Raw genomic sequence first — 72,089 nt, 5'->3', positions numbered from 1 at the left:
CGGGACTGGTCAAACACCTGGGACCGGTCAAACACACGGGTCTGGTCAAACACCCGGGTCTGGACAAACCCCCGGGTCTGGTCAAACCCCCAGGACTGGTTAAACCCCCCAGGACTGGTCTAACAGAAGGCAGAGAGTTGGGATAAATGGTTCATTCTCAGACTGGCAATTAGTAACTAGTGGTGTTCCGCAGGGGTCAGTGCTGGGTCCCCAACTCTTTACAATCTATATTAACGATTTGGAGGAGGGGACCGAGTGTAACATATCAAAGTTTGCAGATGATACTAAGATGGGAGGGAAAGTAGTGAGTGAGGAGGACATAAAAAACCTGCAAGGGGACATAGACAGGCAAAGTAAGTGGGCAGAGATTTGGCAGATGGAATACAATACTGGAAAGTGTGAGGTTATGCACTTTGGCAGGAAAAATCGTAGAGCAAGTTATTATCTTAATGGCAAGAAACTGAAAAGTACTGAAGTACAAAGGGATCTGGGGGTCCTGGTGCACGAAACTCAAAAGGTTAGTATGCAGGTGCAGCAAGTGATTAAGAAGGCCAATGGAATGTTGGCTTTCATTGCTAGGGTGATAGAATATAAAAATAAGTAGGTATTGCTTCAGTTGTACAAGGTATTGGTGAGGCCACACCTGGAATACTGCGTGCAGTTTTCGTGTCCCTACCTAAGAAAGGACATACTTGCTCTCGAGTCAGTACAAAGAAGGTTCACTCGGTTAATCCCGGGGATGAGGGGATGGACATATGAGGAGAGGTTGAGTAGATTGGGACTCTACTCATTGGAGTTCAGAAGAATGAGAGGCGATCTTATTGAAACATATAAGATTGTGAAGGGGTTGGATCGGGTGGATGCGGGGAGGATGTTCCGATGATGGGTGAAACTAGAACTAGGGGGCATAGTCTTAGAATAAGGGGCTGCTCTTTCAAAACTGAGATGAGGAGGAACTACTTCACTCAGAGGGTGGTAGGTCCATGGAATATGCTGCCCCAAAAAGCTGTAGAAGCTACATCATTACATAAATTTAAAACAGAAATAGACAGTTTCCGAGAAGTAAAGGGAATAAAGGGTTATGGGGAGCGGGCAGGAATTTGGACATGAGTCTAGGTCCGGATCGGTCATGGCCCTATGGGTAGCGGAGCGGGCCCAGGGGCCGTGTAGCCTAATCCTGCTCCTATTTCGTGTGTCTAAATCTGTTAGATTCAGGAGATGGTTCTGTGATAGTGGATTGGCAGTTAGGATCAGACCAGCCATGATCTTATTGAATGGCGGAGCAGGCTCGAGGGGCCAATTGGCTACTCCTGCTCCTATTTCTTATGTTCTTATGTTCTTATGTTCTTATGACTGGTTAAACCCCCAGGTCTGGTCAATCCCCCGGGTCTGGTCAAACCCCCAGGACTGGTCAATCCCCCGGGTCTGGACAAACCCCCAGGACTGGTCAAACACCCGGGACCGGTCAAACCCCAGGGACTGGTCAAACACCCGGGTCAGGTCAAACCCCGGGGACTGGTCAAGCACTCGGGTCTGGTGAAACACCCAGGTCTGGTCAAACACCCAGGTCTGGTCAAACCCCCGAGACTGGTCAAACCCCGGGGACCGGTCAAACACCCAGGACAGGTCAAACTCCCATGTCTGGTCAACCTCCGGGTCTGGTCAAACCCCCAGGTCTGGTCAAACCCCTAGAACCGGTCAAACTCCCAGGTCTGGTCAAATCTCTGGAACCGGTCAAACTCCCAGGTCTGGTCAATCCCCCGGGTCTGGACAAACCCCCGGCACTGGTCAAGCACCCGGGACCGGTCAAACCCCAGGGACAGGTCAAACACCCGGGTCAGGTCAAACCCCGGGGACTGGTCAAACACCCGTGTCTGGTGAAACACCCGGGCCTGGTCAAACACCCAGGTCTGGTCAAAACCCCGAGACCGGTCAAACCCCGGGGACCGGTCAAACTCCCGGGACCGGTCAAACTCCCATGTCTGGTCAACCTCTGGGTCTGCTCAAACCCCCAGGTTTGGTCAAATCCCTAGAACCGGTCAAACTCCGAGGTCTGGTCAAACCCCTGGAACCGGTCAAACTCCCAGGTCTGGTCAATCCCCCGGGTCTGGACTAACCCCCGGGACTGGTCAAACACCCGGGACCGGTCAAACCCCAGGGACTGGTCAAACACCCGGGTCAGGTCATACCCCGGGGACTGGTCAAACACCCGGGTCTGATGAAACACCCGGGTCTGGTCAAACACCCAGGTCTGTTCAAACCCCCGAGACCGGTCAAACCCCAGGGACCGGCCAAACACCCGGGACCGGTCAAACTCCCATGTCTGGTCAACCTCCGGGTCTGGTCAAACCCCCAGGTCTGGTCAAACCCCTAGAACCGGTCAAACTCCCAGGTCTGGTCAATCCCGTGGGTCTGGACAAACCCCCGGGACTGGTCAAACACCCGGGACCGGTGAAACCCCAGGGACTGGTCAAACACCAGGGTCAGGTCAAACCACGGGGACTGATCAAACACCCGGGTCTGGTGAAACACCCGGGTCTGGTCAAACACCCAGGTCTGGTCAAACCCCCGGGACCGGTCAAACCCCGGGGGCCGGTCAAACACCCGGGAACGGTCAAACTCCCATGTCTGGTCAACCTTCGGGTCTGGTCAAACCCCCAGGTCTGGTCAAACCCCTGGAACCGGTCAAACTCCCAGGTCTGGTCAAACCCCTGGAACCGGTCAAACTCCCAGGTCTGGTCAAACTCCCGGGTCTGGTCAATACCCTGGGTCTGGTCAAACTCCCGGGTCTGGTCAAACACCCGGGACTGGTCAAACCCCTGGGACCGGTCAAACCCCTGGGACTGGTCAAACCCCCGGGAAGAGCCAAACCCCCGGGACTGGTCAAACACCCGGGACCGGTCAAACACCTGGGACTGGTCAAATACCCGGGAATAGTCAAACACCCATGACCGGAAATATACCCGGGTCTGGTCAAATCCCCAGGACCGGTGAAACATCCGGGTCTGGTCAATCCCCCAGGACCGATCAAACACCTATGTCTGGTCAAACCCCAAGGACCGGTCAAACACCCGGGTCTGGTCAAACCCCCGGGACAGGGCCAACACCCGAGTCTGGTCAAACCCCCAGGACCGGTCAAACACCTGGGTCTGGTCAAACCCCTGGGACTGATCAAACACCCGGGTCTGGTCAAACCCCCGGGACCGGTCAAACACCCGGGTCTGGTCAAATCCCTGGGACCGGGCCAACACCCCAGTCTGGTCAAACCCCGGGACTGGTCAAACACCTGGGTCTGGTCAAACCCCCGGGACTGGTCAAACACCCGGGCCTGTTCAAACCCCCCGGACCAGTCAAGCACCCGGGTCTGCTCAAACCGCCGGGACCGGGCCAACACCCGGGTCTGGTCAAACCCCCGGGAGCGGTCAAACCCCCGGGTCTGGTCAAGCCCCCGGGACTGGTCAAACACCCGGGTCTGGTCAAATCAATGGGTCTGGTCAAAACCCAGTGACCGGTCCAACACCCGGGTCTGGTCAAACCCCCGGGACCGGTCAAACACCGGGGTCTGGTCAAATCCCTGGGACCGGGCCAACACCCCAGTCTGGTCAAACCCCGGGACTGGTCAAACACCTGGGTCTGGTCAAACCCCCGGGAGCGGTCAAACACCCGGGTCTGGTCAAAACCCCGGGAGCGGTCAAACACCCGGGTCTGGTCAAACCCCCGGGACCGGTCAAACACCCGGGTCTGGTCAAACCCCCAGGAGCGGTCAAACCCCCGGGTCTGGTCAAGCCCCCGGGACTGGTCAAACACCCGGGTCTGGTCAAATCAATGGGTCTGGTCAAAACCCAGGGACCGGTCCAACACCCGGGTCTGGTCAAACCCCCGGGTCTGGTCAAACCCCAGGGTCCGGTCCAACACCCGGGTCTGGTCAAACCCCCGGGATTGGTCAAACACCCGGGTCTGGTCAAACCCCAGGGACGGGTCCAACACCCGGGTCTGGTGAAACCCCAGGGCCGGGTCCAACACCTGGGTCTGTTCAAATCCCTGGGACCGGGCCAACACCCAAGTCTGGTCAAACGCCCGGGACTGGTCAAACACCCGGGTCTGGTCAAACCCCTGGGACCGGTCAAACACCCAGGTCTGGTCAAACCCCCGGGAACGGGCCAACACCCGAGTCTGGTCAAACCCCCGGGACCGGTCAAACACCCGGGTCTGGTCAAACCCCTGGGAGCGGTCAAACACCCGGGTGTAGCCAAATCCCTGGGACAGGGCCAACACCCGAGTCTGGTCAAACCCCCGGGACTGGTCAAACACCCAGGTCTGGTCAAACCCCCGGGACCGGTCAAACACCCGGGTCTGGTCAAACCCCCGGGACCGGTCAAACACCCGGGTCTGGTCAAACCCCCGGGACCGGTCAAACACCCGGGTCTGGTCAAAACCCCGGGAGCGGTCAAACACCCGGGTCTGGTCAAACCCCCCGGGACCGGTCAAACACCCGGGGCTGGTCAAACCCCCGGGAGTGGTCAAACACCCGGTTCTGGTCAAACTCCCGGGACCGGTCATACAACCGGGTCTGTTCAAATCCCTGGGACTGGTCAAACCCCCAGGACTGGTCAAACACCCGGGTCTGGTCAAACCCCCGAGACCGGTCAAACACCCGGGTCTGTTCAAATCCCTGGGGCTGGTCAAACCCCCAGGACTGGTCAAACACCCGGGTCTGGTCAAATCCCTGGGACCGGGCCAACACCCGAGTCTGGTCAAACCCCCGGGCCGGTCAAACTCCCGGGTCCGGTCAATCCCCGGGAAGCGGTCAAACACCCGGGTCTGGTCAAACCCACGGGATTGGTCAAACACCTGGGTCTGTTCAAATCCCCGTGCCTGTTCAAACCCTGGAGACCGGTCAAAGCACCCGGGTCTGTTCAAACCCACGGGACCGGTCAAACACCCTGGACTGGTCAAACCCCCGGGTCTGGTCAAACCCCCGTGACCAGACAAACACCGGCATCTGGTCAATCCCCTGGGTCCGGTCGAACCACCGGGTCTGCTCAAACGCCCGGGACCGGTCAAACCACCGGGTCCATTCAATCCACCGGGTCTGGTCAAATGCCTGGGACCGGTCAAACACCCGGTGCTGGTCAAACCCCCCAGGACCAGTCAAACACCTGGGACCGGTCAAAGCCCCGGGACCGGTCAAACACCTGGGTCTGGTCAAACTCCCGGGCCTGTTCAAACCACTGGGTCGGTCAAACACCCAGATCTGGTCAAACCCCCGGGACCGGTCAAACACCTAGGTCTGGTCAAATCCCCGGGACCGGTCAAAGCCCCGGGATGGGTCAAACCCCCGGGCCTGGTCAAACCCCCAGGACCGGTCAAACCCCCGAGACCGGTCAAACCCCCTGGTCTGGTCAAACCCCCGGGTCTGTTCAAACCCCCGGGACCAGACAAACCCCGGGATCTCGTCAATCCCCTGGGACCGGTCAAACACCCGGGACTGGTCAAATCCCCGGGACCAGACAAACACCGGGATCTGGTCAATTCCCTGGGACCGGTCAAACACCCGGGTCTGGTCAAACCCCCGGGACAAGACAAACACGGGGATCTGGTCAATCCCCCAGGACCAGTCAAAAACTCGGGGCTGGACAAACCCCGGGGACCGATCAAACACCCGGGTCTGGTCAAACCCTCAGGACAGGTCAAACAGCCGGGTCTGGTCAAACCCTTGGGAACGTCAAACACCTGTGTCTGGTCAAACCCCCGGGACCGGGCCAACACCCGTGTCTTGTCAAACCCCCGAGACCGGTCAAACGCCCGTGTCTGGTCAAACCCCCGGGACCGGTCAAACACCCGGGTCTGGTCAAACCCCCGGGACCGGTCAAACACCCAGGTCTGGTCAAATCCCTGGGACCGGGCCAACACCCGAGCCTGGTCAAACCCCCGGGTCTGGTCATACCCCCGGGACCAGGCCAACACCCGGGTCTGGTCAAACCCCCGGGACCGGTCAAACCCCCGCGACTGGTCAAACCCCCGGGTCTGGTCAAATCCCCGGAACTGGACAAACACCCTGGTCTGTTCAATCCCCTGGGACTGGTCAAACTCCCGGGACCGGTCAAACGCCCGGGACCGGTCAAACCCACGGGTCTGGTCAAACCCCCGATTCTGGTCAAACCCCCGGGACTCGTCAAACACCCTGGTCTGGTCAAAACCCTGGGGCTGGTCAAACACATTGTTCTGGTCAAACCCCTGAGAGCGGTCAAACCCACGGGACCGGTCAAACCCCCGGGACTGTTCAAACCGCTGGGACCGGTCAAACCCACAGGACTGGTCAAGTTCCCGGCTCTTTTCAAACCCTGGAGACCGGTCAAAGTCCCCGGGTCTGTTCAAATCCACGGGACTGGTCAAACACCCTGGACTGGTCAAACCCCCGGGTCTGGTCAAACTCCCGGGACCAGACAAACACCGGCATCTGGTCAATCCCCTGGGACAGGTCAAACCACCGGGTCTGGTCAAACGCCTGGGACCGGTCAAACCACCGGGTCTGGTCAATCCCTTGGGACCGGTCAAACACCCGGGACTGGTCAAATCCCCGGGACCAGACAAACACCGGGATCTGGTCAATTCCCTGGGACCGGTCAAACACCCGGGTCTGGTCAAACGCCCGGGACAAGACAAACACGGGGATCTGGTCAATCCCCCAGGACCAGTCAAAAACTCGGGGCTGGACAAACCACGGGGACCGATCAAACACCCGGGCCTGGTCAAACCCTCAGGACAGGTCAAACAGCCGGGTCTGGTCAAACCCTTGGGAACGCCAACACCTGTGTCTGGTCAAACCCCCGGGACCGGGCCAACACCCGAGTCTTGTCAAACCCCCGGGACCGGTCAAACGCCCGTGTCTGGTCAAAACCCCGGGACTGGTCAAACACCCGGGTCTGGTCAAACCCCCGGAACCGGTAAGACACCCAGGTCTGGTCAAATCCCTGGGACCGGGCCAACACCCGAGTCTGGTCAAACCCCCGGGACTGGTCAAACACCCGGGTCTGGTCAAACCCCAGGGACGGTCCAACACCCAGGTCTGGTCAAAGCCCCGGGACCAGTCAAACACGCAGAACTGTTAAAACCCCTGTGACTGTTCAAACCCCAGGGAGGGTCCAACACCCGGGTCTGGTCAAACCCCCGGGACCGGTCACACAACCGGGTCTGTTCAAATCCCTGGGGCTGGTCAAACCTCCAGGACTGGTCAAAAACCCGGGTCTGGTCAAACCCCCGGGACCGGTCAAACACCCGGGTCTGTTCAAATCCCTTGGGCTGGTCAAACCCCCAGGAATGGGCAAACAACCGGGTCTGGTCAAACCCCTGGGTCCGGGCCAACACCCGAGTCTGGTCAAACCCCCGGGACCGGTCAAACTCCCGGGTCCGGTCAAACCCCGGGGAGCGTTCAAACACCCGGGACCGGTCAAACCCACGGGATTGGACAAACCCCCGGGTCTGGTATAATCCCCGGAACTGGACAAACACCCTGGTCTGTTCAATCCCCCAGGACTGGTCAATCGCCCGGGTCTGGTCAAACCCCCGGGACCAGGCCAACACCCGGGTCTGGTGAAACCCCCGGGACCGGTAAAATTCCCGCGACTGGTCAAACCCCCGGGTCTGGTCAAATCCCCGGAACTGGACAAACACCCTGGTCTGTTCAATCCCCTGGGACTGGTCAAACTCCCGGGACCGGTCAAACGCCCGGGACCGGTCAAGCCCCCGGGTCTGGTCAAACCCCCGATTCTGGTCAAACCCCCGGGACTTGTCAAACACCCTGGTCTGGTCAAAATCCTGGGGCTGGTCAAACACATTGGTCTGGTCAAACCCCTGGGAGCGGTCAAATCCACGGGACCGGTCAAAACCCCGGGACTGTTCAAACCGCTGGGACCGGTCAAACCCACGGGACTGGTCAAGCTCCCGGCTCTGTTCAAACCCTGGAGACCGGTCAAAGCCCCCGGGTCTGTTCAAATCCACGGGACCGGTCAAACACCCTGGACTGGTCAAACCCCCGGGTCTGGTCAAACCCCCGGGACCAGACAAACACTGGCATCTGATCAATCCCCTGGGACCGGTCAAACCACCGGGTCTGGTCAAACGCCTGGGACCGGTCAAACCACCGGGTCTGGTCAATCCCCTGGGACCGGTGAAACAACCGGGTCATGTCAAATCCCAGGGACCGGTCAAACACCTGGATTTGGTCAATCCACCGGGACCGGTCAAACACCCGATTCTGGTCAAACCCCTGGGACCAGTCAAACACCCGAGTCTGTTCAAACCTCCGGGACTGGTCAAACACCCGGGTCTGGTCAAAGCCCCGGGACCAGTCAAACACCCAGGCCTGTTAAAACACCTGTGACTGGTCAAACCACAGGGACGGTCCAACACCCGGGTCTGGTCAAACCCCCGGGACCAGTCATACAAACGGGTCTGTTCAAATCCCTGGGACTGGTCAAACCCCCAGGACTGGTCAAACACCCGGGTCTGGTCAAGCCCCCAGGACCGGTCAAACACCCGGGTCTGTTCAAATCCCTTGGGCTGGTCAAACCCCCAGGACTGGTCAGCACCCGTGTCTGGTCAACCCCCTAGGACCGTGCCAACACCGGAGTCTGGTCAAACCCCTGGGACCGGACAAACTCCCGGGTCCGGTCAATCCCCGGGGAGCAGTCAAACACCCGGGTCTGTTCAAATCCCTGGGACCAGGCCAACACCCGGGTCCGGTCAAACACCCGGGACTGGTCAAACACCCTGGTCTGTTCAATCCCCTGGGACTGGTCAAACTCCCGGGACCGGTTAAACCCCCGGTGTATTGATTTCTTTGTGGGTTCAATGACGAGACATTTATGAAAGAGAATGTCTTTTAATCTAAAGTCTGTTCAACTTTTTATACAGCATTTACAGGAGACATCATGCTAGTGATGCATCTGGAACGAAACTGAAACTAAACTAAACTGCCTTGCTTGTCTCTGTCACATGCCCTCTGCTGGTCAGGCACAAGCAATCAATACATGCAATCATGCTGGTAAGGCATCATAATCGAACAGGCAAATACCATCTCTATTTGCTGATATCATTACATCTCCTTTTCTTAAAACAAAAGTATTTTACTTCTAAATAACAACATGTTTTCTTTGTATTAATCTGCATTTTAACTGTAACACATAATGAACTTACATTATCATTATCATGATCAAGGTTTTTTAACCTTGCTTTGTGTGTTCGCATGAAATATGTCAATACACTAGATCTTGAAGAAAGAATAAGATAACATTACTTCCTTCTGTAGCAATAGTCCTTAAATTTGCTCAATGAATCTCTCAGGAGGCTTCACATGTCTTGAGGATTTTCTGATTGATTGTCCTTGAATCTGAGTTGTTGCCTCAGATGATGGTTTCTCAGCTGTGTGATCAGGTTGTTCAACAGTATCAGTCTCTTGACCTGCTGTGGCTGGTCCCATGAGAAGACCTCGACGATTTCTTCTCAGAACAGCACCCTCATCTGTCTGAATGGTGTATGATCTTGGTTGAACTTCACTCAGGACAGTTCCCTTCTGAGTCCATGTGTTTGTTTTGTTCTTGAACCTTACTTGGTTACCAGTGTGGAGTTCAGGTAGGTTTTGTGTTCCTCTGTCATTGTAGTACTTTTGCTTTTCTTTCTGTTGTTCTTTGAACTTCCTCACTTTCTCCCCCTCTTTTGTTTTCAGGAGGTTCTCCGGGATGGGTAGGTTTGACCTTGGCCGACGTCCCATCAGGAGTTGGGCTGGTGACATACCACACTCGAGCGGCGTTGTGCGGCATACAAGCATGCTCTGGTAGAAGTCAGTTCCACTGTCTTTTGCCTTGTACATCAGTCTTTTCACTGTCTGGACCGATTTTTCCACTAGACCATTGGACGGTGGAAAGTGAGGACTTGACGTTGTGTGGACAAAGTCCCACTCTTTGGCAAAGTGTCGGAAACTTGCATTGTAAAACTGGGGTCCATTGTCTGGGAAGACCTCGCTTGCCACGCCATGTCTGGAGAATATGGCTTTCATACATGTTATCACAGCATCTGCAGTGGCAGTGTACAGTCTACAAACCTCTGGATACAGGGAGTAATAGTCTGTGACAAGTCAAACCCCCGGGACCGGTCAAACAACAGGGTCTGGTCATACCTCCGGGACTGGTCAAACACCCGGGTCTGGTCAAAGCCCCGAGACCAGTCAAACAGCCAGGTCTGGTCAAACCCCTGGGACAGGTCAAATCCCTGGGACTGGTCAAACCCCAGGGACCAATCAAACCCCAGGGACCGATCAAACCCCAGTGACCGATCAAACCCCAGGGACCGGTCCAACACCCGGGTGTGGTCAAACCCCTGGGACTGGTCAAACACCCAGGTCTGGTCAAACCCCTGGGACTAGTTAAACCCCCAGGACTGGTCCAACACCCGGGTCTGGTCAAACCCCCGGGACAGGTCAAACACTCAGGGCTGGTCAAACCCCTGGGACTAGTCAAACCCCCAGGACTGGTCAAACACCCGTGACAGATCAAACACCCGGGGACCGGTCAAACCCCTGGGACAGATCAAACCCATGGGAATGTTCAAGCCCCCGGGACAGGTCAAACATCCGGGTCTGGTCAATCCCCCGGATCTGGTCAAAACCTGGATCTGGTCAAACCCTGGGTCTGGTCAAACACCCGGGTCTGGTCAAACCCCGAGGACCGGTCAAAACCCCGGGTCTGGTCAAACCCCCGGGACCGGTCAAACTCCCAGGACTGGTCAATCCCCCGGGTCTGGACAAACCACCGGGACTGGTCAAACACCCGGGACCGGTCAAACACCCGGGTCTGGTCAAACACCCGGGTCTGGACAAACCCCCGGGTCTGGTCAAACCCCCAGGACTGGTTAAACCCCCCAGGACTGGTCTAACAGAAGGCAGAGAGTTGGGATAAATGGTTCATTCTCAGACTGGCAATCAGTAACTAGTGGTGTTCCGCAGGGGTCAGTGCTGGGTCCCCAACTCTTTACCATCTATATTAACGATTTGGAGGAGGGGACCGAGTGTAACATATCAAAGTTTGCAGATGATAATAAGATGGGAGGGAAAGTAGTGAGTGAGGAGGACATAAAAAACCTGCAAGGGGACATAGACAGGCTAAGTAAGTGGGCAGAGATTTGGCAGATGGAATACAATACTGGAAAGTGTGAGGTTATGCACTTTGGCAGGAAAAATCGTAGAGCAAGTTATTATCTTAATGGCAAGAAACTGGAAAGTACTGAAGTACAAAGGGATCTGGGGGTCCTGGTGCACGAAACTCAAAAGGTTAGTATGCAGGTGCAGCAAGTGATTAAGAAGGCCAATGGAATGTTGGCTTTCATTGCTAGGGGGATAGAATATAAAAATAAGTAGGTATTGCTTCAGTTGTACAAGGTATTGGTGAGGCCACACCTGGAATACTGTGTGCAGTTTTCATGTCCCTACTTAAGAAAGGACATACTTGCTCTCGAGTCAGTACAAAGAAGGTTCACTCGGTTAATCCCGGGGATGAGGGGATGGACATATGAGGAGAGGTTGAGTAGATTGGGACTCTACTCATTGGAGTTCAGAAGAATGAGAGGCGATCTTATTGAAACATATAAGATTGTGAAGGGGTTGGATCGGGTGGATGCGGGGAGGATGTTCCCGATGATGGGTGAAACTAGAACTAGGGGGCATAGTCTTAGAATAAGGGGCTGCTCTTTCAAAACTGAGATGAGGAGGAACTACTTCACTCAGAGGGTGGTAGGTCCATGGAATATGCTGCCCCAAAAAGCTGTAGAAGCTACATCATTACATAAATTTAAAACAGAAATAGACAGTTTCCTAGACGTAAAGGGAATAAAGGGTTATGGGGAGCGGGCAGGAATTTGGACATGAGTCTAGGTCCGGATCGGTCATGGCCCTATGGGTAGCGGAGCGGGCCCAGGGGCCGTGTAGCTTAATCCTGCTCCTATTTCGTGTGTCTAATTCTGTTAGATTCAGGAGATGGTTCTGTGATAGTGGATTGGCAGTTAGGATCAGACCAGCCATGATCTTATTGAATGGCGGAGCAGGCTCGAGGGGCCAATTGGCCTACTCCTGCTCCTATTTCTTATGTTCTTATGTTCTTATGTTCTTATGACTGGTTAAACCCCCAGGTCTGGTCAATCCCCCGGGTCTGGTCAAACCCCCAGGACTGGTCAATCCCCCGGGTCTGGACAAACCCCCGGGACTGGTCAAACACCCGGGACCGGTCAAACCCCAGGGACTGGTCAAACACCCGGGTCAGGTCAAACCCCGGGGACTGGTCAAACACTCAGGTCTGGTGAAACACTCAGGTCTGGTCAAACACCCAGGTCTGGTCAAACCCCCGAGACCGGTCAAACCCCGGGGACCGGTCAAACACCCAGGACCGGTCAAACTCCCATGTCTGGTCAACCTCCGGGTCTGGTCAAACCCCCAGGTCTGGTCAAACCCCTAGAACCGGTCAAACTCCCAGGTCTGGTCAAACCCCTGGAACCGGTCAAACTCCCAGGTCTGGTCAATCCCCCGGGTCTGGACAAACCCCCGGCACTGGTCAAGCACCCGGGACCGGTCAAACCCCAGGGACTGGTCAAACACCCGAGTCAGGTCAAACCCCGGGGACTGGTCAAACACCCGTGTCTGGTGAAACACCCGGGCCTGGTCAAACACCCAGGTCTGGTCAAAACCCCGAGACCGGTCAAACCCCGGGGACCGGTCAAACTCCCGGGACCGGTCAAACTCCCATGTCTGGTCAACCTCCGGGTCTGGTCAAACCCCCATGTTTGGTCAAACCCCTAGAACCGGTCAAACTCCGAGGTCTGGTCAAACCCCTGGAAACGGTCAAACTCCCAGGTCTGGTCAATCCCCCGGGTCTGGACAAACCCCCGGGACTGGTCAAACACCCGGTACTGGTCAAACCCCAGGGACTGGTCAAACACCCGGGTCAGGTCAAACCCCGGGGACTGGTCAAACACCCGGGTCTGATGAAACACCCGGGTCTGGTCAAACACCCAGGTCTGTTCAAACCCCCGAGACCGGTCAAACCCCAGGGACCGGCCAAACACCCGGGACCGGTCAAACTCCCATGTCTGGTCAACCTCCGAGTCCGGTCAAACCCCCAGGTCTGGTCAAACCCCTAGAACCGGTCAAACTCCCAGGTCTGGTCAAACCCCTGGAACCGGTCAAACTCCCAGGTCTGGTCAATCCCCCGGGTCTGGACAAACCCCCGGGACTGGTCAAACACCCGGGACCGGTGAAACCCCAGGGACTGGTCAAACACCCGGGTCAGGTCAAACCACGGGGACTGATCAAACACCCGGGTCTGGTGAAACACCCGGGTCTGGTCAAACACCCAGGTCTGGTCAAACCCCCGAGACCGGTCAAACCCCGGGGGCCGGTCAAACACCCGGGACCGGTCAAACTCCCATGTCTGGTCAACCTTCGGGTCTGGTCAAACCCCCAGGTCTGGTCAAACCCCTGGAACCGGTCAAACTCCCAGGTCTGGTCAAACCCCTGGAACCGGTCAAACTCCCAGGTCTGGTCAAACTCCCGGGTCTGGTCAATACCCTGGGTCTGGTCAAACTCCCGGGTCTGGTCAAACACCCAGGACTGGTCAAACCCCTGGGACCGGTCAAACCCCTGGGACCGGTCAAACCCCCGGGAACAGCCAAACCCCCGGGACTGGTCAAACACCCGGGACCGGTCAAACACCTGGGACTGGTCAAATACCCATGAATGGTCAAACCCCCATGACCGGAAATATACCCGGGTCTGGTCAAATCCCCAGGACCGGTGAAACATCCGGGTCTGGTCAATCCCCCAGGACCGATCAAACACCTATGTCTGGTCAAACCCCAAGGACCGGTCAAACACCCGGGTCTGGTCAAACCCCCGGGACCGGTCAAGCACCCGGGTCTGGTCAAATCCCTGGGACCGGGCCAACACCCCAGTCTGGTCAAACCCCGGGACTGGTCAAACACCTGGGTCTGGTCAAACCCCCGGGACTGGTCAAACACCCGGGCCTGGTGAAACCCCCGGACCAGTCAAACACCCGGGTCTGCTCAAACCGCCGGGACCGGGCCAACACCCGGGTCTGGTCCAACCCCCGGGAGCGGTCAAACCCCCGGGTCAGGTCAAGCCCCCGGGACGGGTCAAACACCCGGGTCTGGTCAAATCAATGTGTCTGGTCAAACCCCCGGGACTGATCAAACACCCGGGTCTGGTCAAACCCCCGGGACCGGTCAAACACCCGGGTCTGGTCAAATCCCTGGGACCGGGCCAACACCCCAGTCTGGTCAAACCCCAGTACTGGTCAAACACCTGGGTCTGGTCAAACCCCTGGGAGCGGTCAAACACCCGGGTCTGGTCAAAACCCCGGGAGCGGTCAAACACCCGGGTCTGGTCAAACCCCCGGGACCGGTCAAACACCCGGGTCTGGTCAAGCCCCTGGGAGCGGTCAAACCCCCGGGTCTGGTCAAGCCCCAGGGACCGGTCAAACACCCGGGTCTGGTCAAATCAATGGGTCTGGTCAAAACCCAGGGACCGGTCCAACACCCGGGTCTGGTCAAACCCCCGGGTCTGGTCAAACCCCAGGGTCCGGTCCAACACCCGGGTCTGGTCAAACCCCCGGGATTGGTCAAACACCCGGGTCTGGTCAAACCCCAGGGACGGGTCCAACACCCGGGTCTGGTGAAACCCCAGGGACGGGTCCAACACCTGTGTCTGTTCAAATCCCTGGGACCGGGCCAACACCCGGGTCTGGTCAAACCCCTGGGAGCCGTCAAACACCCGGGTCTGGTCAAAACCCCGGGAGCGGTCAAACACCCGGGTCTGGTCAAACCCCCCGGGACCGGTCAAAATCCCGGGGCTGGTCAAACCCCCGGGAGTGGTCAAACACCCGGTTCTGGTCAAACTCCCGGGACCGGTCATACAACCGGGTCTGTTCAAATCCCTGGGGCTGGTCAAACCCCCAGGACTGGTCAAACACCCGGGTCTGGTCAAACCCCCGAGACCGGTCAAACACCCGGGTCTGTTCAAATCCCTGGGGCTGGTCAAAACCCCAGGACTGGTCAAACACCCGGGTCTGGTCAAATCCCTGGGACCGGGCCAACACCCGAGTCTGGTCAAACCCCCGGGCCGGTCAAACTCCCGGGTCCGGTCAATCCCCGGGAAGCGGTCAAACACCCGGGTCTGGTCAAACCCACGGGATTGGTCAAACACCTGGGTCTGTTCAAATCCCTGGGACTGGTCAAACCCCCAGGACTGGTCAAACACCCGGGTCCGGTCAATCCCCGGGGAGCGGTCAAACACCAGGGTCTGGTCAAACCCACGGGATTGGTCAAACGCACTGGTCTGGTCAAACCCCTGGGACCGGTCAAACCCACGGGACTGGTCAAGCACCCGTGCCTGTTCAAACCCTGGAGACCGGTCAAAGCACCCGGGTCTGTTCAAACCCACGGGACCGGTCAAACACCCTGGACTGGTCAAACCCCCGGGTCTGGTCAAACCCCCGTGACCAGACAAACACCGGCATCTGGTCAATCCCCTGGGTCCGGTCGAACCACCGGGTCTGCTCAAACGCCCGGGACCGGTCAAACCACCGGGTCCATTCAATCCACCGGGTCTGCTCAAATGCCTGGGACCGGTCAAACACCCGGTGCTGGTCAAACCCCACAGGACCAGTCAAACACCTGGGACCGGTCAAAGCCCCGGGACCGGTCAAACACCTGGGTCTGGTCAAGCTCCCGGGACCAGTCAAACCTCTGTGTCTGGTCAAACCCCAAGGACCGGTCAAACACCCGGGCCTGTTCAAACCACTGGGTCGGTCAAACACCCAGATCTGGTCAAACCCCCGGGACCGGTCAAACACCTAGGTCTGGTCAAATCCCCGGGACCGGTCAAAGCCCCGGGATGGGTCAAACCCCCGGGCCTGGTCAAACCCCCAGGACCGGTCAAACCCCCGAGACCAGTCAAACCCCCTGGTCTGGTCAAACCCCCGGGTCTGTTCAAACCCCCGGGACCAGACAAACCCCGGGATCTCGTCAATCCCCTGGGACCGGTCAAACACCCGGGACTGGTCAAATCCCCGGGACCAGACAAACACCGGGATCTGGTCAATTCCCTGGGACCGGTCAAACACCCGGGTCTGGTCAAACCCCCGGGACAAGACAAACACGGGGATCTGGTCAATCCCCCAGGACCAGTCAAAAACTCGGGGCTGGACAAACCCCGGGGACCGATCAAACACCCGGGTCTGGTCAAACCCTCAGGACAGGTCAAACAGCCGGGTCTGGTCAAACCCTTGGGAACGTCAAACACCTGTGTCTGGTCAAACCCCCGGGACCGGGCCAACACCCGAGTCTTGTCAAACCCCCGGGACCGGTCAAACGCCCGTGTCTGGTCAAACCCCCGGGACTGGTCAAACACCCAGGTCTGGTCAAACCCCCGGGACCGGTCAAACACCCAGGTCTGATCAAATCCCTGGGACCGGGCCAACACCCGAGTCTGGTCAAACCCCCGGGACTGGTCAAACACCCGGGTCCGGTCAAACCCCAGGGACGGCCCAACACCCAGGTCTGGTCAAAGCCCCGGGACCAGTCAAAAACCCAGAACTGTTAAAACCCCTGTGACTGGTCAAACCCCAGGGAGGGTCCAACACCCGAGTCTGGTCAAACCCCCGGGACCGGTCATACAACCGGGTCTGTTCAAATCCCTGGGGCTGGTCAAACCCCCAGGACTGGTCAATACATCTGGGTCTGGTCATACCCCCGGGACCGGTCAAACACCCGGGTCTGTTCAAATCCTTGGGCTGGTCAAACCCCCAGGACTGGTCAAACACCCGGGTCTGGTCAAACCCCTGGGACCAGGCCAACACCCGAGTCTGGTCAAACCCCCGGGACTGGTCAAACTCCCGGGACCGGTCAAACGCCCAGGACCGGTCAAACCCCCGTGTCTGGTCAAACCCCCGATTCTGGTCAAACCCCCGGGACTCGTCAAACCCCCTGGTCTGGTCAAACCCCCGGGTCTGTTCAAACCCCCGGGACCAGACAAACCCCGGGATCTCGTCAATCCCCTGGGACCGGTCAAACACCCGGGACTGGTCAAATCCCCGGGACCAGACAAACACTGAGATCTGGTCAATTCCCTGGGACCGGTCAAACACCCGGGTCTGGTCAAACCCCCGGGACCGGTCAAATACCCGGGTCTGGTCAAACCCCCGGGACCAGTCAAACACCCGGGTCTGGTCAAAACCCCGGGAGCGGTCAAACACCCGGGTCTGGTCAAACCCCCCGGGACCGGTCAAACACCCGGGGCTGGTCAAACCCCCGGATCTGGTCAAAACCTGGATCTGGTCAAACCCTGGGGAACGGTCAATCCCCCGGGTCTGGTCAAACACCCGGATCTGGCCAAACACTGGGGACCGGTCAAACACCCGGGTCTGGTCAAACCACGAGGACCGGTCAAAACCCCGGGTCTGGTCAAACCCCCGGGACCGGTCAAACTCCCAGGACTGGTCAATCCCCCGGGTCTGGACAAACCACCGGGACTGGTCAATCACCCGGGACCGGTCAAACACCCGGGTCTGGTCAAACACCCGGGTCTGGACAAACCCCCGGGTCTGGTCAAACCCCCAGGACTGGTTAAACCCCCCAGGACTGGTCTAACAGAAGGCAGAGAGTTGGGATAAATGGTTCATTCTCAGACTGGCAATCAGTAACTAGTGGTGTTCCGCAGGGGTCAGTGCTGGGTCCACAACACTTTACAATCTATATTAACGATTTGGAGGAGGGGACCGAGTGTAACATATCCAAGTTTGCAGATGATACTAAGATGGGAGGGAAAGTAGTGAGTGAGGAGGACATAAAAAACCTGCAAGGGGACATAGACAGGCTAAGTAAGTGGGCAGAGATTTGGCAGATGGAATACAATACTGGAAAGTGTGAGGTTATGCACTTTGGCAGGAAAAATCGTAGAGCAAGTTATTATCTTAATGGCAAGAAACTGGAAAGTACTGAAGTACAAAGGGATCTGGGGGTCCTGGTGCACGAAACTCAAAAGGTTAGTATGCAGGTGCAGCAAGTGATTAAGAAGGCCAATGGAATGTTGGCTTTCATTGCTAGGGGGATAGAATATAAAAATAAGTAGGTATTGCTTCAGTTGTACAAGGTATTGGTGAGGCCGCACCTGGAATACTGCGTGCAGTTTTCGTGTCCCTACTTAAGAAAGGACATACTTGCTCTCGAGTCAGTACAAAGAAGGTTCACTCGGTTAATCCCGGGGATGAGGGGATGGACATCTGAGGAGAGGTTGAGTAGATTGGGACTCTACTCATTGGAGTTCAGAAGAATGAGAGGCGATCTTATTGAAACATATAAGATTGTGAAGGGGTTGGATCGGGTGGATGCGGGGAGGATGTTCCCGATGATGGGTGAAACTAGAACTAGGGGGCATAGTCTTAGAATAAGGGGCTGCTCTTTCAAAACTGAGATGAGGAGGAACTACTTCACTCAGAGGGTGGTAGGTCCATGGAATATGCTGCCCCAAAAAGCTGTAGAAGCTACATCATTACATAAATTTAAAACAAAAATAGACAGTTTCCTAGAAGTAAAGGGAATAAAGGGTTATGGGGAGCGGGCAGGAATTTGGACATGAGTCTAGGTCCGGATCGGTCATGGCCCTATGGGTAGCGGAGCGGGCCCAGGGGCTGTGTAGCCTAATCCTGCTCCTATTTCGTGTGTCTAATTCTGTTAGATTCAGGAGATGGTTCTGTGATAGTGGATTGGCAGTTAGGATCAGACCAGCCATGATCTTATTGAATGGCGGAGCAGGCTCGAGGGGCCAATTGGCCTACTCCTGCTCCTATTTCTTATGTTCTTATGTTCTTATGTTCTTATGACTGGTTAAACCCCCAGGTCTGGTCAATCCCCCGGGTCTGGTCAAACCCCCAGGACTGGTTAATCCCCCGGGTCTGGACAAACCCCCGGGACTGGTCAAACACCCGGGACCGGTCAAACCCCAGGGACTGGTCAAACACCCGGGTCAGGTCAAACCCCGGGGACTGGTCAAACACTCGGGTCTGGTGAAACACTCAGGTCTGGTCAAACACCCAGGTCTGGTCAAACCCCCGAGACCGGTCAAACCCCGGGGACCGGTCAAACACCCAGGACCGGTCAAACTCCCATGCCTGGTCAACCTCCGGGTCTGGTCAAACCCCCAGGTCTGGTCAAACCCCTAGAACCGGTCAAACTCCCAGGTCTGGTCAAACCCCTGGAACCGGTCAAACTCCCAGGTCTGGTCAATCCCCCGGGTCTGGACATACCCCCGGCACTGGTCAAGCACCCGGGACCGGTCAAACCCCAGGGACTGGTCAAACACCCGGGTCAGGTCAAACCCCGGGGACTGGTCAAACACCCGGATCAGGTGAAACACCCGGGCCTGGTCAAACACCCAGGTCTGGTCAAAACCCCGAGACCGGTCAAACCCCGGGGACCAGTCAAACTCCCGGGACAGGTCAAACTCCCATGTCTGGTCAACCTCCGGGTCTGGTCAAACCCCCAGGTTTGGTCAAACCCCTAGAACCGGTCAAACTCCGAGGTCTGGTCAAACCCCTGGAACTGGTCAAACTCCCAGGTCTGGTCAATCCCCCGGGTCTGGACAAACCCCCGGGACTGGTCAAACACCCGGGACCGGTCAAACCCCAGGGACTGGTCAAACACCTGGGTCAGGTCAAACCCCGGGGACTGGTCAAACACCCGGGTCTGATGAAACACCCGGGTCTGGTCAAACACCCAGGTCTGTTCAAACCCCCGAGACCGGTCAAACCCAAGGGACCGGCCAAACACCCGGGACCGGTCAAACTCCCATGTTTGGTCAACCTCCGGGTCTGGTCAAAGCCCCAGGTCTGGTCAAACCCCTAGAACCGGTCAAACTCCCAGGTCTGGTCAAACCCCTGGAACCGGTCAAACTCCCAGGTCTGGTCAATCCCCCGGGTCTGGACAAACCCCCGGGACTGGTCAAACACCCGGGACCGGTGAAACCCCAGGGACTGGTCAAACACCCGGGTCAGGTCAAACCACGGGGACTGATCAAACACCCGGGTCTGGTGAAACACCCGGGTCTGGTCAAAAAACCAAGGTCTGGTCAAACCCCTGGAACCGGTCAAACTCCCAGGTCTGGTCAAACCCCTGGTACCGGTCAAACTCCCAGGTCTGGTCAAACTCCTGGGTCTGGTCAATACCCTGGGTCTGGTCAAACTCCCGGGTCTGGTCAAACACCCGGGACCGGTCAAACACCTGGGACTGGTCAAATACCCGGGAACGGTCAAACCCCCATGACCGGAAATATACCCGGGTCTGGTCAAATCCCCAGGACCGGTGAAACATCCGGGTCTGGTCAATCCCCCAGGACCGATCAAACACCTATGTCTGGTCAAACCCCAAGGACCGGTCAAACACCCGGGTCTGGTCAAACCCCCGGGACCGGGCCAACACCCGAGTCTGGTCAAACCCCCGGGACCGGTCAAACACCTGGGTCTGGTCAAACCCCCGGGACTGATCAAACACCCGGGTCTGGTCAAACCCCCGGGACCGGTCAAACACCCGGGTCTGGTCAAATCCCTGGGACCGGGCCAACACCCCAGTCTGGTCAAACACCGGGACTGGTCAAACACCTGGGTCTGGTCAAACCCCCGGGACTGGTCAAACACCCGGGCCTGGTCAAACCCCCCGGACCAGTCAAACACCCGGGTCTGCTCACACCGCCGGGACCGGGCCAACACCCGGGTCTGGTCAAACCCCCGGGAGCGGTCAAACACCCGGGTCTGGTCAAGCCCCCGGGACCGGTCAAACACCCGGGTCTGGTCAAATCAATGGGTCTGGTCAAAACCCAGGGACCGGTCCAACACCCGGGTCTGGTCAAACCCCCGGGACTGATCAAACACCCGGGTCTGGTCAAACCCCTGGGACCGGTCAAACACCCGGGTCTGGTCAAATCCCTGGGACCGGGCCAACACCCCAGTCTGGTCAAACCCCGGGACTGGTCAAACACCTGGGTCTGGTCAAACCCCCAGGAGCGGTCAAACACCCGGGTCTGGTCAAAACCCCGGGAGCGGTCAAACACCCGGGTCTGGTCAAACCCCCGGGACCGGTCAAACACCCGGGTCTGGTCAAACCCCCGGGAGCGGTCAAACCCCCGGGTCTGGTCAAGCCCCCGGGACCGGTCAAACACCCGGGTCTGGTCAAATCAATGGGTCTGGTCAAAACCCAGGGACCGGTCCAACACCCAGGTCTGGTCAAACCCCCGAGTCTGGTCAAACCCCAGGGTCCGGTCCAACAACCGGGTCTGGTCAAACCCCCGGGATTGGTCAAACACCCGGGTCTGGTCAAACCCCAGGGACGGGTCCAACACCCGGGTCTGGTGAAACCCCAGGGACGGGTCCAACACCTGGGTCTGTTCAAATCCCTGGGAACGGGCCAACACCCAAGTCTGGTCAAACCCCCGGGACTGGTCAAACACCCGGGTCTGGTCAAACCCCCGGGACCGGTCAAACACCCAGGTCTGGTCAAACCCCCGGGAACGGGCCAACACCCGAGTCTGGTCAAACCCCCGGGACCGGTCAAACACCCGGGTCTGGTCAAACCCCTGGGAGCGGTCAAACACCCGGGTCTAGCCAAATCCCTGGGACAGGGCCAACACCCGAGTCTGGTCAAACCCCCGGGACTGGTCAAACACCCAGGTCTGGTCAAACCCCCGGGACCGGACAAACACCCGGGTCTGGTCAAACCCCCGGGACCGGTCAAACACCCGGGTCTGGTCAAACCCCCGGGACCGGTCAAACACCCGGGTCTGGTCAAAACCCCGGGAGCGGTCAAACACCCGGGTCTGGTCAAACCCCCCGGGACCGGTCAAACACCCGGGGCTGGTCAAACCCCCGGGAGTGGTCAAACACCCGGTTCTGGTCAAACTCCCGGGACCGGTCATACAACCGGGTCTGTTCAAATCCCTGGGGCTGGTCAAACCCCCAGGACTGGTCAAACACCCGGGTCTGGTCAAACCCCCGAGACCGGTCAAACACCCGGGTCTGTTCAAATCGCTGGGGCTGGTCAAACCCCCAGGACTGGTCAAACACCCGGGTCTGGTCAAATCCCTGGGACCGGGCCAACACCCGAGTCTGGTCAAACCCCCGGGACCGGTCAAACTCCCGTGTCCGGTCAATCCCCGGGAAGCGGTCAAACACCCGGGTCTGGTCAAACCCACGGAATTGGTCAAACACCTGGGTCTGTTCAAATCCCTGGGACTGGTCAAACCCCCAGGACTGGTCAAACACCCGGGTCCGGTCAATCCCCGGGGAGCGGTCAAACACCAGGGTCTGGTCAAACCCACGGGATTGGTCAAACGCACTGGTCTGGTCAAACCCCTGGGACCGGTCAAACCCACGGGACTGGACAAGCACCCGTGCCTGTTCAAACCCTGGAGACCGGTCAAAGCACCCGGGTCTGTTCAAACCCACGGGACCGGTCAAACACCCTGGACTGGTCAAACCCCCGGGTCTGGTCAAACCCCCGTGACCAGACAAACACCGGCATCTGGTCAATCCCCTGGGTCCGGTCGAACCACCGGGTCTGCTCAAACGCCCAGGACCGGTCAAACCACCGGGTCCATTCAATCCACCGGGTCTGGTCAAATGCCTGGGACCGGTCAAGCACCCGGTGCTGGTCAAACCCCCCAGGACCAGTCAAACACCTGGGACCGGTCAAAGCCCCGGGACCGGTCAAACACCTGGGTCTGGTCAAACTCCCGGGACCGGTCAAACCTCTGTGTCTGGTCAAACCCCAAGGACCGGTCAAACACCCGGGCCTGTTCAAACCACTGGGTCGGTCAAACACCCAGATCTGGCCAAACCCCCGGGACCGGTCAAACACCTAGGTCTGGTCAAATCCCCGGGACCGGTCAAAGCCCCGGGATGGGTCAAACCCCCGGGCCTGGTCAAACCCCCAGGACCGGTCAAACCCCCGAGACCGGTCAAACACCCTGGTCTGGTCAAACCCCCGGGTCTGTTCAAACCCCCGGGACCAGACAAACCCCGGGATCTCGTCAATCCCCTGGGACCGGTCAAACACCTGGGACTGGTCAAATCCCCGGGACCAGACAAACACCGGGATCTGGTCAATTCCCTGGGACCGGTCAAACACCCGGGTCTGGTCAAACCCCCGGGACAAGACAAACACGGGGATCTGGTCAATCCCCCAGGACCAGTCAAAAACTCGGGGCTGGACAAACCCCGGGGACCGATCAAACACCCGGGTCTGGTCAAACCCTCAGGACAGGTCAAACAGCCGGGTCTGGTCAAACCCTTGGGAACGTCAAACACCTGTGTCTGGTCAAACCCCCGGGACCGGGCCAACACCCGAGTCTTGTCAAACCCCCGGGACCGGTCAAACGCCCGTGTCTGGTCAAACCCCCGGGACTGGTCAAACACCCGGGTCTGGTCAAACCACCGGGACCAGTCAAACACCCAGGTCTGGTCAAATCCCTGGGTCCGGGCCAACACCCGAGTCTGGTCAAACCCCCGGGACTGGTCAAACACCCGGGTCCGGTCAAACCCCAGGGACGGTCCAACACCCAGGTCTGGTCAAAGCCCCAGGACCAGTCAAACACCCAGAACTGTTAAAACCCCTGTGACTGGTCAAACCCCAGGGAGGGTCCAACACCCGGGTCTGGTCAAACCCCCGGGACCGGTCATACAACCGGGTCTGTTCAAATCCCTGGGGCTGGTCAAACCCCCAGGACTGGTCAATACATCTGGGTCTAGTCAAACCCCCGGGACCGGTCAAACACCCGGGTCTGTTCAAATCCCTTGGGCTGGTCAAACCCCCAGGAACGGTCAAGCACCCGGGTCTGGTCAAACCCCTGGGACCGGGCCAACACCCGAGTCTGGTCAAACCCCCGGGACCGGTCAAACTCCTGGGTCCGGTCAAACCCCGGGGAGCGTTCAAACACCCGGGACCGGTCAAACCCACGGGATTGGACAAACCCCCGGGTCTGGTATAATCCCCGGAACTGGACAAACACCCTGGTCTGTTCAATCCCCCAGGACTGGTCAATCACCCGGGTCTGGTCAAACCCCCGGGACCAGGCCAACACCCGGGTCTGGTGAAACCCCCGGGACCGGTAAAACCCCCGCGACTGGTCAAACCCCCGGGTCTGATCAAATCCCCGGAACTGGACAAACACCCTGGTCTGTTCAATCCCCTGGGACTGGTCAAACTCCCGGGACCGGTCAAACGCCCGGGACCGGTCAAACCCCCGGGTCTGGTCAAACCCCCGATTCTGGTCAAACCCCCGGGACTCGTCAAACCCCCTGGTCTGGTCAAACCCCCGGGTCTGTTCAAACCCCCGGGACCAGACAAACCCCGGGATCTCGTCAATCCCCTGGGAGCGGTCAAACACCCGGGACTGGTCAAATCCCCGGGACCAGACAAACACCGAGATCTGGTCAATTCCCTGGGACCGGTCAAACACCCGGGTCTGGTCAAACCCCCGGGACAAGACAAACACGGGGATCTGGTCAATCCCCCAGGACCAGTCAAAAACTCGGGGCTGTACAAACCCCGGGGACCGATCAAACACCCGGGTCTGGTCAAACCCTCAGGACAGGTCAAACAGCCGGGTCTGGTCAAACCCTTGGGAACGTCAAACACCTGTGTCTCGTCAAACCCCCAGGACCGGGCCAACACCCGAGTCTTGTCAAACCCCCGGGACCGGTCAAACGCCCGTGTCTGGTCAAACCCCCGGGATTGGTCAAACACCCGGGTCTGGTCAAACCCCTGGGACCGGTCAAACACCCAGGTCTGGTCAAATCCCTGGGACCGGGCCAACACCCGAGTCTGGTCAAACCCCCGGGACTGGTCAAACACCCGGGTCTGGTCAAACCCCAGGGACGGTCCAACACCCATGTCTGGTCAAAGCCCCGGGACCAGTCAAAAACCCAGGCCTGTTAAAACCCCTGTGACTGGTCAAACCCCAGGGAGGGTCCAACATCCGGGTCTGGTCAAACCCCCGGGACCGGTCATACAACCGGGTCTGCTCAAATCCCTGGGGCTGCTCAAACCCCCAGGACTGGTCAAACACCCGGGTCTGGTCAAACCCCCGGGACCGGTCAAACACCCGGGTCTGTTCAAATCCCTTGGGCTGGTCAAACCCCCAGGGCTGGTCAAACACCCGGGTCTGGTCAAACCCCTGGGACCGGGCCAACACCCGAGTCTGGTCAAACCCCCGGGACCGGTCAAACTCCCGGGTCCGGTCAAACCCCGGAGAGCGTTCAAACACCCGGGACAGGTCAAACCCACGGGATTGGACAAACCCCCGGGTCTGGTATAATCACCGGAACAGGACAAACACCCTGGTCTGTTCAATCCCCCAGGACTGGTCAATCACCCGGGTCTGGTCAAACCCCCGGGACCAGGCCAACACCCGGGTCTGGTCAAACCCCCGGGACCGGTCAAACCCCCGCGACTGGTCAAACCCCCGGGTCTGGTCAAATCCCCGGAACTGGACAAACACCCTGGTCTGTTCAATCCCCTGGGACTGGTCAAACTCCCAGGACCGGTCAAACCCCCCGGACCAGTCAAACACCCGGGTCTGCTCAAACCGCCGGGAACGTGCCAACACCCGGGTCTGGTCAAACCCCCGGGAGCGGTCAAACCCCCGGGTCTGGTCAAGCCACCGGGACCGGTCAAACACCCGGGCCTGGTCAAACCCCCGGGACTGATCAAACACCCGGGTCTGGTCAAACCCCTGGGACCGGTCAAACACCCGGGTCTGGTCAAATCCCTGGGACCGGGCCAACACCGCAGTCTGGCCAAACCCCGGGACTGGTCAAACACCTGGGTCTGGTCAAACCCCCAGGAGCGGTCAAACACCCGGGTCTGGTCAAAACCCCGGGAGCGGTCAAACACCCGGGTCTGGTCAAACCCCCGGGACCGGTCAAACACCCGGGTCTGGTCAAACCCCCGGGAGCGGTCAAACCCCCGGGTCTGGTCAAGCCCCCGGGACCGGTCAAACACCCGGGTCTGGTCAAATCAATGGGTCTGGTCAAAACCCAGGGACCGGTCCAACACCCAGGTCTGGTCAAACCCCCGGGTCTGGTCAAACCCCAGGGTCCGGTCCAACAACCGGGTCTGGTCAAACCCCCGGGATTGGTCAAACACCCGGGTCTGGTCAAACCCCAGGGACGGGTCCAACACCCGGGTCTGGTGAAACCCCAGGGACGGGTCCAACACCTGGGTCTGTTCAAATCCCTGGGAACGGGCCAACACCCAAGTCTGGTCAAACCCCCGGGACTGGTCAAACACCCGGGTCTGGTCAAACCCCCGGGACCGGTCAAACACCCAGGTCTGGTCAAACCCCCGGGAACGGGCCAACACCCGAGTCTGGTCAAACCCCCGGGACCGGTCAAACACCCGGGTCTGGTCAAACCCCTGGGAGCGGTCAAACACCCGGGTCTAGCCAAATCCCTGGGACAGGGCCAACACCCGAGTCTGGTCAAACCCCCGGGACTGGTCAAACACCCAGGTCTGGTCAAACCCCCGGGACCGGTCAAACACCCGGGTCTGGTCAAACCCCCGGGACCGGTCAAACACCCGGGTCTGGTCAAACCCCCGGGACCGGTCAAACACCCGGGTCTGGTCAAAACCCCGGGAGCGGTCAAACACCCGGGTCTGGTCAAACCCCCGGGACCGGTCAAACACCCGGGGCTGGTCAAACCCCCGGGAGTGGTCAAACACCCGGTTCTGGTCAAACTCCCGGGACCGGTCATACAACCGGGTCTGTTCAAATCCCTGGGGCTGGTCAAACCCCCAGGACTGGTCAAACACCCGGGTCTGGTCAAACCCCCGAGACCGGTCAAACACCCGGGTCTGTTCAAATCCCTGGGGCTGGTCAAACCCCCAGGACTGGTCAAACACCCGGGTCTGGTCAAATCCCTGGGACCGGGCCAACACCCGAGTCTGGTCAAACCCCCGGGACCGGTCAAACTCCCGTGTCCGGTCAATCCCCGGGAAGCGGTCAAACACCCGGGTCTGGTCAAACCCACGGGATTGGTCAAACACCTGGGTCTGTTCAAATCCCTGGGACTGGTCAAACCCCCAGGACTGGTCAAACACCCGGGTCCGGTCAATCCCCGTGGAGCGGTCAAACACCAGGGTCTGGCCAAACCCACGGGATTGGTCAAATGCACTGGTCTGGTCAAACCCCTGGGACCGGTCAAACCCACGGGACTGGTCAAGCACCCGTGCCTGTTCAAACCCTGGAGACCGGTCAAAGCACCCGGGTCTGTTCAAACCCACGGGACTGGTCAAACACCCTGGACTGGTCAAACCCCCGGGTCTGGTCAAACCCCCGTGACCAGACAAACACCGGCATCTGGTCAATCCCCTGGGTCCGGTCGAACCACCGGGTCTGCTCAAACGCCCGGGACCTGTCAAACCACCGGGTCCATTCAATCCACCGGGTCTGGTCAAATGCCTGGGACCGGTCAAGCACCCGGTGCTGGTCAAACCCCCCAGGACCAGTCAAACACCTGGGACTGGTCAAAGCCCCGGGACCGGTCAAACACCTGGGTCTGGTCAAACTCCCAGGACCGGTCAAACCTCTGTGTCTGGTCAAACCCCAAGGACCGGTCAAACACCTGGGCCTGTTCAAACCACTGGGTCGGTCAAACACCCAGATCTGGTCAAACCCCAGGGACCGGTCAAACACCTAGGTCTGGTCAAATCCCCGGGACCGGTCAAAGCCCCGGGATGGGTCAAACCCCCGGGCCTGGTCAAACCCCCAGGACCGGTCAAACCCCCGAGACCGGTCAAACCCCCTGGTCTGGTCAAACCCCCGGGTCTGTTCAAACCCCCGGGACCAGACAAACCCCGGGATCTCGTCAATCCCCTGGGACCGGTCAAACACCTGGGACTGGTCAAATCCCCGGGACCAGACAAACACCGGGATCTGGTCAATTCCCTGGGACCGGTCAAACACCCGGGTCTGGTCAAACCCCCGGGACAAGACAAACACAGGGATCTGGTCAATCCCCCAGGACCAGTCAAAAACTCGGGGCTGGACAAACCCCGGGGACCGATCAAACACCCGGGTCTGGTCAAACCCTCAGGACAGGTCAAACAGCCGGGTCTGGTCAAACCCTTGGGAACGTCAAACACCTGTGTCTGGTCAAACCCCCGGGACCGGGCCAACACCCGAGTCTTGTCAAACCCCCGGGACCGGTCAAACGCCCGTGTCTGGTCAAACCCCCGGGACTGGTCAAACACCCGCGTCTGGTCAAACCCCCGGGACCGGTCAAACACCCAGGTCTGATCAAATCCCTGGGTCCGGGCCAACACCCGAGTCTGGTCAAACCCCCGGGACTGGTCAAACACCCGGGTCCGGTCAAACCCCAGGGACGGTGCAACACCCAGGTCTGGTCAAAGCCCCAGGACCAGTCAAACACCCAGAACTGTTAAAACCCCTGTGACTGGTCAAACCCCAGGGAGGGTCCAACACCCGGGTCTGGTCAAACCCCCGGGACCGGTCATACAACCGGGTCTGTTCAAATCCCTGGGGCTGGTCAAACCCCCAGGACTGGTCAATACATCTGGGTCTAGTCAAACCCCCGGGACCGGTCAAACACCCGGGTCTGTTCAAATTCCTTGGGCTGGTCAAACCCCCAGGAACGGTCAAGCACCCGGGTCTGGTCAAACCCCTGGGACCGGGCCAACACCCGAGTCTGGTCAAACCCCCGGGACCGGTCAAACTCCCGGGTCCGGTCAAACCCCGGGGAGCGTTCAAACACCCGGGACCGGTCAAACCCACGGGATTGGACAAACCCCCGGGTCTGGTATAATCCCCGGAACTGGACAAACACCCTGGTCTGTTCAATCCCCCAGGACTGGTCAATCACCCGGGTCTGGTCAAACCCCCGAGACCAGGCCAACACCCGGGTCTGGTGAAACCCCCGGGACCGGTAAAACCCCCGCGACTGGTCAAACCCCCGGGTCTGATCAAATCCCCGGAACTGGACAAACACCCTGCTCTGTTCAATCCCCTGGGACTGGTCAAACTCCCGGGACCGGTCAAACGCCCGGGACCGGTCAAACCCCCGGGTCTGGTCAAATCCCCGATTCTGGTCAAACCCCCGGGACTCGTCAAACCCCCTGGTCTGGTCAAACCCCCGGGTCTGTTCAAACCCCCGGGACCAGACAAACCCCGGGATCTCGTCAATCCCCTGGGACCGGTCAAACACCCGGGACTGGTAAAATCCCCGGGACCAGACAAACACCGAGATCTGGTCAATTCCCTGGGACCGGTCAAACACCCGGGTCTGGTCAAACCCCCGGGACAAGACAAACACGGGGATCTGGTCAATCCCCCAGGACCAGTCAAAAACTCGGGGCTGTACAAACCCCGGGGACCGATCAAACACCCGGGTCTGGTCAAACCCTCAGGACAGGTCAAACAGCCGGGTCTGGTCAAACCCTTGGGAACGTCAAACACCTGTGTCTCGTCAAACCCCCAGGACCGGGCCAACACCCGAGTCTTGTCAAACCCCCGGGACCGGTCAAACGCCCGTGTCTGGTCAAACCCCCGGGACTGGTCAAACACCCGGGTCTGGTCAAACCCCTGGGACCGGTCAAACACCCAGGTCTGGTCAAATCCCTGGGACCGGGCCAACACCCGAGTCTGGTCAAACCCCCGGGACTGGTCAAACACCCGGGTCTGGTCAAACCCCAGGGATGGTCCAACACCCAGGTCTGGTCAAAGCCCCGGGACCAGTCAAAAAACAAGGCCTGTTAAAACCCCTGTGACTGGTCAAACCCCAGGGAGGGTCCAACATCCGGGTCTGGTCAAACCCCCGGGACCGGTCATACAACCGGGTCTGCTCAAATCCCTGGGGCTGCTCAAACCCCCAGGACTGGTCAAACACCCGGGTCTGGTCAAACCCCCGGGACCGGTCAAACACCCGGGTCTGTTCAAATCCCTTGGGCTGGTCAAACCCCCAGGGCTGGTCAAACACCCGGGTCTGGTCAAACCCCTGGGACCGGGCCAACACCCGAGTCTGGTCAAACCCCCGGGACCGGTCAAACTCCCGGGTCCGGTCAAACCCCGGAGAGCGTTCAAACACCCGGGACAGGTCAAACCCACGGGATTGGACAAACCCCCGGGTCTGGTATAATCACCGGAACTGGACAAACACCCTGGTCTGTTCAATCCCCCAGGACTGGTCAATCACCCGGGTCTGGTCAAACCCCCGGGACCAGGCCAACACCCGGGTCTGGTCAAACCCCCGGGACCGGTCAAACCCCCGCGACTGGTCAAACCCCCGGGTCTGGTCAAATCCCCGGAACTGGACAAACACCCTGGTCTGTTCAATCCCCTGGGCCTGGTCAAACTCCCAGGACCGGTCAAACGCCCGGGACCGGTCAAACCCCCGGGTCTAGTCAAACCCCCGATTCTGGTCAAACCCCCGGGACTCGTCAAACACCCTGGTCTGGTCAAAACCCTGGGGCTGGTCAAACACATTGGTCTGGTCAAACCCCTGGGAGCGGTCAAACCCACGGGACAGGTCAAACCCCCGGGACTGTTCAAATCCACGTGACCGGTCAAACACCCTGGACTGGTCAAACCCCCGGGTCTGGTCAAACCCCCGGGACCAGACAAACACCGGCATCTGGTCAATCCCCTGGGACCGGTCAAACCACCGGGTCTTGTCAAAAACCTGGGACCGGTCAAACCACCGGGTCTGGTCAATCCCCTGGGACTGGTCAAACACCCGGGACAGGTCAAATCCCCGGGACCAGACAAACACCGGGATCTGGTCAATTCCCTGGGACCGGTCAAACACCCGGGTCTGGTCAAACCCCCGGGACAAGACAAACACGGGGATCTGGTCAATCCCCCAGGACCAGTTAAAAACTCGGGGCTGGACAAACCCCGGGGACCGATCAAACACCCGGGTCTGGTCAAACCCTCAGGACAGGTCAAACAGCCGGGTCTGGTCAAACTCTTGGGAACGTCAAACACCTGTGTCTGGTCAAACCCCCGGGACCGGGCCAACTCCCGAGTCTTGTCAAACCCCCGGGACCGGTCAAATGCCCGTGTCTTTTCAAACCCCCGGGACCGGTCAAACACCCAGGTCTGGTCAAATCCCTGGGACCAGGCCAACACCCGAGTCTGGGCAAACCCCCGGGACTGGTCAAACACCCGGGTCTGGTCAAACCCCAGGGACGGTCCAACACCCAGGTCTGGTCAAAGCCCCGGGACCAGTCAAACACCCAGAACTGTTAAAATCCCTGTGACTGGTCAAACCCCAGGGAGGGTCCAACAACCGGGTCTGGTCAAACCCCCGGGACCGGTCATACAACCGGGTCTGTTCAAATCCCTGGGGCTGGTCAAACCCCCAGGACTGGTCAAGCACCTGGGTCTGGTCAAACCCCCGGGACCGGTCAAACACTCGGGTCTGTTCAAATCCCTTGGGCTGGTCAAACCCCCAGGACTGGTCCAACACCCGGGTCTGGTCAAACCCCCGGGACAGGTCAAACACTCAGGTCTGGTCAAACCCCTGGGACTATTCAAACCCCCAGGACTGGTCAAACACCTAGGTCTGGACAAACCCCTGGGACTAGTCAAACCCCCAGGACTGGTCAAACAACCGGGACAGATCAAACACCCGGGGACCGGTCAAACCCCTGGGACAGATCAAACCCATCGGAATGTTCAAGCCCCCGGGACCGGTCAAACATCCGGGTCTGGTCAATCCCCCGGATCTGGTCAAAACCTGGATCTGGTCAAACCCTGGGGACCGGTCAATCCCCCGGGTCTGGTCAAACACCCGGATCTGGCCAAACCCTGGGGACCGGTCAAACACCCGGGTCTGGTCAAACCCCGAGGACCGGTCAAAACCCCGGGTCTGGTCAAACCCCCGGGACCGGTCAAACTCCCAGGACTGGTCAATCCCCCGGGTCTGGACAAACCACCGGGACTGGTCAAACACCCGGGACCGGTCAAACACCCGGGTCTGGTCAAACACCCGGGTCTGGACAGACCCCCGGGTCTGGTCAAACCCCCAGGACTGGTTAAACCCCGCAGGACTGGTCTAACAGAAGGCAGAGAGTTGGGATAAATGGTTCATTCTCAGACTGGCAATCAGTAACTAGTGGTGTTCCGCAGGGGTCAGTGCTGGGTCCCCAACTCTTTACAATCTATATTAACGATTTGGAGGAGGGGACCGAGTGTAACATATCAAAGTTTGCAGATGATACTAAGATGGGAGGGAAAGTAGTGAGTGAGGAGGACATAAAAAACCTGCAAGGGGACAAAGACAGGCTAAGTAAGTGGGCAGAGATTTGGCAGATGGAATACAATACTGGAAAGTGTGAGGTTATGCACTTTGGCAGGAAAAATCGTAGAGCAAGTTATTATCTTAATGGCAAGAAACTGGAAAGTACTGAAGTACAAAGGGATCTGGGGGTCCTGGTGCACGAAACTCAAAAGGTTAGTATGCAGGTGCAGCAAGTGATTAAGAAGGCCAATGGAATGTTGGCTTTCATTGCTAGGGGGATAGAATATAAAAATAAGGAGGTATTGCTTCAGTTGTACAAGGTATTGATGAGACCACACCTGGAATACTGCGTACAGTTTTCGTGTCCCTACTTAAGAAAGGACATACTTGCTCTCGAGTCAGTACAAAGAAGGTTCACTCGGTTAATCCCGGGGATGAGGGGATGGACATATGAGGAGAGGTTGAGTAGATTGGGACTCTACTCATTGGAGTTCAGAAGAATGAGAGGCGATCTTATTGAAACATATAAGATTGTGAAGGGGTTGGATCGGGTGGATGCGGGGAGGATGTTCCCGATGATGGGTGAAACTAGAACTAGGGGGCATAGTCTTAGAATAAGGGGCTGCTCTTTCAAAACTGAGATGAGGAGGAACTACTTCACTCAGAGGGTGGTAGGTCCATGGAATATGCTGCCCCAAAAAGCTGTAGAAGCTACACCATTACATAAATTTAAAACAGAAATAGACAGTTTCCTAGAAGTAAAGGAAATAAAGGGTTATGGGTAGCGGGCAGGAATTTGGACATGAGTCTAGGTCCGGATCGGTCATGGCCCTATGGGAAGCGGAGCGGGCCCAGGGGCCGTGTAGCCTAATCCTGCTCCTATTTCGTGTGTCTAATTCTGTTAGATTCAGGAGATGGTTCTGTGATAGTGGATTGGCAGTTAGGATGAGAACAGCCATGATCTTATTGAATGGCGGAGCAGGCTCGAGGGGCCAATTGGCCTACTCCTGCTCCTATTTCTTATGTTCTTATGTTCTTATGTTCTTATGACTGGTTAAAACCCCAGGACTGGTCGATCCCCCGGGTCTGGACAAACCCCCGGGACTGGTCAAAAACCCGGGACCGGTCAAACCCCAGGGACTGGTCAAACACCCGGGTCAGGTCAAACCCCTGAGACCGGTCAAACACCGGGGACCGGTCAAACACCCGGGACCGGTCAAACTCCCATGTCTGGTCAACCTCCGGGTCTGGTCAAACCCCCAGGTCTGGTCAAACCCCTAGAACCGGTCAAACTCCCAGGTCTGGTCAAACCCCTGGAACCGGTCAAACTCCCAGGTCTGGTCAATCCCCCGGGTCTGGACAAACCCCCGGCTCTGGTCAAGCACCCGGGACCGGTCAAACCCCAGGGACTGGTCAAACACCCGGGTCAGGTCAAACCCCGGGAACTGGTCAAACACCCGGGTCTGGTGAAACACCCGGGTCTGGTCAAACACCCAGGTCTGGTCAAACCCCCAGGACTGGTCAAACACCCGGGTCAGGTCAAACCCCGGGGACTGGTCAAACATCCGGGTCTGGTGAAACCCCCAGGTCTGGTCAAACACCTTGGTCTGGTCAAACCCCCGGGACCGGTCAAACACTCGGGTCTGTTCAAATCCCTTGGGCTGGTCACACCCCCAGGACTGGTCAAACACCCGGGTCTGGTCAAACCCCTGGGACCGGGCCAACACCCGAGTCTGGTCAAACCCCCGGGACCGGTCAAACTCCTGGGTCCGGTCAAACCCCGGGGAGCATTCAAACACCCGGAACCGGTCAAACCCACGGGATTGGACAAATCCCCGGGTCTGGTATAATCCCCGGAACTGGACAAACACCCTGGTCTGTTCAATCCCCCAGGACTGGTCAATCACCCGGGTCTGGTCAAACCCCCGGGACCAGGCCAACACCCGGGTCTGGTCAAACCCCCGGGACCGGTAAAACCCCCGGGTCTGGTCAAATCCCCGGAACTGGACAAACACCCTGGTCTGTTCAATCCCCTGGGACTGGTCAAACTCCCGGGACCGATCAAACGCCCGGGACTGGTCAAACCCCCGGGTCTGGTCAAACCCCCGATTCTGGTCAAACCCCCGGGACTCGTCAAACACCCTGGTCTAGTCAAAACCCTGGGGCTGGTCAAACACATTGGTCTGGTGAAACCCCTGGGAGCAGTCAAATCCACGGGACCAGTCAAACCCCCGGGACTGTTCAAACCGCTGGGACCGGTCAAACCCACAGGACTGGTCAAGCTCCCGGCTCTGTTCAAACCCTGGAGACCGGTCAAAGCCCCCGGGTCTGTTCAAATCCACGGGACCGGTCAAACACCCTGGACTGGTCAAACCCCCGGGTCTGGTCAAACCCCCGGGACCAGACAAACACCGGCATCTGGTCAATCCCCTGGGACCGGTCAAACCACCGGGTCTGGTCAAACGCCTGGGACCGGTCAAACCACCGGGTCTGGTCAAGCCCCTGGGACCGGTGAAACAACCGGATCAGGTCAAATCCCCGGGACCGGTCAAACACCTGGATTTGGTCAATCCACCGGGACCGGCCAAACACCTGATTCTGGTCAAACCCCTGGGACCAGTCAAACACCCGAGTCTGGTCAAACCTCCGGGACTGGTCAAACACCCGGGTCTGGTCAAAGCCCCGGGACCAGTCAAACACCCAGGCCTGTTAAAACCGCTGTGACTGGTCAAACCCCAGGGACGGTCCAACACCCGGGTCAGGTCAAACCCCCGGGACCGGTCATACAACCGGGTCTGTTCAAATCCCTGGGTCTGGTCAAACCCCCAGGACCGGTCAAACACCCGGGTCTGTTCAAATCCCTTGGGCTGGTCAAACCCCCAGGACTGGTCAGCACCCGTGTCTGGTCAACCCCCTGGGACCGTGCCAACACCCGAGTCTGGTCAAACCCCCGGGACTGGTCAAACTCCCGGGTCCGGTCAATCCCCGGGGAGCGGTCAAATACCCGGGTCTGTTCAAATCCCTGGGACCAGGCCAACACCCGGGTCCGGTCAAACCCCCGGGACTGGTCAAACACCCTGGTCTGTTCAATCCCCTGGGACTGGTCAAACTCCCGGGACCGGTTAAACCCCCGGTGTATTGATTTCTTTGTGGGTTCAATGACGAGACATTTATGAAAGAGAATGTCTTTTAATCTAAAGTCTGTTCAACTCTTTATACAGCATTTACAGGAGACATCATGCTAGTGATGCATCTAGAACGAAACTGAAACTAAATTAAACTGCCTTGCTTGTCTCTGTCACATGCCCTCTGCTGGTCAGGCACAAGCAATCAATACATGCAAGCATGCTGGTAAGGCATCATAATCGAACAGGCAAATACCATCTCTATTTGCTGATATCATTACATCTCCTTTTCTTGAAACAAAAGTATTTTACTTCTAACTAACAACATGTTTTCTTTGTATTAATCTGCATTTTAACTGTAACACTTAATGAACTTACATTATCATTATCATGATCAAGGTTTTTTAACCTTGCTTTGTGTGTTCGCATGAAATATGTCAATACACTAGAACTTGAAGAAAGAATAAGATAACATTACTTCCTTCTATAACAATAGTCCTTAAATTTGCTCAATGAGTCTCTCAGGAGGCTTCACATGTCTTGAGGATTTTCTGATTGGTTGTCCTTGAATCTGAGTTGTTGCCTCAGATGATGGTTTCTCAGCTGTGTGATCAGGTTGTTCAACAGTATCAGTCTCTTGACCTGCTGCGGCTGGTCCCATGAGAAGATCTCGACGATTTCTTCTCAGAACAGCACCCTCATCTGTCTGAATGGTGTATGATCTTGGTTGAACTTCACTCAGGACAGTTCACTTCTGAGTCCATGTGTTTGTTTTGTCTTTGAACCTTACTTGGTTACCAGTGTGGAGTTCAGGTAGGTTTTGTGTTCCTCTGTCATTCTAGTACTTTTGCTTTTCTTTCTGTTGTTCTTTGAACTTCCTCACTTTCTCCCCCTCTTTTGTTTTCAGGAGGTTCTCCGGGATGGGTAGGTTTGACCTTAGCCGACGTCCCATCAGGAGTTGGGCTGGTGACATACCACACTCGAGCGGCGTTGTGCGGCATACAAGCATGCTCTGGTAGAAGTCAGTTCCACTGTCTTTTGCCTTGTACATCAGTCTTTTCACTGTCTGGACCGATTTTTCCACTACACCATTGGACTGTGGAAAGTGAGGACTTGACGTTGTGTGGACAAAGTCCCACTCTTTGGCAAAGTGTCAGAAACTTGCATTGTAAAACTGGGGTCCATTGTCTGGGAAGACCTCGCTTGCCACGCCATGTCTGGAGAATATGGCTTTCATACATGTTATCACAGCATCTGCAGTGGCAGTGTACAGTCTACAAACCTCTGGATACAGGGAGTAATAGTCTGTGACAAGTCAAACCCCCGGGACCGGTCAAACAACAGGATCTGGTCAAACCTCCGGGACTGGTAAAACACCCGGGTCTGGTCAAAGCCCCGAGACCAGTCAAACAGCCAGGTCTGGTCAAACCCCTGGGACAGGTCAAATCCCTGGGACTGGTCAAACCCCAGGGACCAATCAAACCCCAGGGACCGATCAAACCCCAGGGACCGATCAAACCCCAGGGACCGGTCCAACACCCGGGTGTGGTCAAACCCCCGGGACCGGTCAAACACCCAGGTCTGGTCAAACCCCTGGGACTAGTCAAACCCCCAGGACTGGTCCAACACCCGGGTCTGGTCAAACCCCCGGGACAGGTCAAACACTCAGGTCTGGTCAAACCCCTGGGACTATTCAAACCCCCAGGACTGGTCAAACACCTAGGTCTGGACAAACCCCTGGGACTAGTCAAACCCCCAGGACTGGTCAAACAACCGGGACAGATCAAACACCCGGGGACCGGTCAAACCCCTGGGACAGATCAAACCCATCGGAATGTTCAAGCCCCCGGGACCGGTCAAACATCCGGGTCTGGTCAATCCCCCGGATCTGGTCAAAACCTGGATCTGGTCAAACCCTGGGGACCGGTCAATCCCCCGGGTCTGGTCAAACACCCGGATCTGGCCAAACCCTGGGGACCGGTCAAACACCCGGGTCTGGTCAAACCCCGAGGACCGGTCAAAACCCCGGGTCTGGTCAAACCCCCGGGACCGGTCAAACTCCCAGGACTGGTCAATCCCCCGGGTCTGGACAAACCACAGGGACTGGTCAAACACCCGGGACCGGTCAAACACCCGGGTCTGGTCAAACACCCGGGTCTGGACAAACCCCCGGGTCTGGTCAAACCCCCAGGACTGGTTAAACCCCGCAGGACTGGTCTAACAGAAGGCAGAGAGTTGGGATAAATGGTTCATTCTCAGACTGGCAATCAGTAACTAGTGGTGTTCCGCAGGGGTCAGTGCTGTGTCCCCAACTCTTTACAATCTATATTAACGATTTGGAGGAGGGGACCGAGTGTAACATATCAAAGTTTGCAGATGATACTAAGATGGGAGGGAAAGTAGTGAGTGAGGAGGACATAAAAAACCTGCAAGGGGACAAAGACAGGCTAAGTAAGTGGGCAGAGATTTGGCAGATGGAATACAATACTGGAAAGTGTGAGGTTATGCACTTTGGCAGGGATAATCGTAGAGCAAGTTATTATCTTAATGGCAAGAAACTGGAAAGTACTGAAGTACAAAGGGATCTGGGGGCCCTGGTGCACGAAACTCAAAAGGTTAGTATGCAGGTGCAGCAAGTGATTAAGAAGGCCAATGGAATGTTGGCTTTCATTGCTAGGGGGATAGAAAATAAAAATAAGGAGGTATTGCTTCAGTTGTACAAGGTATTGGTGAGACCACACCTGGAATACTGCGTACAGTTTTCGTGTCCCTACTTAAGAAAGGACATACTTGCTCTCGAGTCAGTACAAAGAAGGTTCACTCGGTTAATCCCGGGGATGAGGGGATGGACATATGAGGAGAGGTTGAGTAGATTGGGACTCTACTCATTGGAGTTCAGAAGAATGAGAGGCGATCTTATTGAAACATATAAGATTGTGAAGGGGTTGGATCGGGTGGATGCGGGGAGGATGTTCCCGATGATGGGTGAAACTAGAACTAGGGGGCATAGTCTTAGAATAAGGGGCTGCTCTTTCAAAACTGAGATGAGGAGGAACTACTTCACTCAGAGGGTGGTAGGTCCATGGAATATGCTGCCCCAAAAAGCTGTAGAAGCTACATCATTACATAAATTTAAAACAGAAATAGACAGTTTCCTAGAAGTAATGGAAATAAAGGGTTATGGGTAGCGGGCAGGAATTTGGGCATGAGTCTAGGTCCGGATCGGTCATGGCCCTATGGGTAGCGGAGCGGGCCCAGGGGCCGTGTAGCCTAATCCTGCTCCTATTTCGTGTGTCTAATTCTGTTAGATTCAGGAGATGGTTCTGTGATAGTGGATTGGCAGTTAGGATGAGAACAGCCATGATCTTATTGAATGGCGGAGCAGGCTCGAGGGGCCAATTGGCCTACTCCTGCTCCTATTTCTTATGTTCTTATGTTCTTATGTTCTTATGACTGGTTAAAACCCCAGGACTGGTCGATCCCCCGGGTCTGGACAAACCCCCGGGACTGGTCAAAAACCCGGGACCGGTCAAACCCCAGGGACTGGTCAAACACCCGGGTCAGGTCAAACCCCGGGGACTGGTCAAACACTCGGGTCTGGTGAAACACCTGGGTCTGGTCAAACACCCAGGTCTGGTCAAACCCCTGAGACCGGTCAAACCCCGGGGACCGGTCAAACACCCGGGACCGGTCAAACTCCCATGTCTGGTCAACCTCCGGGTCTGGTCAAACCCCCAGGTCTGGTCAAACCCCTAGAACCGGTCAAACTCCCAGGTCTGGTCAAACCCCTGGAACCGGTCGAACTCCCAGGTCTGGTCAATCCCCCGGGTCTGGACAAACCCCCGGCACTGGTCAAGCACCCGGGACCGGTCAAACCCCAGGGACTGGTCAAACACCCGGGTCAGGTCAAACCCCGGGGATTGGTCAAACACCCGGGTCTGGTGAAACACCCGGGTCTGGTCAAACACCCAGGTCTGGTCAAACCCCCGAGACCGGTCAAACCCCGGGGACCGGTCAAATTCCCGGGACCGGTCAAACTCCCATGCCTGGTCAACCTCCGCGTCTGGTCAAACCCCCAGGTCTGGTCAAACCCCTAGAACCGGTCAAACTCCCAGGTCTGGTCAAACCTCTGGAACCGGTCAAACTCCCAGGTCTGGTCAATCCCCCGGGTCTGGACAAACCCCCGGGACTGGTCAAACACCCGGGACCGGTGAAACCCCAGGGACTGGTCAAACACCCGGGTCAGGTCAAACCACGGGGACTGGTCAAACACCCGGGTCTGGTGAAATACCCGGGTCTGGTCAAACACCCAGGTCTGGTCAAACCCCCGAGACCGGTCAAACCCCGGGGGCCGGTCAAACACCCGGGACCGGTCAAACTGCCATGTCTGGTCAACCTTCGGGTCTGTTCAAACCCCCAGGTGTGGTCAAACCCCTGGAACCGGTCAAACTCCCAGGTCTGGTCAAACTCCCGGGTCTGGTCAATACCCTGGGTCTGGTCAAACACCCGGGACTGGTCAAACCCCTGGGACCGGTCAAACCCCTGGGACCTGTCAAACCCCCGGGAACAGCCAAACCCCCGGGACTGGTCAAACTCCCGGGACCGGTCAAACACCTGGGACCGGTCAAATACCCGGGAACGGTCAAACCCCCATGACCGGACAAATACCCGGGTTTGGTCAAATCCCCAGGACCGGTGAAACACCCGGGTCTGGTCAATCCCCCAGGACCGGTCAAACCCCTATGTCTGGTCAAACCCCAAGGACCGGTCAAACGCCCAGGCCTGTTCAAACCCCTGGGACCGGTCAAACACTCGGGTCTGGTCAAACCCCGAGGACGGGTCAAAACCCCGGGTCTGGTCTAACCTGTGGGGCTTGTCAAACCCCTTGGACTGGTCAAACACCAGGGTCTGGTCAAACCCCCGGGACCGTCAAACACCCGGGTCAGGTCAAACCCCAGGGACTGGTCAAATACCCGGGTCTGGTCAAACCCCGGGGACTGGTCAAACACCCGGGTCTGGTGAAACACCCAGGTCTGGTCAAACCCTCAGGACTGGTCAAACCCCCAGGATCGGTCAAACCCCCGAGACTGGTCAAACACCCGGGTCTGGTCAATCCCCCAGGGCCAGTCAAACACCCGGGGCTGGATAAACCCCGGAGACCGGTCAAAACCCCAGGGCTGGTCAAACCCCTGGAACCGGTCAAACTCCCAGGCCTTGTCAATCCCCCGGGTCTGGTCAAACACCCGGGTCTGGTCAAACTCCCGGGTCTGGTCAAACCCCCAGGAACGGCCAAAACCCCGGGACTGGTCAAACACCCAGGACCGGGCAAACATCCGGGACCGTTCAAAGCCCCGGGACTGGTCAAACCCCCGGGTCTGGCCAAACCCCCAGGACTGGTCAAACACCCGGGTCTGGTCAATGCCCCAGGACCGGTCAAACCCCTATGTCTGGTCAAACCCAAAGGACCGGTCAAACGCCCAGGCCTGTTCAAACCGTTGGGACCGGTCAAACACTCGGGTCTGGTCAAACCCCAAGGACTGGTCAAACCCCCGGGTCTGGTCAAACCTGTGGGGCTTGTCAAACCCCTTGGACTGGTCAAACACCCGGGTCTCGTCAAACCCCCGGGACCGGTCAAACCCCCGGTACCGGTAAAACCCCCAGGACCGGTCAACCCCCCGGGCCTGGTCAAACCTGTGGGTCTGGTAAATTCCCCTGGACATGTCAAACCCCCGATTCTGGTCAATCCCGCGGGTTGGTCAAACACCCGGGACCGGTCAAACACCTGGGTCTGTTCAAACCCCCGGGCATGTTCAAACCCCTGGGACCGGTCAAACACCTGGGTCTGGTCAATCCCCCGGGTCTGGTAAAACACCCGGGTCTGGTCAAAGCCCCGGGACTGGTCAAACACCCGGGACAGGTCAAACCCCCGGATCTGGTCAAACCCCTGCGACCGGTCAAACACGCCGGTCCGGTAAAAACCCCGGGACGAGTCAAACCACCGGGTCTGGTCAAACGCCCAGGACTGGTCAAACCACTGAGTCTGGTAAAACGCCCGGGACCCGTCAAACTCCCGTGTCTGGTCACACCCCAGGGACCGGTCAAACACCCGGGTCTGGTCAATCCCCCAGGACCGGTGAAACCCCTATGTCTGGTCAAACCCCAAGGACCGGTCAAATGCCCAGGCTTGTTCAAACCCCTGGGACCGGTCAAACACTCGGGTCTGGTCAAATCCCGAGGGCTGGTCAAACCCCCGGGTCTGGTGAAACCTGTGGGGCTTGTCAAACCCCTTGGACTGGTCAAACACCCGGGTCTCGTCATACCCCCGGGACCGGTCAAACCCCCGGGACTGGTAAAACCCCCGGGACCGGTCAACCCCCCGGGCCTGGTCAAACCTGTGGGTCTGGTAAATTCCCCTGGACACGTCAGACCCCCGATTCTGGTCAAACCCGCGGGTTGGTCAAACACCCGGGACCGTTCAAACACCTGGGTCTGGTCAAACCCCCGGGCATGTTCAAACCCCTGAGACCGGTCAAACACCTGGGTCTGGTCAAATCCCCGGGGCCAGTCAAACCCCCGGGATGGGTTAAATCCCCGGGACTGGTCAAACCCCCGAGACCGGACAAACTCCTGGGTCTGGTCAATCCCCCGGGTCTGGTAAAACTCCTGGGTCTGGTCAAAGCCCCGGGACTGGTCAAACTCCCGGGACAGGTCAAACCCCCGGATTTGGTCAAACCCCCAGGACTGGTCAAACCACCGAGTCTGGTAAAACGCCCGGGACCCGTCAAACCCCCGTGTCTGGTCACACCCCAGGGACCGGTCAAATGCCCGGGTCTCGTCAAAGCCCCGGGACCGGTCAAACCCCCGTGTCTGGTCAAACCCCCATGACAGGTCAAACCCCGTGTCTGGTCAAACCCCCGGGACCGGACAAACACCGAGGTCTGGTCAATCACCTGGGACCGGTCAAAACCCCGGGATTGGTCAAACCCTCAGGACCGGTCAAACACCCGGGGCCGGTCAAACTCCCGGAACCGGTCAAACCACCGGGTCTGGTCAAACCACCGGGTCTGGTCAAAACCCTGTGACCGGTCAAACCCCCGGGACCGGTCAAACCCCTGGGTCTGGTCAAACCCCAAGGACCGGTAAAACACCCGGGCCTGTTCAAACCACTGGGTCGGTCAAACACCCGTGTCTGATCAAACCCCCGGGACTGTCAAACACCTAGGTCTGGTCAAATCCCCGGGACCGGTCAAAGCCCCGGGATGGGTCAAACCCCCGGGACTGGTCAAACCCCCAGGACCGGTCAAACCCCCAGGACCGGTCAAACCCCGAGGACCGGTCAAACCCCCGAGACTGGTCAAACACCCGGGTCTGGTCAATCCCCCAGGACCAGTCAAACACCCGGGGCTGGATAAACACCGGGGACCGATCAAACACCCGGGTCTGGCCAAACCCTCGGGGACTGGTCAAACACCCGGGTCTGGTCATACTCCCGGGACCGGTCAAAGACCCGGGTCTGGTCATACTCCCGGGACCGGTCAAAGACCCGGGTCTGGTCAAGCTCCCGGGTCTGGTCAATCCGCCGGGACTGGTCAAATCCCCGGGACTTGTCAAACCCCTTGGACCGGTCAAACTCCCAGATCTGGTCAAACACCCGTGTCTAGTCAAACCCCAAGGACTGGTCAAACCCCAGGGACCGGTCAAGCTCCCGGCACCGGTCAAGCAACAGGGTCTGGTCAAAGCCCCGAGACCAGTCAAACACCCAGGTCTGGTCAAACCACTGGGACAGGTCAAACCCCTGGGACCAGTCAAATCCCAGGGACCGATCAAACACCCAGGTCTGGTCAAACCCCTGGGACTAGTCAAACCCCCCGGACTGGTCCAACACCCAGGTCTGGTCAAACCCCTGGGACAGGGCAAACACCTGGGACTAGTCAAACCCCCAGGACTGGTCAAACACTCGGGACAGACCAAACACCCGGGGACCGGTCAAACCCCTGGGACAGATCAAACCCACAGGACAGTTCAAACCCCCGGGACTGGTCAAACATCCGGGTCTGGTCAATCCCCCGGATCTGGTCAACACCCGGATCTGGTCAAACCCTGGGGACCGGTCAAAAACCCGGATCTGGTCAAACCCTGGGGACCGGTCAAACACCCGGGTCTGGTCAAACCCCGAGGACCGGTCAAAATCCCGGGTCTGGTCAAACCCCTGGAACCGGTCAAACTCCCAGGCTGGTCAATCCCCCGGGTCTGGTCAAACACTCGGGTCTGGTCAAACTCCCGGGTCTGGTCAATCCCCCGGGTCTGGTCAAACTCCCGGGTCTGGTCAAACACCTGGGTCTGATAAAAACACCTCGGTCTGGTCAAACCCCCGATTTTGGTCAAACACCCGGAAGCTGTCAAACTCCCAGGACCGGTAAAACCCCTGGGATCGGTCAAACCCCCAGGTCTGGTCAATCCCCCAGGTCTAGTCAAACCCCTGAGACAATTCAAACCCCCGGGACCGGTGAAACCCCCGGGAACGGCCAAACCCCCGGGACTGGTCAAACACCCAGGACAGGTCAAACACCCGGGACTGGACAAATACCCGGGACTGGTCAAACCCCCAGGTCTGGTCAAACCCCCAGGACCGGTCAAACACCCGGGTCAGGTCAATCCCCCAGGACCGGTCAAACCCCTATGTCTGGTCAAACCCCAAGGACCGGTCAAATGCCCAGGCTTGTTCAAACCCCTGGGACCGGTCAAACACTCGGGTCTGGTCAAATCCCGAGGGCTGGTCAAACCCCCGGGTCTGGTGAAACCTGTGGGGCTTGTCAAACCCCTTGGACTGGTCAAACACCCGGGTCTCGTCATACCCCCGGGACCGGTCAAACCCCCGGGACTGGTAAAACCCCCGGGACCGGTCAACCCCCCGGGCCTGGTCAAACCTGTGGGTCTGGTAAATTCCCCTGGACACGTCAGACCCCCGATTCTGGTCAAACCCGCGGGTTGGTCAAACACCCGGGACCGTTCAAACACCTGGGTCTGGTCAAACCCCCGGGCATGTTCAAACCCCTGGGACCGGTCAAACACCTGGGTCTGGTCAAATCCCCGGGGCCAGTCAAACCCCCGGGATGGGTTAAATCCCCGGGACTGGTCAAACCCCCGAGACCGGACAAACTCCTGGGTCTGGTCAATCCCCCGGGTCTGGTAAAACTCCTGGGTCTGGTCAAAGCCCCGGGACTGGTCAAACTCCCGGGACAGGTCAAACCCCCGGATCTGGTCAAACCCCCAGGACTGGTCAAACCACCGAGTCTGGTAAAACGCCCGGGACCCGTCAAACCCCCGTGTCTGGTCACACCCCAGGGACCGGTCAAATGCCCGGGTCTCGTCAAAGCCCCGGGACCGGTCAAACCCCCGTGTCTGGTCAAACCCCCATGACAGGTCAAACCCCGTGTCTGGTCAAACCCCCGGGACCGGACAAACACCGAGGTCTGGTCAATCACCTGGGACCGGTCAAAACCCCGGGATTGGTCAAACCCTCAGGACCGGTCAAACACCCGGGGCCGGTCAAACTCCCGGAACCGGTCAAACCACCGGGTCTGGTCAAACCACCGGGTCTGGTCAAAACCCTGTGACCGGTCAAACCCCCGGGACCGGTCAAACCCCTGGGTCTGGTCAAACCCCAAGGACCGGTAAAACACCCGGGCCTGTTCAAACCACTGGGTCGGTCAAACACCCGTGTCTGATCAAACCCCCGGGACTGTCAAACACCTAGGTCTGGTCAAATCCCCGGGACCGGTCAAAGCCCCGGGATGGGTCAAACCCCCGGGACTGGTCAAACCCCCAGGACCGGTCAAACCCCCAGGACCGGTCAAACCCCGAGGACCGGTCAAACCCCCGAGACTGGTCAAACACCCGGGTCTGGTCAATCCCCCAGGACCAGTCAAACACCCGGGGCTGGATAAACACCGGGGACCGATCAAACACCCGGGTCTGGCCAAACCCTCGGGGACTGGTCAAACACCCGGGTCTGGTCATACTCCCGGGACCGGTCAAAGACCCGGGTCTGGTCATACTCCCGGGACCGGTCAAAGACCCGGGTCTGGTCAAGCTCCCGGGTCTGGTCAATCCGCCGGGACTGGTCAAATCCCCGGGACTTGTCAAACCCCTTGGACCGGTCAAACTCCCAGATCTGGTCAAACACCCGTGTCTAGTCAAACCCCAAGGACTGGTCAAACCCCAGGGACCGGTCAAGCTCCCGGGTCTGGTCAATCCCCTGGGTCTGGTCAAATCCCCGGGACCGGTCAAACCCCCGGGATGGGTCAAACCCCCGGGACCATTCAAACCCCCGGCACCGGTCAAACAACAGGGTCTGGTCAAAGCCCCGAGACCAGTCAAACACCCAGGTCTGGTCAAACCACTGGGACAGGTCAAACCCCTGGGACCAGTCAAATCCCAGGGACCGATCAAACACCCAGGTCTGGTCAAACCCCTGGGACTAGTCAAACCCCCCGGACTGGTCCAACACCCAGGTCTGGTCAAACCCCTGGGACAGGGCAAACACCTGGGACTAGTCAAACCCCCAGGACTGGTCAAACACTCGGGACAGACCAAACACCCGGGGACCGGTCAAACCCCTGGGACAGATCAAACCCACAGGACAGTTCAAACCCCCGGGACTGGTCAAACATCCGGGTCTGGTCAATCCCCCGGATCTGGTCAACACCCGGATCTGGTCAAACCCTGGGGACCGGTCAAAAACCCGGATCTGGTCAAACCCTGGGGACCGGTCAAACACCCGGGTCTGGTCAAACCCCGAGGACCGGTCAAAATCCCGGGTCTGGTCAAACCCCTGGAACCGGTCAAACTCCCAGGCTGGTCAATCCCCCGGGTCTGGTCAAACACTCGGGTCTGGTCAAACTCCCGGGTCTGGTCAATCCCCCGGGTCTGGTCAAACTCCCGGGTCTGGTCAAACACCTGGGTCTGATAAAAACACCTCGGTCTGGTCAAACCCCCGATTTTGGTCAAACACCCGGAAGCTGTCAAACTCCCAGGACCGGTAAAACCCCTGGGATCGGTCAAACCCCCAGGTCTGGTCAATCCCCCAGGTCTAGTCAAACCCCTGAGACAATTCAAACCCCCGGGACCGGTGAAACCCCCGGGAACGGCCAAACCCCCGGGACTGGTCAAACACCCAGGACCGGTCAAACACCCGGGACTGGACAAATACCCGGGACTGGTCAAACCCCCAGGTCTGGTCAAACCCCCAGGACCGGTCAAACACCCGGGTCAGGTCAATCCCCCAGGACCGGTCAAACCCCTATGTCTGGTCAAACCCCAAGGACCGGTCAAATGCCCAGGCCTGTTCAAAGCCCTGGGGCCGGTCAAACACTTGGGTCTGGTCAAACCCCGAGGACTGGTCACACCCCTGGGTCTGGTCAAACCTGTGGGGCTTGTCAAACCCCTTGGACTGCTGAAACTCCCGGGTCTGGTCAAACCCCCAGGACCGGTCAGACCACCGGGACCGGTCAAACCCCCGGGACCGATCAAACCCCCGGGTCTGGTCAAACCTGTGGGTCTGGTAAATTCCCTTGGACACGTCCAAACCCCGATTCTGGTCAAACCCGCGGGTTGGTCAAACACCCGGGACCAGTCAAATACCTGGGTCTGGTCAAACGCCCAGGACCGGTCAAACCACCAAGTCTGGTAAAACCCCCGGGACCCATCAAACCCCCGTGTCTGGTCATACACCCGGGACCGGTCAAATGCTCAGGGCTCGTCAAAGCCCTGGGACCGGTCAAACCCCCGTGTCTGGTCAAACCCCCATGACAGGTCAAACCCCGTGTCTGGTCAAAACCCCGGGACCGGACAAACACCGGGGTCTGGTCAATCACCTGGGACAGGTCAAACCCCCGGGATTGGTCAAACCCCCAGGAATGGCCAAACCCCCGGGACAGGTCAAACACCCGGGACTGGGAAAATACCCGGGACCGGACAAATACCCGGGACTGGTCAAACCCCCGGGCCTGGTCAAACCCCCAGGACCGGTCAAACACCCGGGTCAGGTCAATCCCCCAGGTCCGGTCAAACCCCTATGTCTGGTCAAACCCCAAGGACCGGTCAAACGCCCAGGCCTGTTCAAACCCCTGGGACCAGTCAAACACTCGGGTCTGGTCAAACCCCGAGGACTGGTCAAACCCCCGGGTCTGGTCAAACCTGTGGGGCTTGTTAAACCCCTTGGACTGGTCAAACACCCGGGCCTGGTCAAACCCCCAGGACCGGTCAAACACCCGGGTCAGGTCAATCCCCCAGGACCGGTCAAACCCCTATGTCTGGTCAAACCCCAAGGACCGGTCAAACGCCCAGGCCTGTTCAAACCCCTGGGACCAGTCAAACACTCGGGTCTGGTCAAACCCCGAGGACTGGTCAAACCCCCGGGTCTGGTCAAACCTGTGGGGCTTGTTAAACCCCTTGGACTGGTCAAACACCCGGGTCTGGTCAAACCCCCGGGACAGGTCAAACCCCCGGGTCTGGTCAAACCTGTGGGTCTGGTAAATTCCCCTGGACATGTCAAACCCCGATTCTGGTCAAACCCGCGGGTTGGTCAAACACCCGGGACCAGTCAAACACCTGGGTCTGGTCAGACCCCCTAGGACCGGTCAAACCACCAAGTCTGGTAAAACCCCCGGGATCCGTCAAACCCCCGTGTCTGGTCATACACCCGGGACCGGTCAAATGCCCAGGGCTCGTCAAAGCCCCGGGACCGGTCAAACCCCCGTGTCTGGTCAAACCCCCATGACAGGTCAAACCCCGTGTCTGGTCAAACCCCCGGGACCGGACAATCACCGGGTTCTGGTCAATCACCTGGGACCGGTCAAACCCCCGGGATTGGTCAAACCCTCAGGACCGGTCAAACACCCGGGACCGGTCAAACACCCGGAACCGGTCAAACCACCGGGTCTGGTCAAACCACCGGGTCTGGTCAAAACCCTGTGACCGGTCAAACCCTCGGGATTTGTCAAACCCCCGGGACCGGTCAAACACCCGGGACCGGTCAAACACCCGGAACTGGTCAAACCACCGGGTCTGGTCAAACCACCGGGTCTGGTCAAAACCCCGGGACCGGTCAAACACCCGTGTCTGGTCAAAGACCCCGGGACCAGTCAAACAACCGGGTCTGGTCAAACTCCGGTACCAGTCAAACCCCCAGGTCTGGTCAATCCCCCAGGACCGGTCAAACCCCTGGGTCTGGTCAAACCACCAGGACCGGTCAAACCCCCGGTTCTGGTAAAATCCCCAGGACGGAACAAACACCCGGGTCTGCTCAATCCCCTGGGACCGGTCAGATACCCGGGACCGTTCAAAGTCCCGGGACTGGTGAAACCCCCGGGTCTGGTCAAACTCCCGGGACCGGTTAAACACCCAGGTCTGGTCAAACCCCAAGGACTGGTCAAATGCCCAGGCCTGTTCAAACCCCATGGGACCGGTCAAACACTCGGGTCCGGTCAAACCCCGAGGACTGGTCAAACCCCCGGGTCTGGTCAAACCTGTGGGTCTTGTCAAACCCCTTGGACTGGTCAAACAACCAGGTCTGGTTAAACCCCTGGGACCGGTCAAACCCCCGGGACGTTCAAACCCCCGGGTCTGGTCAAACCTGTGGGTCTGGTAAATTCCCCTGGACACGTGAAACCCCCGATTCTGGTCAAACCCGCGGGTTGGTCAAACACCCGGGACCGGTCAACCACCTGGGTCTGGTCAAACTCCGGTAACAGTCAAACCCCCAGGTCTGGTCAATCCCCCAGGACCGGTCAAACTCCCGGGCCTGGTCAAAATCCCAGGACCGGTCAAAGACCCGGGTCTGGTCAAGCTCCCGGGTCTGGTCAATCCGCCGGGTCTGGTCAAATCCCCGGGTCTGGTCAAACCCCTGGGACTAGTCAAACCCCCAGGACTGGTCAAACACCCGCGACAGATCAAACCCACGGGACCGGTCAAACCCCCGGGACCGGTCAAACATCCGGGTCTGGTCAATCCCCCGGATCTGGTCAAAACCCGGATCTGGTCAAACCCTGGCGACCGGTCAAACACCTGGGTCTGGTCAAAGCCCGAGGACCGCTCAAAACCCCGGGTCTGGACAAACCCCTAGAACCGGTCAAACTCCCAGGTCTGGTCAATCCCCCGGGTCTGGTCAAACACCCGGGTCTGGTCAATCTCCCTGGTCTGGTCAATCCCTCGGGTCTGGTCAATCCCCCGGGTCTGGTCAAACACCCGGGTCTGGTCAAACACCCGGGTCTGGTCAAACTCCCAGGTCTGGTCAATCCCCCGGGTCTGGTCAAACTCCCGGGTCCGGTCAAACACCCGGGTCTGGTCAAACACCCGGGTCTGGTCAAACTCCCGGGTCTGGTCAATCCCCCGGGACTGGTCAAACTCCCGGGTCTGGTCAAACACCCAGGTCTGGTCAAACACCCGGGTCTGGTCAAACACCCGGGTCTGATAAAAACCCCTCGGTCTGGTCAAACCCCCGATTCTGGTCAAACACCCAGAAGCGGTCAAACTCCCAGGACCGGTCAAACCCCTGGGACCGGTCAAATCCCCAGGTCTGGTCAATCCCCCAGGTCTAGTCAAACCCCTGGGACCATTCAAACCCCCGGGACCGGTCAAACCCCCGGGACTGGTCAATCCCCCAGGTGTAGTCAAACCCCTGGGACCATTCAAACCCCCGGGACCGGTCAAATCCCCGGGACTGGTCAAGCACCCGGGACCGGGCAAACACCCGGGACCAGACAAATACCCGGGACCGGTCAAACCCCCATGACCGGACAAAAACCCGGGTATGGTCAATCCCCTGGGACTGGTCAGACACCCGGGACCGTTCAAAGCCCCGGGGCTGGTCAAACCCCAGGGTTTGGTCAAACCCCCAGGACCAGTCAAACACCCGGGTCTGGTCAATCCCACAGGACCAGTCAAACCACTATGTCTGGTCAAACCCCAAGGACCGGTCAAACGCCCAGGCCTGTTCAAACCCCTGGGATCGGTCAAACACTCGGGTCTGGTCAAACCCCGAGGACTGGTCAAACCCTCGGGTCTGGTCAAACCTGTGGGGCTTGTCAAACACCTTGGACTGGTCATACACCCGGGATTGGTCAAACCCCCAGGAATGGCCAAACCCCCGGGACTGGTCAAACACCCGGGACCGGGCAAACACCCGGGACCAGACAAATACCCGGGACTGGTCAAACCCCCGGGTCTGGTCAAACCCCCAGGACCGGTCAAACACCCGGGTCAGGTCAATCCCCCAGGACCGGTCAAACCCCTATATCTGGTCAAACCCCAAGGACCGGTCAAACGCCCAGGCCTGTTCAAACCCCTGGGACCGGTCAAACACTCGGGTCTGGTCAAACCCCGAGGACTGGTCAAACCCCCGGGTCTGGTCAAACCTGTGGGGCTTGTCAAACCCCTTGGAATGGTCAAACACCCGGGTCTGGTCAAACCCCCGGGAACGGTCAAACCCCCGGGTCTGGTCAAACCTGTGGATCTGGTAAATTCCCCTGGAAACGTCAAACCCCCGATTCTGGTCAAACCCGCGGGTTGGTCAACACCCGGGACCAGTCAAACACCTGGGTCTGGTCAGACCCCCAGGACCGGTAAAACCACCAAGTCTGGTAAAACCCCCGGGATCCGTCAAACCCCCATGTCTGGTCATACACCCGGGACCGGTCAAATGCCCAGGGCTCGTCAAAGCCCCGGGACCGGTCAAACCCCCCGTGTCTGGTCAAAACCCCATGACAAGTCAAACCCCGTGTCTGGTCAAACCCCCGGGACCGGACAATCACCGGGGTCTGTTCAATCACCTGGGACCGGTCAAAGCCCCGGGATTGGTCAAACCCTCGGGACCGGTCAAACACCCGGGATCGGTCAAACACCCGGAACCGGTCAAACCACCGGGTCTGGTCAAAACCCTGTCAAACCACCGGGTCTGGTCAAACCACCGGGTCTGGTCAAAACCCCGGGACCGGTCAAACACCCGTGTCTGGTCAAAGACCCCGGGACCAGTCAAACAACCGGGTCTGGTCAAACTCCGGTACCAGTCAAACCCCCAGGTCTGGTCAATCCCCCAGGACCGGTCAAACCCCTGGGTATGGTAAAACCCCCAGGACGGAACAAACACCCGGGTCTGCTCAAAGCCCCGGGACTGGTGAAACCCCGGGTCTGGTCAAACTCCCGGGACCGGTTAAACACCCAGGCCTGGTCAAACCCCAAGGACTGGTCAAATGCCCAGGCCTGTTCAACCCCCATGGGACCAGTCAAACACTCGGGTCTGGTCAAACACCGAGGACTGGTCAAACCCCCGGGTCTGGTCAAACCTGTGGGTCTTGTCAAACCCCTTGGACTGGTCAAACACCCAGGTCTGGTCAAACCCCTGGGACCGGTCAAACCCCCGGGACCGGTCAACCCCCCGGGTCTGGTCAAACCTGTGGGTCTGGTAAATTCCCCTGGACACGTGAAACCCCCGATTCTGGTCAAACCCGCGGGTTGGTCAAGCACCCTGGACCGGTCAAACACCTGGGTCTGGTCAAACCCCCGGGCATGTTCAAACCCTGGGGACCGGTCAAACACCCGGGTCTGGTCAAACTCCCGGGTCTGGTCAAACTCCCAGGAGTGGTCAAAGACCCGGGTCTGGTCAAACTCCCGGGTCTGGTCAAACTCCCAGGACCGGTCAAAGACCCAGGTCTGGTCAAGCTCCCGGGTCTGGTCAATCTGCCGGGTCTGGTCAAATCCCCGGGTCTGGTCAAACCTCTGGGACTAGTCAAACCCCCAGGACTGGTCAAACACCCGGGACAGATCAAACCCACGGGATCGGTCAAACCCCCGGGACCGGTCAACCATCCGGGTCTGGTCAATCCCCCGGATCTGGTCAAAACCCGGATCTGGTCAAACCCTGGCGACCGGTCAAACACCTGGGTCTGGTCAAAGCCCGAGGAACGGTCAAAACCCCGGGTCTGGTCAAATCCCTAGAACCGGTCAAACTCCCAGGTCTGGTCAATCCCCCGGGTCTGGTCAAACACCCGGGTCTGGTCAAACTCCCGGGTCTGGTCAATCCCCCGGGTCTGGTCAATCCCCCGGGTCTGGTCAAACACCCGGGTCTGGTCAATCCCCCGGGTCTGGTCAATCCCCCGGGTCTGGTCAAACACCCGGGTCTGGTCAAACACCCGGGTCTGGTCAAACTCCCGGGTCTGGTCAATCCCCCGGGTCTGGTCAAACTCCCGGGTCTGGTCAAACACCCGGGTCTGGTCAAACACCCGGGTCTGGTCAAACTCCCGGGTCTGGTCAATCCCCCGGGTTTGGTCAAACTCCCGGGTCTGGTCAAACACCCGGGTCTGGTCAAACACCCGGGTCTGGTCAAACACCCGAGTCTGATAAAAACCCCTCGGTCTGGTCAAACCCCCGATTCTGGTCAAACACCCGGAAGCGGTCAAACTCCCAGGACCGGTCAAACCCCTGGGACCGGTCAAACCCCCAGGTCTGGTCAATCCCCCAGGTCTAGTCAAACCCCTGGGACCATTCAAACCCCCGGGACCAGTCAAACCCCCGGGACTGGTCAAGCACCCGGGACCGGGCAAACACCCGGGACCAGACAAATAACCGGGACCGGTCAAACCCCCATGACCGGACAAAAACCCGGGTATGGTCAATCCCCTAGGACTGGTCAGACACCCGGGACCGTTCAAAGCCCCGGGGCTGGTCAATACCCAGGGTCTGGTCAAACCCGCAGGACCGGTCAAACACCCGGGTCTGGTCAATCCCCTAGGACCAGTCAAACCCCTATGTCTGGTCAAGCCCCAAGGACCGGTCAAACGCCCAGGCCTGTTCAAACCCCTGGGACCGGTCAAACACTCGGGTCTGGTCAAACCCCGAGGACTGGTCAAACCCTCGGGTCTGGTCAAACCTGTGGGGCTTGTCAAACCCCTTGGACTGGTCAAACACCCGGGTCTGGTCAAACCTCCGGGACCGGTCAATCCCCCGGGACCGGTCAAACCCCCGGGACCGGTCAAACCCCCGATTCTGGTCAAACCCGCATGTTGGTCAAACACCCGGGACCAGTCAAACACCAAGTCTGGTAAAAGCCCCGGGACCCGTCAAACCCCCGTGTCTGGTCATACACCCGGGACCGGTCAAATGCCCAGGGCTCGTCAAAGCCCCGGGACCGGTCAAACCCCTGTGTCTGTTCAAACCCCCATGACAGGTCAAACCCCGTGTCTGGTCAAACCCCCGGGACCGGACAAACACCGGCGTCTGGTCAATCACCTGGGACCGGTCAAACCCCCGGGATTGGTCAAACCCTCGGGACCGGTCAAACACCCGGGACCGGTCAAACACCCGGAACCGGTCAAACCACCGGGTCTGGTCAAACCACCGGGTCTGGTCAAAATCCTGTGACCGGTCAAACCATCGGGATTTGTCAAACCCCCGGGACCGGTCAAACACGCGGGACCAGTCAAACACCCGGAACCGGTCAAACCACCGGGTCTGGTCAAACCACCGTGTCTGGTCAAAACCCCGGGACCGGTCAAACACCCGTGTCTGGTCAAAGATCCCAGGACCAGTCAAACAACCGGGTCTGGTCAAACTCCGGTACCAGTCAAACCCCCAGGTCTGGTCAATCCCCCAGGACCGGTCAAAACCCTGGGTCTGGTCAAACCTCCAGGACCGGTCAAACACCCGGGTCTGGTCAATCCCCTGGGACCGGTCAGACACCCGGGACCGTTCAAAGCCCCGGGACTGGTCAAACACCCGGATCTGGTCAAACCCCCGGGACCGGTCAAACCCCTGTGTCTGGTCAAACCTCAAGGACCGGTCAAATGCCCAGGCCTGTTCAAACCCCTGGGACCGGTCAAACACTCGGGTCTGGTCAAACCCCGAGGACTGGTCAAACCCTCGCGTCTGGTCAAACCTGTGGGCCTTGTCAAACGACCTTGGACTGGTCAAACACCCAGGTCTGGTCAAACCCCCGGCACCGGTCAAACCCCCGGGACCGGTCAACCCTCTGGGTCTGGTCAAACCTGTGGGTCTGGTAAATTCCCCTGGACACGTCAAACCCCCGATTCTGGTCAAACCCGCGGGTTGGTCAAACACCCGGGACCGGTCAAACACCTGGGTCTGGTCAAACCCCCGGGCATGTTCAAACCCCTGGGACTGGTCAAACACCCGGGTCTGGTCAATCCGCCGGGTCTGGTCAAACCCCCGTGACCGGTCAAACACCCGGGTCTGGTCAAACTCCCGGGTCTGGTCAAACTCCCGGGACTGGTCAAAGACCAGGTTCTGGTCAAGCTCCCGGGTCTGGTCAACCGGCCGGGTCTGGTCAAATCCCCGGGACTTGTCAAACCCCTTGGACCGGTCAAACCCTCGGGACCGGTCAAGCTCGCGGGTCTGGTCAAACCCCTGGGACTAGTCAAACCCCCAGGACTGGTCAAACACCCGGGACAGATCAAACCCACGGGACCGTTCAAACCACCGGGACCGGTCAAACATCCGGATCTGGTCAATCCCCCGGATCTGGTCAAAACCCGGATCTGGTCAAACCCTGGGAACCAGCCAATCCCCCGGGTCTGAGTCATAGAGTCATAGAGTCATAGAGTTTTACAGCACAGAAAGAGGCCCTTCGGCCCATCGTGTCTGCGCCGCCCATCCATCCCTGTCCAGTCTAATCCCATTTTCCAGCATTTGGTCCATAGCCTTGTATGCAATGGCATTTCAAGTGCTCATCCAAATGCTTCTTGAATGTTGTGAGGGTTCCTGCCTCTACCACCCTTTTAGGCATTGAGTTCCACATTCCAACCACCCTCTGGGTGAAAAAGTTCCTCCTCAAATCCCCTCTAAATCTCCTGCCCCTTACCCTGAATCTATGCCCCCTTGTTATTGACCCCCCTACTAAGGGGAAAAGTTCCTCTTTGTCTACCCTATCTATGCCCCTCATCATTTTGTACACCTCAATCAGGTCCCCCCTCAGCCTTCTTTGCTCCAAGTAAAACAACCCCAGCCTGTTTAGTCTTTCTTCATAGCTGAGGCGCTCCATCCCAGGTTACATCCTGGTGAATCTTCTCTGCACCCTCTCCAAAGCAATCACATCCTTCCTATGGTGAGGCGACCAGAACTGCACACAGTACTCCAGCTGTGGCCTCACCAGCGTTTTGCACAGCTCCATCATAACCTCCCTGCTCTTATATTCTATGCCTCGGCTAATGAAGGCAAGTATCCCATATGCCTTTTTAACCACCTTATCTACCTGTTCCGCTGCCTTCAGAGATCTATGTACATGTACACCAAGGTCCCTCTGACCCTCTGTACTTCCTAGGGTCCTACCACTCATTGTGTATTCCTTTGCCTTATTTGTCCGTCCAAAATGCATCACCTCGCACTTTTCAGGGTTAAATTCCATTTGCCACTTTTGCGCCCAACTGACCAACCCGTCTATATCGTCCTGTAGCCTGAGGCTTTCCTCCTTGCAATTTACCACCCCACCAATTTTCGTGTCATCTGCAAACTTACTGATCATCCCTTTTACATTCTCATCCAAATCATTTATGTAGATCACAAACAACAAGGGACCCAGCACCGATCCCTGAGGTACCCCACTGGACACAGGCTTCCAGTCACAAAAGCAACCTTCGACCATCACCCTCTGCCTCCTGCCACACAGCCAGTTTAGGATCCAACGCGCCAAGGCACCCTGGATCCCATGGGCACTTACCTTCTTGACCAGTCTCCTATGCGGGACTTTATCAAAAGCTTTACTGAAGTCCATGTAAACCACATCCACAGCATTTCCCTCATCCACCTCCCTAGTCACCCCCTCGAAAAATTCAATCAGATTTGTCAGACATGATTTACCCTTGACAAAGCCATGCTGACTATCCCCGATTAATCCTTGCCTCTCCAAGTGGAGACTAATTTTGTCCCTCAGAATTTTTTCCAATAATTTCCCTACCACAGATGTTAGGCTCACTGGCCTGTAATTCCCTGGTTTATCCCTGCTACCCTTCTTGGTCAAACACCCGGATCTGGTCAAACCCTGGGGACCGGTCAAACCCCCAGGCATGTTCAAACCCCTGGGACCGGTCAAACACCCGGGTCTGGTCAAACTCCCGGGACCAGTCAAACACCCGGGATCGGTCAAACACCTGGGTCTGGTCAAATCCCCGGGGCCAGTCAAACCCCCGGGATGGGTTAAACCCCCGGGAATGGTCAAACCACCGAGACCGGTCAAACTCCTGGGTCTGGTCAATCCCCCAGGACTGGTCAAACACCCGGGACAGGTTAAACCCCCGGATCTGGTCAAAACCTGGGGACTGGTCAAACACCCGGGTCTGGTCAAACCACGAGGACCGGTCAAAACCCCGGGTCTGGTCAAACCCCTGGAACTGGTCAAACTCCCAGGTCTGGTCAGTCCCCCGGGTCTGGTCAAACACCCGGGTCTGGTCAAACTCCCGGGTTTGGTCAATCCCCCGGGTCTGATAAAAACCCCTCGGTCTGCTCAAACCCCCGATTCTGGTCAAACACCCGGGAGCGGTCAAACTCCCAGGACCGGTCAAACGCCTGGGACCAGTCAAACCCCCAGGTCTGGTCAATCCCCCAGGTCTAGTCAAACGCCTGGGACCGTTCAAACCCCCAGGACCGGTCAAACCCCCGGGAACGGCCAAACACCCAGGACTGGTCAAACACCCGGGACCGGGCAAACACCAGGGACCAGACAAATACCCGGGACCGGTCAAACCCCCATGAGCGGACAAAAACCCGGGTCTGGTCAATCCCCTGGGACCGGTCAGACACCCGGGACTGTTCAAAGCCCCGGGACTGGTCAAACCCCCGGGTCTGGTCAAACCCCCAGGACCGGTCAAACACCCGGGTCTGGTCAATCCCCCAGGACCGGTCAAACCTCTATGCCTGGTCAAACCCCAAGGACCGGTCAAATGCCCATGCCTGTTCAAAACCCTGGGACCGGTCAAACACTCGGGTCTGGTCAAACCCCGAGAACTGGTCAAACCCCCGGGTCTGGTCAAAACTGTGGGGCTTGTCAAACCCCTTGGACTGGTCAAACACCTGTGTCTGGTCAAACCCCCGGGACCGGTCAAATCCCCGGGACCGGTCAAAGCCCCGGGACCGGTTAACCCCCTGGGTCTGGTCAAACCTGTGGGTCTGGTAAATTCCCCTGGACACGTCAAACCCCCGATTCTGGTCAAACCCGCGGGTTGGTCAAACACCCGGGACCGGTCAAACACCTGGGTCTGGTCAAACCCCCGGGCATGTTCAAACCCCTGGGACTGGTCAAACACACGGCTCTGGTCAAACCACCGGGTCTGGGCAAAACCCTGTGACCGGTCAAACCCCCAGGATTTGTCAAACCCCCAGGACCGGTCAAAAACCCAGGACCGGTCAAACACCCAGAACCGGTCAAACCAGTGGGTCTGGTCAAACCACCGGGTCTGGTCAAAGACCCCGGGACCGGTCAAACAACCGGGTCTGGTCAAATCCCGGTACCAGTCAAACCCCCAGGTCTGGTCAAACCCCAGGACCGGTCAAACCCCTGGGCCTGGTCAAACCCCCGGGACCGGTCAAACCCCCGTGTCTGGTAAAACCCCCAGGACCGGACAAACACCCGGGTCTGGTCAATCCCCTGGGACTGGTCAGACACCCGGGAGCATTCAAAGCCCCGGGACTGGTGAAACCCCGGGGTCTGGTCAAACTCCCGGGACCGGTCAAACACCCAGGTCTGGTCAAACCCCCGGGACCGGTCAAACCCCTGTGTCTGGTCAAACCCCAAGGACCGGTCAAACGCCCAGGCCTGTTCAAACCCCTGGGACCGGTCAAACACTCGGGTCTGGTCAAATCTGTGGGTCTTGTCAAACCCCTTGGACTGGTCAAACACCCGGGTCTGGTCAAACCACCGGGTCTGGGCAAAACACTGTGACCGGTCAAACCCCCAGGATTTGTCAAACCCCCAGGCCTGTTCAAACCCCTGGGACCGGTCAAACACTCGGGTCTGGTCAAATCTGTGGTTCTTGTCAAACCCCTTGGACTGGTCAACCACCCAGGTCTCGTCAAACCCCTGGGACCGGTCAAACCCCCGGGACCGATGAAATAACCAGGTCTGGTCAAACCCCTGGGACGGGATAAACCCCAGGCACCGGTCAAACACCCGGGTCTGGTCAAACCCCCAGAACCGGTCAAACAACCGGGACTGGTCAAACACCCAGGACCGGTCAAACACCCGGGTCTGATCAAACCCCCGGGACTGGTCAAACCCCCGGGACCGGTCAAACCCCCGGGACCCGTCAACCGCCCGTGTCTGGTCAAACCTGTGGGTCTGGTAAATATCCCCTGGACACGTCAAACCCACGATTCTGCTCAAACCCGTGGGTTGGTCACACACCCGGGACCGGTCAAACACCTGGGTCTGGTCAAACCCCCGGGACCGGTCAAATCCCCGGGACTGGTCAAAGCCCCAGGACCGGTTAACCCCCTGGGTCTGGTCAAACCTGTGGGTCTGGTAAATTCCCCTGGACACGTCAAACCCCCGATTCTGGTCAAACCCGCGGGTTGGTCAAACACCCGGGACCGGTCAAACACCTGGGTCTGGTCAAACCCCTGGGCATGTTCAAACCCCTGGGACCGGTCAAACACCCGGGTCTGGTCAAACCACCGGGTCTGGGCAAAACCCTGTGACCGGTCAAACCCCCAGGATTTGTCAAAACCCCAGGACCGGTCAAAAACCCGGGACCGGTCAAACACCCAGAACCGGTCAAACCAGCGGGTCTGGTCAAACCACCGGGTCTGGTCAAAGACCCCGGGACCGGTCAAACAACCGGGTCTGGTCAAATCCAAGTACCAGTCAAACCCCCAGGTCTGGTCAAACCCCAGGACCGGTCAAACACCTGGGTCTGGTCAAACCCCCGGGACCGGTCAAACCCCTGGGTCTGGTAAAACCCCCAGGACCGGACAAACACCCGGGTCTGGTCAATCCCCTGGGACCGGTCAGACACCCGGGACCGTTCAAAGCCCCGGGACTGGTGAAACCCCGGGGTCTGGTCAAACTCCCGGGACCGGTCAAACACCCAGGTCTGGTCAAGCCCCCGGGGCCGGTCAAACCCCTGTGTCTGGTCAAATCCCAAGGACCGGTCAAACACCCAGGCCTGTTCAAACCCCTGGGACCGGTCAAACACTCGGGTCTGGTCAAATCTGTGGGTCTTGTCAAACCCCTTGGACTGGTCAAACACCCGGGTCTGGTCAAACCACCGGGTCTGGGCAAAACACTGTGACCGGTCAAACCCCCAGGATTTGTCAATCCCCCAGGCCTGTTCAAACCCCTGGGACCGGTCAAACACTCAGGTCTGGTCAAATCTGTGGTTCTTGTCAAACCCTTTGGACTGGTCAAACACCCAGGTCTGGTCAAACCCCCGGGACTGGTCAAACCCACGGGACCGGTGAAATAACCAGGTCTGGTCAAACCCCTGGGACGGGATAAACCCCAGGGACCGGTCAAACACCCGGGTCTGGTCAAACCCCCAGAACCGGTCAAACAACCGGGACTGGTCAAACACCCAGGACCGGTCAAACATCCGGGTCTGATCAAACCCCAGGGACTGGTGAAACACCCGGGACTGGTCAAACCCCCAGAACCGGTCAAACAACCGGGACCCGTCAAACACCCAGGAACGGTCAAACACCCGGGTCTGATCAAACCCCCGGGACCGGTCAAACACCCGGGTCTGGTCAAACCCCCGGGACCTGTCAAACCTCCGAGCCTGGTCAAACCTGTGGGGCTTGTCAAAACCCTTGGACTGGTCAAACACCCGGGTCTGGTCAAACCCCTTGGACTGGTCAAACCCCCGGGACCGGTCAAACCCCCGGGACCCGTCAACCCCCCGGGTCTGGTCAAACCTGTGGGTCTGGTAAATATCCCCTGGACACGTCAAACCCCCGATTCTGCTCAAACCCGTGGGTTGGTCACACACCCGGGACCGGTCAAACACCTGGGTCTGGTCAAACCCCCGGGCATGTTCAAAGCCCTGGGACCAGTCAAACACCCGGGTCTGGTCAAACTCCCAGGACCGGTCCAACCCCTGGGACCGGTCAAACCCCCAGGTCTGGTCAATCCCCCAGGTCCAGTCAAACCCCTGGGACCGTTCAAACCCCTGGGACCGGTCAAACCGCTGGGAACAGCCAAACCCCGGGACTGGTCAAACACCCAGGACAGGGCAAACACCCGGGACCGGACAATTACCCGGGACCGGTCAAACCCCCATGACCGGACATAAACCCGGGTCTAGTCAATCCCGTGACCGGTCAGACACCCGGGACCGTTCAAAGCCCCGGGACTGGTCAAACCCCCGGGTCTGGTCAAACCCCCAAGACCGGTCAAACCCCTATGTCTGGTCAAATCCCAAGGACCGGTCAAACGCCCAGGCCTGTTCAAACCCCTAGGACCGGTCAAACACTCGGGTCTGGTCAAACCCCGAGGACTGGTCAAACCCCCGGGTCTGGTCAAACCTGTGGGGCTTGTCAAACCCCCGGTACCGGTCAAACCCCCAGGACCGGTCAACCCCCCGGGTCTGGTCAAACCTGTGGGTCTGGTAAATTCCCCTGGACACGTCAAACCCCCGATTCTGGTCAAATCAGCGGGTTGGCCAAACACCCGGGACCTGTCAAACACCTGGGTCTGGTCAAACCACCGGGCATGTTGAAACCCCTGGGACTGGTCAAACACCCGGGTCTGGTCAAACTCCCGGGACCAGTCAAACACCCGGGACCGGTCCAACACCTGGGTCTGGTCAAATCCCCGGGGCCAGTCAAACCCCCGGGATGGGTTAAACCCCCGGGACCGGTCAAGCCCCCGAGACCGGTCAAACTCCTGGGTCTGGTCAATCCCCCAGGTCTGGTCAAACTCCCGGGTCTGGTCAAACCCCTTGGACTGGTGAAACACCCAGGTCTGGTCAAACCCCCAGGACCGGTCAAGCCCCCGGGACCGGTCAACCCCCCGGGTCTGGTCAAACCTGTGGGTCTGGTAAATTCCCCTGGACATGTCAAACCCCCGATTCTGGTCAAACTCGTGGGTTGGTCAAACAACTGGGACCGGTCAAACACCTGGGTCTGGTCAAACCCCCAGCATGTTCAAACCCCTGGGACCGGTCAAACACCCGGGTCAGGTCAAACCCCCAGGACCGGTCAAACACCTGGGTCTGGTCAAACTCCCTGGACAAGTCAAACACCCGGGACCGGTCAAACACCTGGGTCTGGTCAAATTCCCGGGTCTGGTCAAACCCCCGGGAACGGTCAAACACCCGGCACAGGTCAAGCCCCCGGATCTGGTCAAACCCCTGCGAACGGTCGAACACGCCTGTCCGGTCAAACCCGTGGGTCCAGTCAAACCCCCAGGCCTGGTCAAACCCCCAGGACCGATCAAACCAATGAGTCTGGTAAAACCCCTGGGACCGGTCAAACCCCCATGTCTGGTCATACCCCCGGGACCGGTCAAATGCCCGGGTCTCGTCAAAGCCCCGGGACCGGTCAAAATCCCGTGTCTGGTCAAATCCCCATGACAGGTCAAACCCCATGTCTGGTCAAACCCCCGGGACCGGACAAACACCGGGGTCTGGTCAATCACCTGGGACCGGTCAAACACCCAGGTCTGTTCAAATGCCCGTGTCTGGTCAAACCCCCGGAACCGGTCAAACCACCAGGTCTGGTCAAACGCCCGGGACCGGTAAAACCACTGGTTCTGGTCAAACGCCCGGGACTGGTCAAACACCCGAGTCTGGTCAAACCCCCGGGACCGGACAAACACCCAGGTCTGGTCAAACCCTCGGGACCAGACAAACACAAGGGTCAGGTCAATCCCCTGGGACGGGCCAAACGCCTGTGTCTGGTCAAACCCCGAGGACCAGTCAAACACCCAGGCCTGTTCAAACCCCTGGGACAGGTCAAACCCCCGTTACCGGTAAACCCCCGGGTCTGGTCAAACCCCCGGGACTGTTCAAACCCCGGGGACCGGTCAAACACCCGGCTCTGGTCAAACCCCAAGGAACAGTGAAAAACCTCGGACTGTTCAAAACCCTGGGACCGGTCAAACCCCCGGGACAGGCCAAAGCCCCGGGAGCAGTCAAATACCCCGGTCTGGTCAAACTCCCGGGACCAGTCAAATACCCAGGTCTGGTCAAACCCCTGGGATGGGATAAACCCCAGGGACCGGTCAAACACCGGGTCTGGTCAACCCCCAGAAACGGCCAAACAACCGGGACCCGTCAAACACCCAGGAACGGTCAAACACTCGGGTCTGATCAAACCCCCGGGACCGGTCAAACACTCGGGTCTGGTCAAACCCCGAGGACTGGTCAAACCCCCGGGTCTGGTCAAACCTGTGGGGCTTGTCAAACCCCTTGGACTGATCAAACACCCGGGTCTGATCAAACGCCCGGGGCAGGTCAAACACCCGGGTCTGGTCAAACCCCCGGGACCTGTCAAACCCCCGGGCCTGGTCAAACCTGTGGGGCTTGTCAAACCCCTTGGACTGGTCAAATACTCGGGTCTGGTCAAACCCCCGGGACTGGTCAAATCCCCAGGACCGGTCAAACCCCCGGGACCGCTCAACCCCCCGGGTCTGGTCAAACCTGTGGGTCTGGTAAATTCCCATGGACACGTCAAACCCTCGATTCTGCTCAAACCCGCGGGTTGGTCAAACACCCGGGACCGGTCAAACACCTGGGTCTTGTCAAACCCCTGGGCATGTTCAAACTCCTGGGACTGGTCAAACACCCGGGTCTGGTCAAACTCCCAGGACCGGTCAAACCCCTGGGACCGGTCAAACCCCCTGGTCTAGTCAATCCCCCAGGTCTAGTCAAACCCCTGGGACCGTTCAAACCCCCAGGAACGGCCAAACCCTCGGGAACGGCCAAACCCCCAGGACTGGTCAAACGCCCGGGACCGGACAAATACCCGGGACCGGACAAATACCCGGGACCGGTCAAACCCCCATGACCGGGCAAAAACGCTGGTCTGGTCAATCCCCTGGGGCCGGTCAGACACCCGGGACCATTCAAAGCCCCGGGACTGGTCAAACCCCCGGGTCTGGTCATACCCGCAGGACCGGTCAAACACCCGGGTCTGGTCAAACCTGTGGGGCTTGTCAAACCCCTTGGACTGGTCAAACACCCGGGTCTGGTCAAACCCCCGGGACCGGACAAACCCCCGGGACCGGTCAAACCCCCGGGTCTGGTCAAACCTGTGGGTCTGGTAAATTCCCCTGGACACGTCAAACCCCCGATTCTGGTCAAACCCGCGGGTTGGTCAAACTCCCGGGACTGGTCAAACACCTGGGTCTGGTCAAACCCCCGGGCAGATTCAAAACCCTGCGACCGGTCAAACACCCGAGACCAGTCAAACTCCTGGGTCTGGTCAATCCCCCAGGTCTGGTCAAACTCCCGGGCCTGGTCAAACCCCCGGGACTGGTCAAACACCGGGACAGGTCAAACCCCCGGACCTGGTCAAACCCCTGCGACCGGTCAAACACGCCGGACCGGTCAAACCCCCGGGACCAGTCAAACCCCCAGGACCGGTCAAACCACCGAGTCTGGTAAAACCCCCGGGACCGGTCAAACCCCCATGTCTGGTCATAACCCCGGGACCGGACAAATGCCCGGGTCTCGTCAAAGCCCCGGGACCGGTCAAACCCCCGTTTCTGGTCAAACCCCCGTGACAGGTCAAACCCCGTGTCTGGTCGAAACCCCGGGACCGGACAAACACCGGGGTCTGGTCAATCACCTGGGACTGGTCAAACACCCAGGTCTGTTCAAATGCCCGTGTCTGGTCAAACCCCCGGAACCGGTCAAACCACCGGGTCTGGTCAAACGCCCGGGACCGGTCAAACCACTGGTTCTTGTCAAACGCCCGGGACCGGTCAAACACCCGAGTCGGTCAAACCCCCGGGTCCGGACAAACACCCGGGTCTGGTCAAACCCTCGGGACCAGACAAACACAAGGATCAGGTCAATCCCCTGGGACCGGTCAAACACCTGGGTCTGGTCAAACCCCGAGGACCAGTCAAACACCCAGGCCTGTTCAAAACCCTGGGACAGGTCAAACCCCCGTTACCGGTAAACCCCCAGGTCTGGTCAAACCCCCGGGACTGTTCAAACCCCGGGGACCGGTCAAACACCCGGCTCTGGTCAAACCCAAAGGACCAGTGAAAAACCTCGGACTGTTCAAAACCTTGGAACGGTCAGACCCCCGGGACCGGCCAAACCCGCGGGAGCAGTCAAATACCCGGGTCTGGTCAAACTCCCGGGACCGGTCAAACTCCCGGGACCAGTCAAATACCCAGGTCTGGTCAAACCCCTGGGATGGGATAAACCCCAGGGACTGGTCAAACACCTGGTCTGGTCAACCCCCAGAACCGGCCAAACAACCGGGACCCGTCAAACACACAGGAGCGGTCAAACACCCGGGTCTGATCAAACCCCCGGGACCGGTCAAACACTCGGGTCTGGTCAAACCCCGAGGACTGGTCAAACCCCCGGGTCTGGTCAAACCTGTGGGGCTTGTCAAACCCCTTGGACTGATCAAACACCCGGGTCTGATCAAACGCCCGGGGCCGGTCAAACACCCGGGTCTGGTCAAACCCCCGGGACCTGTCAAACCCCCGGGCCTGGTCAAACCTGTGGGGCTTGTCAAACCCCTTGGACTGGTCAAATACTCGGGTCTGGTCAAACCCCCGGGACCGGTCAAATCCCCGGGACCGGTCAAACCCCCGGGACCGGTCAACTCCCCGGGTCTGCTCAAACCTGTGGGTCTGGTAAATTCCCCTGGACACGTCAAACCCTCGATTCTGCTCAAACCCGCGGGTTGGTCAAACACCCGGGACCGGTCAAACACCTGGGTCTGGTCAAACCCCCGGGCATGTTCAAACCCCTGGGACTGGTCAAACACCCGGGTCTGGTCAAACTCCCAGGACCGGTCAAACCCCTGGGACCGGTCAAACCCCCTGGTCTAGTCAATCCCCCAGGTCTAGTCAAACCCCTGGGACCGTTCAAACCCCTGGGACTGGTCAAACACCCGGGTCTGGTCAAACTCCCAGGACCGGTCAAACCCCTGGGACCGGTCAAACCCCCTGGTCTAGTCAATCCCCCAGGTCTAGTCAAACCCCTGGGACCGTTCAAACACCCGGGACCGGCCAAACCCCCGGGAACGGCCAAACCCCCGGGACCGGACAAATACCCGGGACCGGACAAATACCCGGGGCCGGTCAAACCCCCATGACCGGGCAAAAACGCTGGTCTGGTCAATCCCCTGGGGCCGGTCAGACACCCGGGACCATTCAAAGCCCCGGGACTGGTCAAACCCCCGGGTCTGGTCATACCCGCAGGACCGGTCAAACACCCGGGTCTGGTCAAACCTGTGGGGCTTGTCAAACGCCTTGGACTGGTCAAACACCCGGGTCTGGTCAAACCCCCGGGACCGGACAAACCCCCGGGACCGGTCAAACCCCCGGGACCGCTCAAACCCCCGGGTCTGGTCAAACCTGTGGGTCTGGTAAATTCCCCTGGACACGTCAACCCCCGATTCTGGTCAAACCCGCGGGTTGGTCAAACTCCCGGGACTGGTCAAACACCTGGGTCTGGTGAAACCCCCGGGCAGGTTCAAACCCCTGGGACCGGCCAAACACCCGAGACCGGTCAAACTCCTGGGTCTGGTCAATCCCCCAGGTCTGGTCAAACTCCCGGGCCTGGTCAAACCCCCGGGACCGGTCAAACACCGGGACAGGTCAAACCCCCGGACCTGGTCAAACCCCTGCGACCGGTCAAACACGCCGGACCGGTCAAACCCCCGGGACCAGTCAAACCCCCAGGACCGGTCAAACCACCAAGTCTGGTAAAACCCCCGGGACCGGTCAAACCCCCATGTCTGGTCATAACCCCGGGAACGGACAAATGCCCGGGTCTCGTCAAAGCCCCGGGACCGGTCAAACCCCCGTGTCTGGTCAAACACCCATGACAGGTCAAACCCCGTGTCTGGTCAAACCCCCGGGACCGGACAAACACCGGGGTCTGGTCAATCACCTGGGACCGGTCAAACACCCAGGTCTGTTCAAACGCCCGGGTCTGGTCAAACCCCCGGGACCGGTCAAACCACCGGGTCTGGTCAAACGCCCGGGACAGGTCAAACCACTGAGTCTGGTCAAACGCCCGGGACCGGTCAAACACCCGAGTCTGGTCAAACCCCCGGGACCGGACAAACACCCGGGTCTGGTCAAACCCCCGGGACCAGACAAACACAAGGGTCAGGTCAATCCCCTGGGACCAGTCAAACACCTGGGTCTGGTCAAACCCCGAGGACCAGTCAAACACCCAGGCCTGTTCAAACCCCTGGGACAGGTCAAACCCCCGTTACCGGTCAACCCCTGGGTCTGGTCAAACCCCCGGGACCGATCAAACCCCGGGGACCGGTCAAACACCCGGCTCTAGTCAAACCCCAAGGACCAGTCAAAAACCTCGGACTGTTCAAAACCCTGGGACCGGTCAACCCCCGGGACCGGTCAAACACACAGGACCAGTCAAACCCCTGGGACCAGCCAAACCCCCAGGAGAAGTCAAATACCTGGGTCTGGTCATTCCCCCGGGTCTGGTCAAACTCCCGGGTCTGGTCAAACCCCCGGGACCGGTCAAACACCCGGGACAGGTCAAACCCCCGGATCTGGTCAAACCCCTGCGACCGGTCAAACACGCCGGTTGGGTCAAACCCCCGGGACCAGTCAAACCCCCGGGTCTGGTCAAACCCCCAGGACCGGTCAAACCACCGAGTCTGGTAAAACCCCCGGGATCGGTCAAACCCCGTGTCTGGTCAAACCCCTGCGACCGGACAAACACCGGGGTCTGGTCAATCACCTGGGACCGGTCAAACCATCGGGTCTGGTCAAACGCCCGGGACCGGTCAAACCACTGGTTCTGGTCAAACGCCCGGGACCGGTCAAACACCCGAGTCTGGTCAAACCCCCGGGTCCGGACAAACACCCGGGTCTGGTCAAACCCTCGGGACCAGACAAACACAAGGGTCAGATCAATCCCCTGGGACCGGTCAAAAACCTGGGTCTGGTCAAACCCCGAGGACCAGTCAAACACCCAGGCCTGTTCAAACCGCTGGGACAGGTCAAACCCCGGTTACCGGTAATCCCCCGGGTCTGGTCAAACACCCGGGACCGGTCAAAAACCCGGCTCTTGTCAAACCCCAAGGACCAGTCAAAAACCTCGGACTGTTCAAAACCCTGGGACCGGTCAAACCCCTGGGACCGGTCAAACACACAGGACCAGTCAAACCCCTGGGACCGGCCAAACCCCCGGGAGCAGGCAAATACCTGGGTCTGGTCATTCCCCCGAGTCTGGTCAAACCCCTGGGACCGGTCATATACCCAGGTCTGGTCAAACACCTGGGACGGGTTAAACCCCAGGGACCGGTCAAACACTCGGGTCTGGTCAAACACCCGGGTCTGGTCAAACGCCCGAGACCGGTCAAACCACTGGTTCTCGTCAAACGCCCGGGACCGGTCAAACACCCGAGTCTGGTCAAACCCCCGGGTCCGGACAAACACCCGGGTCTGGTCAAACCCTCGGGACCAGACAAACACAAGGGTCAGGTCAATCCCCTGGGACCGGTCAAACACCTGGGTCTGGTCAAACCCCGAGGACCAGTCAAACACCCAGGCCTGTTCAAACCCCTGGGACAGGTCAAACCCCCGTTACCGGTAAACCCCCGGGTCTGGTCAAACCCCCGGGACTGTTCAAACCCCGGGGACCTGTCAAACACCCGGCTCTGCTCAAACCCCAAGGACCAGTGAAAAACCTCGGAGTGTTCAAACCCCTGGGACAGGTCAAACCCCCGTTACCGGTAAACCCCCGGGTCTGGTCAAACCCCCGGGACCGGCCAAACCCCCGGGAGCAGTCAAATACCCGGGTCTGGTCAAACTCCCGGGACCAGTCAAATACCCAGTTCTGGTCAAACCCCTGGGATGGGATAAACCCCAGGGACCGGTCAAACACCGGGACAGGTCAAACCCCCGGTTCTGGTCAAACCCGCGGGTTGGTCAAACTCCCGGGACTGGTCAAACCCCCGGGACCGGTCAAACACCGGGACAGGTCAAACCCCCGGACCTGGTCAAACCCCTGCGACCGGTCAAACACGCCGGACAGGTCAAACCCCCAGGACCAGTCAAACCCCCAGGACCGGTCAAACCACCGAGTCTGGTAAAATCCCCGGGACCGGTCAAACCCCCATGTCTGGTCATAACCCCGGGACCGGACAAATGCCCGGGTCTCGTCAAAGCCCCGGGACCGGTCAAACCACTTGTCTGGTCAAACACCCATGACAGGTCTAACCCCGTGTCTGGTCAAACCCCTGGGACCGGACAAACACCGGGGTCTGGTCAATCACCTGGGACCGGTCAAACACCCAGGTCTGTTCAAATGCCCGGGTCTGGTCAAACCCCCGGGACCGGTCAAACCACCGGGTCTGGTCAAACGCCCGGGACCGGTCAAACCACTGGGTCCGGTCAAACGCCCGGGACCGGTCAAACACCCGAGTCTGGTCATACCCCCGGGACCGGACAAACACCCGGGTCTGGTCAAACCCCCGGGTCCAGACAAACACAAGGGTCAGGTCAATCCCCTGGGACCAGTCAAACACCTGGGTCTGGTCAAACCCCGAGGACCAGTCAAACACCCAGGCCTGTTCAAACCCCTGGGACAGGTCAAACCCCCGTTACCGGTCAACCCCCGGGTCTGGTCAAACCCCCGGGACCGTTCAAACCCCGGGGACCAGTCATACACCCGGCTCTAGTCAAACCCCAAGGACCAGTCAAAAACCTCGGACTGTTCAAAACCCTGGGACCGGTCAAACCCCCGGGACCGGTCAAACACACAGGACCAGTCAAACCCCTGGGACCAGCCAAACCCCCGGGAGCAGTCAAATACCTGGGTCTGGTCATTCCCCCGGGTCTGGTCAAACTCCCGGGTCTGGACAAACCCCCGGGACCGGTCAAACACCCGGGACAGGTCAAACCCCCGGATCTGGTCAAACCCCTGCGACCGGTCAAACACGCCGGTCCGGTCAAACCCCTGGGACCAGTCAAACCACCGGGTCTGGTCAAACCCCCAGGACCGGTCAAACCCCGTGTCTGGTCAAACCCCCGGGACCGGACAAACACCGGGGTCTGGTCAATCACCTGGGACCGGTCAAACCACCGGGTCTGGTCAAACGCCCGGGACCGGTCAAACCACTGGTTCTGGTCAAACGCCCGGGACCGGTCAAACACCCGAGTCTGGTCAAACCCCTGGGTCCGGACAAACACCCGGGTCTGGTCAAACCCTCGGGACCAGACAAACACAAGGGTCAGGTCAATCCCCTGGGACCGGTCAAACACCTGGGTCTGGTCAAACCCCGAGGACCAGTCAAACATCCTGGCCTGTTCAAACCCCTGGGACAGGTCAAACCCTCATTACCGGTAAACCCCCGAGTCTGGTCAAACGCCCGGGACCAGTCAAACACCCGGCTCTTGTCAAACCCCAAGGACCAGTCAAAAACCTCAGACTGTTCAAAACCCTGGGACCGGTCAAACCACCGGGACCGGTCAAACACACAGGACCAGTCAAACCCCTGGGACCAGCCAAACCCCCGGGAGCAGTCAAATACCTGGGTCTGGTCATTCCCCCGGGTCTGGTCAAACTCCCGGGTCTGGTCAAACCCCCGGGACCGGTCAAACACCCGGGACAGGTCAAACCCCCGGATCTGGTCAAACCCCTGCGACCGGTCAAACACGCCGGTCCGGTCAAACCCCTGGGACCAGTCAAACCCCCGGGTCTGGTCAAACCCCCAGGACCGGTCAAACCACCGAGTCTGGTAAAACCCCCGGGACCGGTCAAACCCCCGTGTCTGGTCAAACCCCTGGGACCGGACAAACACCGGGGTCTGGTCAATCACCTGGGACTGGCCAAACACCCAGGTCTGTTCAAACGCCCAGGTCTGGTCATACCCCCGGGACCGGTCAAACCACCGGGCCTGGTCAAACGCCTGGGACCGGTCAAACCACTGGGTCTGGTCAAACACCCGGGACCGGTCAATCACCCGAGTCTGGTCAAACCCCCGGGACCGGACAAACACCCGGGTCTGGTCAAACTCCCGGGACCAGACAAACACAAGGGTCAGGTCAAACCCCTGGGACCGGTCAAACACCTGGGTCTGGTCAAACCCCGGGGACCAGTCAAACACCCAGGCCTGTTCAAACCCCTGGGACAGGTCAAACCCCAGTTACCGGTCAACCCCCGGGTCTGGTCAAACACCCGGGACCGTTCAAACCCCGGGGACCGGTCAAACACCCGGCTCTAGTCAAACCCCAAGGACCAGTCAAAAACCTCGGACTATTCAAAACACTGGGACCGGTCAAACCCCCGGGACCGGTCAAACACAGAGGACCAGTCAAACCACTGGGACCAGCCAAACCCCCGGGAGCAGTCAAATACCTGGGTCTGGTCATTCCCCCGGGTCTGGTCAAACTCCCGGGTCTGGTCAAACCCCCCGGGACCGGTCAAACACACGGGACAGGTCAAACCCCCGGTTCTGGTCAAATCCCTGCGACCAGTCAAACACGCCGGTCCGGCCAAACCCCCGGGACCAGTCAAACCCCCGGGTCTGGTCAAACCCCCAGGAATGGTCAAACCACCGAGTCTGGTAAAACCCCCGGGACCGGTCAAACCCCGTGTCTGGTTAAACCCCTGGGACGGTGGCATAGTGGTTAGCATTGTTGCCTCACAGCACCAGAGACCCGGGTTCGAATCCGGCCTCGGGCGACTGTCTGTGTGGAGTTTGCACATTCTCCCCGTGTTTGCATGGGTTTTCTCCGGGTGCTCCGATTTCCTCCCACAGTCCAAAGATGTGCGGGTTAGGTTGATTGGCTATGATAAATTGACCCTTAGTGTTAGGGGGATTAAATACATGGGGTTACAGGGATAGGGTGGGATATGTGTTGGTGTAGGGGTTACGGGGATTGGGTGGAATATGTGTCGGTGCAGGCTCGATGGGCCGAAATGGCCTCTATCTGCACTGTGGGGTTTCTGTGATTCTGTGATTTCTGTGACCGGACAAACACAAGGGTCAGTCAATCCCCTGGGACCAGTCAAACACCTGGGTCTGGTAAAACCCCCGGGACCGGACAAACACCCGGGTCTGGTCAAACCCCCGGGACCAGACAAACACAAGGGTCAGGTCAATCCCCTGGGACCAGTCAAAAACCTGGATCTGGTCAAACCCCGAGGACCAGTCAAACACCCAGGCCTGTTCAAACCACTGGGACAGGTAAAACCCCCGTTACCGTTCAACCCACGGGTCCGGTCAAACCCCCGGGACCGGTCAAACACCCGGCTCTTGTCAAACCCCAAGGACCAGTCAATAACCTCGGACTGTTTAAAACCCTGGGACCGGTCAAACAAACAGGACCAGTCAAACCCCTGGGACCGGCCAAACCCCCGGGAGCAGTCAAATACCTGGGTCTGGTCATTCCCCCGAGTCTGGTCAAACCCCCGGGACC

The sequence above is a fragment of the Somniosus microcephalus genome, unplaced genomic scaffold (genome assembly GCF_052327205.1).
Source record: "Somniosus microcephalus isolate GS21.2 unplaced genomic scaffold, FLI_Smic_1.0 unresolved_chr3, whole genome shotgun sequence".
Classification (NCBI taxonomy): Eukaryota; Metazoa; Chordata; class Chondrichthyes; order Squaliformes; family Somniosidae; genus Somniosus; species Somniosus microcephalus.
This window is presented reverse-complemented; position numbering follows the sequence as displayed.